The sequence below is a fragment of the Helianthus annuus genome, chromosome 9 (assembly GCF_002127325.2).
Source record: "Helianthus annuus cultivar XRQ/B chromosome 9, HanXRQr2.0-SUNRISE, whole genome shotgun sequence".
NCBI lineage: Eukaryota > Viridiplantae > Streptophyta > Magnoliopsida > Asterales > Asteraceae > Helianthus > Helianthus annuus.
The window spans coordinates 120,097,138-120,169,226 of NC_035441.2; the positions used below are offsets into that span (position 1 = coordinate 120,097,138).

Here is a 72,089-nt window from a genome sequence, read left to right on the forward strand (position 1 = left end):
CGTTTTAGGGGTATTATACCCGTTAATAACACTATATGTCTGAGAGAGAAGAAATTTGAGCGATAGACAACTGAAGCCTTCGACCTCCATTTATAGGCTGATCAGAGGGTAGCTCGCGCCCCGCGAGCCCCACACTTGGTTCCTTTGCGGCCCGCGAGGGACTAGGCTAGGGTTTAGCTGCGGTTAGTCACAAGTGTAGGTCTTCCACATAACCCGACACGTGGCGGCTTGAGGCTTCGCCAGCCGTTACTCGGTCGCGCCCCGCGACGCACACAACCAGGTTGGCCGCAGCACCCGAGCGACCCATTTATTTATTTTATTTTATTTTTGTTAAAATAAGGGTTATTCGGGTTCGTTTACGCGTATACGGGTCTAATTAGAGTGTATAGAGGTGCTTTTCGAGGGTTGTTATAGCTTACCTGCTACACACCTCGTAACCGCTTGAGTGGTCCGTTTTGGGTGCGTATTTTCCAACAATTTTGCATTGTGACATCACCCGAACCGTGGATACACTTTCTTCTCGTTTTAGGACTATATGTTTGGATAGTGAAAATTTTGACACGGTGTACAACGCGATGGAAAACGAGGGTGGTGACCTTGCAAAAGACGACATCATACTAGTTGTCCTCATCAACTACAGGCACGCCTACAACCGTGACTTCAAACACGTTCAGCATGGCAGAAAATTAGATTTTTTATTTAATTATGTTTAGGTTTAACGTGTTATTTTAATTATGTAATCTTTATTTAGTTTATATCGTGTGTGTTGTTTTAGTTTCGTTTTTTAGTTATGTAACATTTTTATTTTTTAAATTATATAATGTTTTCTTATTAATGTTATTTGTTTAATTACTACTATTTTTTTAAATTAAATAGATTTTATATAATAATGAATAATAAATTGATAATAAAAAATGGGTGCCATGTGTTGAATAACGGCACTTTTTCACACCTCATCTCAATCCTCCCATTTTCGCACTATGCCACTTTTCTAATGCGTCCTGACATGTCATCCACATGTCGCATAACGTCACATTTTCAAGCCCCCCACCCCCACCCACCCACCCACCCACCACTTCGTATAGTTTTAAAGTTCCTAACTCTAGCTCTAAAAATCTTTACAATTTTAGTTAGGGACTTGTATCTAGAATTTTATCATTGCCCTCAGCCCAACTAATATGTTTCTCGATAACACACATAAAAATGTACGAATGGCACGCACTTCTATGCTACAATTAAAAGCTAAAATAACTTAAAGAAAATAATATCTTGACAAGTTGGTCTGGTAGTTTGTCACTTAGTTTCTCTCCTTGAGGTCTCAAGTTCAACTCCTACTAACATCATCTTGAAGGACATTGGTGGTGGCAATGAAGTTTAGAACTAGGCATCTCTAGAGGTCGCCAGTTCGAAACCGAGCCGAACCAGGTTTTACCACAGTGGACCTTCGGGCAGGCGGGTTTTCCCCGGAACTGGTGGCTCGGGTATGCATCCAACTCTGACCGTTATAGAGGAGATGATGCATTTGCTCGATTGAGTACATCCGAGGATACTTATCCGGTGATTTAGCTGGCCATTAAAAAAAAACTTAAAAGAAAATAATTTTATAGTAATTCCAATCCGAGCATCTTGATATAATATTATGAAAAACATAACATAGAAGACAAAGAAATCAATAACTTTTAAAGCAAAAACAAATGAATTGGAAAAAAGTTGTTGTAAACTTATAGTAACCAGAAGATTGACCCGCGCACGTTGCGCCGCGGCCAAAGAAATTGACATGTTGTTGATCAGTTTCACATTTACAATGTGTTAAAGATGTTTTTGTCGGTTAAGTATGTATTACTATCTTATACAAATAAATAATTCACCAAATAAGCTCAATACATTTAATGGTATCATAATTACTACGTTACATGACTTGTATCCATATAAATAACCTATCGTATTAAGTCCCCCGCGTTGCGATGGGGGCGTAAAACCGTGACAAATAGCACCAATGCCACACTATAGCCAACGACCACCAACATTGAAGTTGCGGCGTCTTAACGTGAAGAAATTAGACCGACATATAAAACATAGAAAATAATAACTAACTCGATTTAGGACTCGCGCGTTATGACGAACTTATTAAACGGGAAAAAATAGATGACGTAAATACACTGAACCACACACGTACATTGCGCCATGTTAACTCACAAAATTTAGAACGAAGCGTATAACAAAACGTAAAATCGTTGAACCACACACACACATTGTGCCGTGTTAACTCGCAAAATTTAGAACTATACATAAAACGAAAATTTTTGCAAAATATGGAAAACATAGGGATCAAAGTTGACAGTAAAAAAGTTGTGAGGTTAAATTGGAAAAACTAAAAACTCTTGGGTTAAAACTACAAAAAATCAAGTAGTTTTGGGTGTAAAGTGAAATATCATTTTTTTTAAAAAAACCCTCAAAACATAGGGTACAACACCTCAATGCCTTAATTTGTTGCTAATTTATATTATGTAAATTACATAACAAATGTAACTTGCAATAACCATATGTAACCTACTTCAAACACTTCTTCATCTTCCAATAATAAAAACGAAAGATAACACCACACTGATCATAGTAATAATAAAATTAAATTAAATAGTTTTGAATGACTATTTCGATGATTAGGAACAAATACAAAGGACAACATAAATAAAAAGGCTAAGAAGGATTTTAGTCTATTGATTTTACATTTGGAGGGTTGAGATTAATTTCAGAGAAAGAAAATAATGGAAGGAGTTAAATGACATTTTAGTCCCTGTGGTTTGGGCCATTTTGCCAGTTTAGTACAAAGGTTTCATTTTTCCCATGTGGGTCCAAAAGGTTTCACCGTTGCCATTTTAGTCCATTGGGTTAACTTCATTATTTTTTCTGTTAACGAGAAGGGCAATTTGGTCATTGTATATGTAATTATGTGAACTAGAAGGGCAATTCGGCCATATAAAATGATCGAATTATCTTTCTCGTTAACAGAAATAATGGATACAGTTAACCCAGTTAACCCAGTGGACTAAAATGGCAACGGTGAAATATTTTTCGACCCATAGGTGAAAAATGAAACCTTTGGACTAAACAGGTAAAATGACCCAAACCACAGGGACTAAAATGGCATTTAACTCTAATGGAAGGCATAAAAGGAATCTCATATTTATTGACTTTCTCTCTCCACATGCAAGGCACATGCCAATTCCCCCATCAATTTAAAACGTCCATAATTTTTTCATGTGACATTTGTTTAAAAAAATCACCTTTTATCTTTAATATGAGTATAATATTGTTATATAAAAATAAAATAAAAAATTTCATTTTTACTGGGTTTTCTTTGAAATGTGTTAAAGGTTCTGGCCATTGTGTCTTTCAACTTGAGTTTTGGTCCTTACGTTTTTTACTAAGGTTTCTATACATTGTGTTATTATCAAAACTTATAACACATAGTTAAATTTAGGTTATGTCCATTGTGTTTTTATTAGAACCTATAACACAATGTATGACACAATGAAGATAGTGTTATATTTAGGTTTTCTATACATTGTGTTATAGGTTCTAGTCATTGTGTTTATTATGATATTGATTGTGTTTTAATCTGTTGTCCATTGTTTTTTTGTTTTGTTGTGCATTGTGTTTTAATCCGTTGTTCATTGTGTTTTAAACTGTTGTCCATTGTGTTTTAGTCTGATGTCCATTGTGTCTTTTATTTGTTGTCATCAATTGTGTTTTTAGTTTGATACTCATGTTTAGTCTGCTGTTCATTGTGTCTTATATCTGTTGTCATCGATTATGTTTTTGGTCTACTTTCAATTGTGTTTTTAGTTTGATACTTATTGTGTTTTCCGTTATGTCAATTGTGTAATACGCAACTGAGTTTTCTCATTGTGTTTTATGTTATGTCCATTGTGTAATACGCAACTGGGTTTTCGATTTTTTTAAGTATAACAATAGGGGTACTCGTATTAAAAATAAAAAAAACGCTCGATTTTATGGTATATTTTTTTTAAAAAACAAATGATGTATAAAAAATTACTGACATTTAAAAAATGAGGAAAAATAGCATGTGACTTGCATGTGCATAATCTTTTTATTCTCTTTGACAAAATTACCCTTCCCACACTTGTCACTCTATAGTGGCTTATTACATTTCTTATTTTTGAATCACTTTGTATTATAACTCAACCCACTATTTCGATATATAAAACCATTTATGCTTAAAGTAAAAAAAAAAAAAAAACCGAAAATTCTAATCATATCCAAGATGTCATCAAATGCAACAATAAAAAAAGTCAAAAAGTTATAAATATAGATAGGCCTGTAAACGAACCGAACGTTCATGAACTTGTTCGGCGAGAAGTTCGTTTATCTAATAAACGAACGAACACGGACAAAAAAATTTGTTCGTTTAATTAAATGGACGAGCATGAACACACCTTGTGTTCGTTCAATTATGTTCATGAACGTTCGTTTGTGTTCGTTCATTTATGTTCATAAACGTTCATTTAGATTTTAGTAAATACATAAATAGTTAGATTTATATAAATATTAGGTTTTCTAACTACTTATATTAATATGACTAACTAGTATATTTATGAACTCTAATTTAGATGTGTTTTTGAATGAATTGTAATATATTACACTTGTTTGTTCAAGCATGTTAATTTATGTTTGTTTATATTTATTCAAATATGTTTAGTTATTTTTTTTTTGTTTATGTTCATTTGTGTTCGTTAATGTTTGTGAACTGTTTACTTAGGCTTTAAACGAACGAACATGAACGAACACAAACATGCTCGATTTCTTAATGAACGAACACGAACAAAAAAATGTGTTCAATTATATGTTTATGTTCTGTTCGATTTCTATATTCGTGTTCGTTTACAGGCCTAAATATAGAAGATAAAATTCTATAAAAATAAGAAAATATATACAACTTCGAACTAGTTGAAAATAAACCCCGGCATGCAAATCCCCTTCACTACGAGACCACCCGTAGTGGGCAGTATTTGGGCGTGAATTGCCTCAAAAACGCCCACACACCACCAACGGGGGCGTTTTTCTTCAAAAATTTGGTTGGGGCGTGCAAAATTAAACGTCTGATGAAGATATTGTTGGCCAATTACAGGTAACCTTCTTTTTCTTTTGCCAATCAATTTTTTTGATGGTTTTTTTATTTATTTAATTCTTTACACCCCTTTTAACGTAATGCCCCACAATGCCCACATCCCCGCTACACCCATTTTAGAAAAAAACGCCCCATAATGCCCCATTGCTGACTGAACCACCACATGGCGGATAATGCCCAAGGGTCTTCCTTTACTACTATGCATGGTCTGAAGACATAAAAAATAAAAGAATATTGTGTACTTCATTACTTCAACCTGCAACACTTTGACCGGTCAACCCGTGCTTGAGCCGCATCGATCCATCTTTCATCAAGTTTACACTCAAGCTCTTGAATCACTCTCTCGAATATTGTCGTGATGCCTTCCTCCAATCTGTTCCCGATGATGAAAATTCCTTGAAACTGATTTGACCATCCTGAGAACAATGTTTGACCAACCATCGAAGTCAACAAATTGTTACGGATAAGTCAAATCTGGTTAAAAGTACCTACGTTGACCCGTAGTCCAACCCATCTGACCCGTCCATTTTGCCACCACTAGTGAGATTCAAATAACATACCTTGTCAACTGTATCAACTTCTTTGTTTCATGCTTTCATTGAGTACTCGCATGTCTGCATGACCAGGTTCATACAGCACTTGTTCTAGCTCATCAAGCTCAAAATAACCGCTTCCATCTTCATCAAAAAAAAAACATAAAAACGCTTTGTGTAGATGCTCATCTGCAAATGAATTGTCACTGCCACAAAGTACAAACTCTCCACACTCTGGCACGCTGTACGCCATTGCCATCAACATCAGCCTAAAGTATGAACAAATGGTAGAAGTTTAGCATTCACAATCTTTTAGCATTACCACATCCATGAGCAGTCAGATCTCAGATTAAGACAATTGTGAACCGACTTTCTTTAATACTTTATCAAATGTAACTTTCCCATCACCATCAATGTAAACATATCTTTAATCACTTCTACTTCTTTAGTAGACAAGTGTTCTGCAATAACCTACATTATCCAACCAACACAACATGAACCTGTCACTCTCAAATATAAGAATCGAATATGGAAATATTGAGTTCTAAATAGAAATAACGCGCAGACAAAATGGTCATGCTTACTCTCAATGCTTTCTTTTTTTAAACGAACGTCTCTTATCACTCCAACTTGGGTGTTTACATCAACCTTTAATATTAAAAATCAATTAACAGTTCCATTATTCTAACACCACCCTTAATCAGCCATGCTAAGATAAGAAAATCACACATGTCGTCTCAGGGTCCTCACCAAGAGCTCGGGGGCATTGCCGTGGATCCCTACCCAACTACCATTAACAAGGATTTTTGTAGATTGAGGTATAGCAGCAGGTGATATTTCCTACAAAAGAATTCGATAGCAAGCGAATACTTAAGGCCACTAGTAATTGTTTTCGCCTTTAATTTCAAGTTACAATGTGTTCCCGGTATTAACACTCTACCTCATCCAGATAACTTCATTAGGCACTAATAATAACATTTTTTCGGAAGAAAGGTCGATTAAGCGAGGAAATTATGAACCTTCTGAGCATAGTACCTCCATCTCGTGTGAGCTTCCTGAAAAACTGGATCATTCATCAGAAATCAAGTTCTTATAAGAAATAAAAAGATAAAAACATTCAACTCATAAAATGTTCTATGAAAATGGACCATATGTACGAAATAATACAAATCCTTTTATGATATGGTACGACAACGCATAAAATGGTATGAAATAATACAATATCGCAAAATGGTTAAAAGGGTCATTTGGTACATGGTCAAGTTGGGCTAGGTTGACCCACCAATACCTTTCCATCCGTTTTTTCTATCCGTTCAGGAAATAATTTAATGTACCGAAAGCACATTATTACAATGATAAATGAATTTTCAAAATGTACTGAAAGCACATTATTACAATGATAAATGAATTTTTAAAATGTACCGAAAGCACATTATTACAATGATAAATGACTTTTCAATAAAGCAGTTTATGAGGTCTATGCATTAAAAATAGATACTCTCAACAACTTTTGACAGCCCAACCCAGTTACCTTTTAAGCTAAATTTTCTTTTATTTACCCATTTGACCCATTAACATAACCAAATTGACAAGTTCATATTTCATAACTAAATGGGTCAAAAATAGAAAAACAGACGAAAAAGGTATTTAGATCCAACAAGTTTACCCAATCCAGCATCATTGGCCTCGTTTGTCTGTCGATTTTTAAATCCACTAAAGAAGGTTGCATATATTCATCTACTTGTCTAATAAGAAAATGCTATAATTACAGAACACGATCTGGTGTTCTCAGTTCCTGCAACAATCATCTGTTCCATGACACTGCAACAAAAACGAGAGAATTTCAGTATCATGCTTACATTTTATAAATCCGCCTTGTAAACTTTTAAGATGCGAGTCCCTCTGTTCAAAATTAAAGTCAGGTTTGCAACAGAAGTAAGCCCATTAATAATAGTCTTCATTTTCCCAATGTCATTAGCATGTTGAAAGTAATAATCTTTGGCTGATTCACCAATTTCACAATATATCATTGTCTGCAAGTTTTTTTCTGTCCTTAAGAAAAAGAATTATGGACGAATAATCAGCAGTTGAATATTTTATTAAACTACTTGACAAATCAAAACCTTGCATTGATAACGAAACGTGCATCTATATTAGTGAGGGTTGTGGTGATTAATAACTAAGAGCGGAATATGATAATAAAGTAATGGCTTAACCGTGGTAGTCATAGATTGGTTCAATTTAAAACGAGTGAAAGAAACAACTCACATGTAGCATGCCTCTGCAAGTGTGGATCTACTCTTTTTTTCAAAATCACTACGGTTGGCATTAATCTATGGGATATCATGAGCGTAGGCTTCTATCAAGAATGCAAATGCAATAAACGTTTAGAAACCGAAACTGCAACAAAATTATTGTTTAATACACAATAATATATGTATACACACACAATATTATAGAGGTTAGTATTATCTAGACAATATCAGCATATATGGGCGTGACAGAAGAAGAAGAAGGTTACCTACGATTTTTTTTCCTTCACTTCCAAAGTGGAATTATAGAGCTCTAAGTTGGAATATACCTCCATCATTTGATACCTGCTCCCTTTAACTTTTTACATCGATCAAGTTCGTCTCACGGGCTTAGGCACGTCACTCTCCCTTATATAAAATCCTTACAATTGCAAGATTTGGTGGTGTATAGGTGTAAAAAATGTTTAAAAAATACAAAGGAGGGCAACCTTTCAAGATGAAGGAATCCTCTTATTTTGATATTTTCTATTGTGCTAATTAATGATTTGATAAATTCGTTTATGAGAGTTCATTTGCAGAACATATTTAGAGGTAAATGCCCTGTAGTAAATTGTATTATCTTCTTGACCAGGGCAAGATGAACTGTTCGTTCTACATCCGTACTTGTATGGGTGGTTATGGTGCATTCTGTAGTAGGCATGTAAACGGACTGAACGTTTATTGAATTGTTTAGTGGCAAGTTCGTTTATTTAATAAGCGGACGAACATGAACAAAAAAAATTTGTTCATTTAATTAAACGAACAAACATGAACACATGTCACGTCAGTTCGTTTACGTCCGTTCGTTTAAATATTAATACAAAAGTACCATATATATGCATATACATTGTACGTACGTATTATATTTTTTAATACAAAAGTTCATGAACTGTTCGTTAAGAATGTTAATGAACGAACACAAACATGAAGATCCGTTTATTTAACTGTCCGTGGTTGGTTAAAGTTAAATGAGTGAACACGAACATGCCCTTGTTCGTGTTCATTTGGTTCATTTACAAACATCATTGATCGGTTTCACCACTGTGACCTTCTCATGGTCCTGCATCTTGGATCAATGAATAATAGCAAAAATATTGTAGAATCAACTCAATCATCTCAATTTACATGACAAAGATTTCATTGCAAGGTATAAGTTGATATAGTGACTTTATGGTAAAAACTGGCATGAAAAAGTTGAAATTGCTAAGGAGTATACTTTAGAAGAGAACAACTTAAAGTACATGTCTTAACAGATCATGTTAACGCTTTGAAATTCAGTATATATAATTTTGAGGTCAAAATTTGATGTATGTCACTTGAACTGATCACATAAGAAAGTTACACCCAGAGGTAAATTCGTTATATGCATTAACATTATATATGCATATTACCATTAAGAGAGTTCCTTTATAGTTTTACATGCTTCTTACCTTTTCACACGTGCTGCAGTTTTACCCAGCTGGTCTTTGCAAATATGGGGATTCATGTAGATTCAATCACTCCATATTAGAGGCTAACAATCTTCCCTTGCAAGTTAACTATCTTGGTTATACTAAAAGATTGGTAATTTATTTCAATAGATCTTGTCTACCGTGCTAATTAATGATCTAATTAAATGATCTATGAGAGTTGCAGAGCATGTTAGGGATAATTGGTCTGTCAAAAACTGTATTACCTTTGTGACCAGGGCAAGATGAATTGTTCTTTCTACATGCGTACTGGCATGTGCAGTTATGGTGTATCCTGTAGGTTTCACCACCCTAATCCTATCATGATTTTTACTCCTGGACCGATGAGTAACCACAAAGAAGCTGTGAATTTGACTCAATCGCACCTTTCATTGCCTCTGGTAACAACCGAAAATTTCTCATTTTTGCCTCAAAAAATGTTTATTGAGTGGGTACAATGTTATATACAATGATACCTAATTAGTAACTTTTAACCTCAAGTTTTTTCATATGTTGGTAATTCTTTGCAAGGTATCTGATATTATCAGTGCTTTACGATATAAATAGGCACCAAAAGGCAAGGAAAAAACTGAAACCACAGAGGATTATACTCCAAAAAGGAGAACCTTGTGTTCTCAATGATGTTGCTCTACCAATAGGCCCCCGAAGTATTTAAATCTCTAAAATCTGACGTGAAGCATTGTTCCTTTTATGTTATTTCAATCAATGAATCTTTAAATGATAGCATGTTGGTTGTATCAATTACAAAAAGAAGCTATGATGGTCATGTATTTTTATTTTTGTGATATTCATCACCGTAAGTTTTTTGGAAACAGGGAAAGGTGTATTGAAATTATGAAAATATAGGTCTATGTAATTGGGGTCGTGCCTGTGGATATGACTATCCCAAGAAGCATTCATCATCGTGTGGATCCACTTCAGCGTCTGCTTCCTGTGTTAAGCCACAGGAGAATGTCACATTATAGGAATAAGTTTTAGGCCACGATGTAGTTATCCATATATGATGGTTTTCTATTCACTAATCTTTCTGCTAGGAACATTTTTGGTTCTTTACTTGGCTTATAAAATATAACCTAATAAGAGTAAGACTTAAGATGTGCCTTTGGAAAAAATACATTCCTTGTTTTCTCTATTTTCATGAACATGAACTTTTTTGTTCCATCGATTGCTTGCTTTCTTTAACGATACCATGATGGTTACCATACATCTATAATTCGCCCCTTATTGTATATTAGTTCTAGTTTTACTTTCTACGCCCCGCTTGCGGTATGCACATATAATGTATATATGTGTGGGCGCTCGGGGGCAAAAGTGAGAGTGCACTAATTTTAACATTATTTTACTAATTTCGTGAAAATAACATTAAAAGAGGGGGATGGTTAATCATGCATCATGTGGTGGAATTAATAGCTGAAAGACAAGGGAATACATGCACTAATCGGCCTTTGTCTTAATTGCTGAGTGTTATGTGCCTTATGTCCATGGCTTGATGCAAAACTACTATCGAGCCGGGGGTCTCACTGGAAGCAGCCTCTCTATTCCTATGGGGTAGAGGTAAGGTTGTTTACATCTTACCCTCCACAGACCCTATGTTAGCTTTGCTATTGGTGGGATTTACTGAGTATGATGATGATGATGATGATGAGTTCTAGTTTTACTTTCAAACATGCATTATCATATTACACATATTGCTAACCAAGATAATCTAGACCATAGAAACAAGACATCTACATTATTTTGGGGCACCGACATATATACCGGATCAAGGTCATTAGGACCTAAATTTTTTCGGATAACGGCCACCAAATTCAATAGCCACCATGGACAAGAAGCCACTTAGACCGCAAGTCACCTGCGAAGCATGAGACATCTCGACCACTAGTCTCCCACACCAAGTACTGAGGTAATATACCAACATCTATGACACTTAACGCTTTATGTAGCCATCCATAATAAATTTACTAAAGACAACCGGAAAGAAGATGCAAAGGAAGTGAATATATAAGTCTAGCCTGATGTAGTCAGCACAACATCATACTATTTGGGCCTAAATACCAATCTGGTTTGTCTAACGAGCTTAGGTCCATCACCCTTTACTATAAACGAAAGAAAAACGAATTCCTTTTTTTCCCTCCTCTCCTACTCCCACTAAAGATGTGCTATCCTGGCTTTCCCTCAATATCATTTCTTTCCGTACAACTTAATTGTCGAAGGTATTTGTCGTGCTTGGGGCTTAGGCCACATTAACGATTTTTCTAAATGTTGCAACACGGATCTAGACTTGGGAATATGTCAGGTATGCTAACTAAACAACCCAACTACGAGACACGATTTGGATTTTGTTGTAGCAACATGTAAAGTCAAAATGAAAGCATGTCCAAACACGCATTTTGTAAGGAACAACAAATAACAACCTTTCTTATAAACTCCAATGAAACGCTTTCAAAGTTCATGTGCCCAAACCTTATATAAGACTCCGATTTTTTAGTATTATTTTGATTGTAGAAATTGTTGTTTTAGTAATTAGATAAGCCTATTTGGTATTCTATGATCTTAACAAAATTAACTATTGATAACACTTAAGGGGGTAAGTTAACTAAGGGAGCAAGTTACTTCTCATATAAAGATTAGGGAGTTTTATTAGGAATAAATTCTCATCCAAAAATCTATATATAGGATTTCAAGCTTGTACCTTTAATATGATTTGAGTATGATTATTTGATTTGGTATTTACCAATTAGGGGAGTCAATCGGCCTCTCGAACGTCGATTAAACCTTTGTATTATTAAATAACTATTTTTGCTTGTTTTTGTCATGATAATAGATTTGGGTCTTATAACCTTCCATATGGTGTGTAGTTTTGTATTTAATCACAATAATGTTTCATATTGATCTAGTATGTAATTAAGTTTCTTTTTAACGGCAAAAGGAAACTTTATTCCACCAAAACTAGCAAGAGGCTAGATACAACGCAACAGAACCACGAAGAATAATTAGAACGAAGTCACAAAACCACCCCACACACACGAAGACACCACTCCCATATGAAAAAGTAAAACGTAGAAGTACAAAAAACCTCCAAACACATGAGAAACTAGAGAAACCCCAAGCGCATCATGGCGGGTATGGCGGAGGAAACATGAAAACCGGCTTAGGAGGGGTTGGAGCCGAGATGCCACTAACCTTCACACGATTAGGTTTAACTCCCTTTTCTGCTTCCGAACGGGGTTGCCATCACCTTTTCTAGCTTTTCCTTGACAGTTAGTCGAATCTCCTGTTTTATTGGATGACCCTAAACCATTTTTTGCATCGTCCTTAGAGAGAATCTTGGGTTGCTCTCGAAGGACCTCCACAAGCTTCGCTTAAGATAACGAGAGCGAGTTCAAGTTCTGCTTCGTAGGAGGGCCCATGGGCTTAGGATTAACTGGATCCAGAATGATTGGGTTTTGAAAATTGATTAGGCCCAAAAGCTCGTCAAGACGAAATGGGTCAGGATCTATCCGATATCTTATTTTGATTGTGGAATGAAAGATAGGTTAAAGGGATTAACTAGGCTATGGCAAACTGCAGGGCTAATAGATTTGGGCCTTACATGGCTAATAGGTTAAAGGGATGTAACTAAGTGACGTCGTGATGGAATTAAAACTTCGATAAAAAAATTGCTTGGAATCTTTTGGCTAACCATGACCAAAGAAACATCATGATAAAAAAGTATCATAATGTCAACATCCTCAAATCAGTTTTGTCAAACATTCAAGCAGCTTATGACATTCACCAATCAAATACATCACGGCATCATTAAAGAAAGCAATTGACGAAACAAAAAGTTCATGTTCAGAAAAGTAGGAAACAAGGAAATTTTTTTTTTCAAATACACATCTTAGGGCTTACCCTAGTTAGATTGTATTTTATAAGTCAAGTAAAGAACCAGAGATGTGCGTAACGGAAAGATTACTTTAGGAATAGAAAGCATCATATATATATATGGATAACTAAATCATGGCCTCAAACTTATTCCTATGGTGTGACATTCTCCTGTGTGTAACACAGGAAGAAGACGCTGAAGTGATCCAGATGATGAAGAATGCTTCTTGGGATGGTTATATGCACAAGCACGACCCAAATTACATAGACCTAAATTTTCATTATTCCAATATACCTTCTTTCCCTGTTTCCAGAAACATAAGGTGATGAATATCACAAATAAATTTATATGTGATATCATAGCTTCTTAATACAATCAATATGCTATCATAGAAAGATTTATGATTGAAATAACATAAGAGGAACAATGCTTCACACCACATGTTAGAGATTTTTATACTTACAGTCTTATTGGTACAGCAACATCATTGAGAACTCAAGGTTCTCTTTTTGAAGTATAATCCTCAGCGATTTCAATTTTTTCCTTGCCTTTTGGTGCCTATTTATATCATAAAGCAATTATAAAATCAGATACCTTGCAATGAATTACCAACATATGAATGAACTTGAGGCTAAAAGTTACTAAACTATAGGTATCATTGTATATATCAATGTACCCACTCAATACACGATTTTGAGGCACAAATGGGAAATTATCAATTGTTACCAAAGGCAATGAAAGGTATGGCTGAGTCGAGTTCACAGCTTCTTTGCGGTTACTCATCGGTCCATGAGTAAAAATCATGATAGGATCAGGGTGGTGAAACCTACAGGATACACCATAACCGCACATGCCGGTACGCATGTAGAAAGAACAAATCATGTTGCCCTGGTCAAAAAGATAATACAGTTTACTACACACCATTTATTGCTAACAGGTTCTGCAACTCTCATAAATTAGTTAATCAGATCATTAATTAGCACGGTACAAATGATATATTGAAATATATTACCAATCGTTTTGGATAACCAAGATAGTTAACTTGCATGGGAAGATTTTCAGCCGCTAACATGGAGTGATTGAATCTACATGAATCTCCATATTTGCAAAGACCAGCTGAGTAAAACTGCAGCATGTGCGAAAAGGTAAGCAACGTGTAAAACTCCTCTTAATGGTAATATGCATATACAATTCTTTAGCATATAAAGAATTTACCTCTAGGTGTAACTTTATTACGTGATCAGTTCAAGGGGCATACATAAAATTTTGACATTAAAATTATATGTACTGAATTTCAAAGCGTTAACATGATCTGTTAAGACATCTACCTTAAGTTGTGCTCTTAAAGTGAGTCGTCCTACAAAACTAACCAAGTCACTAGTAGAGTATCAACTTGTTTTGATTGGGGATTTGCAAATGAGACATAAATCACAGCAGGTGTTTGTATTGAGGGTATAGATTCCAAACCCTGCCAAATGGGTAAGGTATGGAAATCTCACACATTACTTACTTGGGTTATGTTAGACGTACCCTTGTCAAATCGGTCGTCCATGTGAAAGGACGAATATACTTATATGGGTGATATAAAAAGGCGACATCATATACTTTATTTTTTACTTTAAAAAAAGCTTAACCGGTCAAATCATACATACAGGGTTGCATCTAGTAACATGGGGTACGTTTAGCCGACCACGGTTAAACCCATACCCATAGCGATTCCTATCTACATGTACCTTGCACGGAATCTTAGATGAACTTCCACCACCATTTCCATTGCTTTTACCCCATCAACCTTCACATAAACAATGCATACATAGATACAAATCAATTTCTTCACCAAAAAATATATATATAATTTATCAACAAAAATCCCAAGTTTACCTAGGACAAAGAGTAAATACCGTTAAAACAGGGTGATTGAACTTGCACGATGATCCGAACTTGCATGTCCCGGTTCGAATGAAAAAGGAGCAATCTTCGGCATCGGGTCGGGTCGGGTACTTTCCGGTGTATGCCATGGATTTGATGGATTTGATGAAAGAGAAACCCTAACTAACGATGGTAGGACGGAGGAAGGTGGTGGGTGAACAAGGCAAAGTGAGAGTCGTAAACCCTTTTGAGAGACATAATTTTGAATATAGGGTGATAAGATACAACGTGATTGTATCAAATTATGAAAATTTGATGTAATATAGTTATTATTTAAATATTAGTAATAAGATACAATCTTGTTATATCAAATTACTTAATAATTTAATGTGTGATACTTAATAATTTAATGTGTGAGATACTATTTGTGATATTGTCATTTTTTTATGAAAATATGATGTAGTATAGTTTTTTAAATATTAGTAATAAGATACAATGTTGTTATATCAAATTAGTTAATTTAATTAATGTGTGAGATACTATTTGTGATATTGCCATTTTTTTATGAAAATATGATGTAATATAGTTTTTTAAATATTAATAATAAGATACAATATTGTTATATCAAATTAGTTAATTTAATTAATGTGTGAGATACTATTTGTGATATTGCCATTTTTTTTATGAAAATATGATTTAATATAGTTTTTTTAAATATTAGTAATAAGATACAAAGTTGTTATATCAAATTAGTTAATTTAATTAATGTGTGAGATACTATTTGTGATATTGCCATTTTTTATGAAAATATGATGTAATATAGTTTTTTAAATGTTAGTAATAAGATACAATGTTGTTATATCAAATTAGTTAATTTAATTAATGTGTGAGATACTATTTGTGATATTGCCAATAAGATACAGCTAGTAGTCAGAGTTACGCGTAGCGCGGGTACATTATAACATCGAATAGATTAGTTTTAACGTTATGTGATGCGTACACTATATAAAAACGTGTATTTTGACGTATTTGATTTAACTCAATATTATTGCGGTTGGATTAAAATGTAAAGTAATCAAATTTATACTATACAATCATAACGCATTTATATATGACCCGGCTCTTACTTAAGAAACGTTCAAAAAAGCATAATCAAAGGTTGAAATTTTACCTCGGCGGTGTCGAAACGTAGAATAACTCGATACCCCATTCGATTCAGAACTAAATTTATGGCAAAACGTAGACCAACTGAAAACGTACCTAAAATAAGCACGAAAACATATTATACTTGACCTGACTTGTTTGAAAAAAATGTTTACGTCAAAACGTAGACCAAAATTTGAAGGAAATGTAAAATGGAGTAACATTGTATGTGTTAAAACTCTAATTTTCAAAAGTTGAGGGTTTGTATCATCGATGGAAAAAAGAAGAGACCATTTATGTAAAAGCAACCAAGAATTAAATTTAAGATTATGGTAAATTACTTTTTGAGTCCATTTGTTTTATGGGTTTTAACTAGTTGAGTCCAAAAACAAAAGGTTTAACGACCTGAGTCCCTATAAGCATTTTCTCTAACCATTTGAGTCCAATTTTCTAACACAGTTAGAATTTTTTAATCAAATATTGTTAAATGACCAAATACCCTTATAGTTAAAAAAATAAAATAATAAATGCCCCTATATTAAAAAATAGAAAAATAAATACCCCTATATTAACACACTACACTCAGTCTCTTTCTCTCAAAACAACCACTACCATAACCATCATACACCACCATAACCATCATACCTCCGACAGAACCGTCGTCACCATCTCCACCACAACCTTCTTATTCCGATTCACTGCAAGTTCTTCAATCTCCGCAAGTCTAGATCTAGCGATATCAACAAACTCATTGATCCGGACAGTCACCTAGGGTTTGAGAACAGATCGACGGCTGCACTCCACCTAGGGTTTTGAGAACAGATCCGGACGTCTTCAACGTCTTCAACGGCTGCACTCCACCAGCGTGAAACGTATTCAACGACTGCACTCCTATGTCCAGGCTGTTCTCCACCAGCTCCTCCATTGAAGCAACTGGTAGATTGATTGTATAGGATAAATGGATTACCGGCGAGATGGAATTGGATGATGGAAGAAAATTTTGATTTGATGGAATTTGGTGTTTTAGGGCTTTTAACTATAGGGACTCGGGGCAGTGGCCAGTGGGGCGACGGCGGCGGTGGCAATGGTGGTGGCAATGGGGCGGCACTTGTGACAACTAGCACAAAACCGGTAATTTCTGTACTATTTTATTAATTATTTATTTCCTGCAATTATGTGCTTAGACGTCAACATTATGTGCTTACTTGCTTTACATAAGAATTCATGCATGTTTGATACTTCAAATATCGCATTGTGCATTACATTAAGCGTTGCGTTAGAAAGACTAGTAAACTCACCGGTAAGACAAGTTGTATCAGCATTTCTGCAGAATACAATCAGACAATGGATTTAGGGCCTAGATGTAGGTCCAACATCAAAAATATATTAAAACCCAAGTGTAGGAACAAAGGTTAACATATACACTTTCAGGAAGCTAAAACAAGCACTAAAAGGCATCCGAAACTCACTTTAAATGCTGAATTCTGCAGAATTCAGCATAATTCAGCAATAAAACAACATTTAAACACTGAAATACTATGCAGAATTGATGTTTTAGTATCCATAATAACTTGTAAAGTGTCGAGAATGAAAACTGTCACAAAAGGTGCTTCATACCTAGTAAAACTGCGTAATTTAGCACTTTAACAAACCGGTAACCGAACGAATAACCGGACACTAGCCAAAACATCAAAACTAGACTAGAAGCATTTTTTTATGATATAAAGCTAGTATTGGTGATAAAACACCTTAAAAATCATAAAAAACACAAAAACATACTTAATTTAAACATAAACCTTCTACTTTACACTTTCCACCCACAACTTCCAAAAACTTACACTTAACCCCCCCCCCCCTTTGACATAACTGGCCCCAAAGGGCCCCACCCCACTTTTTTATTATAATATTTTCCTTGTTCGCCAGATATTAGACATGAAACCCTTCGGACATTATGGTGTTGGAAGGTTATAAGGACTGACTTAAGGACTTGAAACATTATCTTTCTATTTCGAATTTCATCATCTTCTTTCTCCTTCTTCCTCTCTTATCTCGACCCTACATACATACAAATACATCCACCATTTTCAATCATCAACCAAGCAATTTAAGGTTATATTAAGGTGTAAGAAGGTTATCTAAGAAGGCTTGAAGTGCTAGAAGTTGGAGGACCACCTTGTGGAGCTTTTAACCTCTCATACTCTTCCATCTTCATCTTCATCTTGTTTGTGCCACTTCCCTAGCCACTAGAGCTAGTAGTAGGCATGCTAAACTCTATTTTACTTCATGTTAGTGTTATGTACAAGTTACACCATCTAAGAAACTAAACTTTAAATGATGAAGATATGAAGATCTAACATAATCTAAAGAAAAACAAGTGTTTTTAGTGATGTTTGATGTATGTGATGAAGTTGTTGTTGTTGAATCTTGTGTTTATGTTTAGATCCATCATGTTAAAGCTTGTTAGAAGCTTAGATCTAACAAGTTTAAGCATGGATCTTGAAAGATCCATGGTTAAACTTGAAGATGAACTTGAGAAACCTTTATGTAAACATGAAAAATGGTTTTTAAAGTATGTTCTTGTGTTCTTGAAGTGACTAAGTTCAAGTATGGTTAACTTATGAAACTAAACTCCATGAAAAGTTTGTAAAAAGTTCATCAAGAAGCTTACTTGTGAAAGATTCAAGTATGTTAAGTATGGATCTTAAAAGATCCATGATGAAACTTGATGATGAACATAAAGATCTTTTAAATGAGCATAAAAATGGTTTTAGAATATGTTTTTCAAGGCTTTGAAATCCTAAAACTCATGGAAGGTTTAGTTAGTAAGTTAAAGTTTCATAAAAAGTTTGTTTAAAGTTAACAAGAACACTTGTTTTTGAAAGATCCTTGTATGTAAAGTGTAGATTTAAAAGAGTACACATTTTCAACAAAAATCAAGTTCATCATAATGTTATACATGATGGAATTAGTGTATGTTATTTGTGAAAATTGTGTAAATTGATTTTGATGATGAAAAGAAAATAAACACATGTTTTGAAAACATGGGAAACCTCCATTTTTAGGGGAAACTATGTCAAAATTTTTATAAAATTTTGACACTTAGAAAATATAAGTTTTGGTGAAACTTACTCACCAAAAATTCACCTAAAAATATTTATCAAGGTTTCCTAATTTTTGTACAAAATTACAAGCTAAAAAATAAGGATTTCTTCAAGTTAAAATCAATATTAAGTATGTATATTTTTAGGGAAAATATATATATTTAGTGACCACCAAATTTTGTGCTAAGTGTATATTATGTGTATTATATGTAGTAGTGTATTAGGAACATGAAAATACACTAAATACTCTCAAGGAGTATACCCAACAAAATACACATAAAAATACATAACAAATACCCAAGAATACTCATACATATAACCCATGATAGGGTATATGGACAAATACAAGAATATATATTTATATAAATATATTCCTTAACAAATATTGGACTTGGACAAGTAACGGGCAATTTTGGACATAAATGCGAAGGACGGGAACGAGCGGAATCAATGAAAAAACTAGAAAAAATATTTTTGGACAAATGTATATAACTATTACCAAGTAATGGGAATTATACAAAAATCTGAAAATGACAAAAATAAATATATACATTTTACAAGTACAACAAATATATATATATATATATTTCACACAAGTCTTAAAAATATATTATTTTTAAGAGATATAATTCCGGAAAGTATTAAAAATCAAAGTATTGATTTTTGGCAAATAATGTAAAATACACAAGTATTACGTAAAAATACAAGTATACTTTCCTAAGTATACTTGCACAAAAATAATATTGGAAATATTATTTGACAAAATACTTATGTTTATTTTTGAAAAATAATATAAGTAACATATTTTGGATAAGTTAAAAATATAGATTATCTTTAACACTTATTGATCTTCATCTATCACATAAACAAATATATATTTTTGGGAAGTAAAATATATATTTACGAGAGAACAATACAAATTCAAAATACAAGAACAAGACGAACGGGCGAGACCCGACAAACAAGGGCACGGCCCTCATAAGTGACGAACTTACACAAAACGAACACTTAACTTAAGATGGTGACTTGTACATAGTGTGTTACAAGTCTAGTGATTAACGCACATAGAATACTTATAGGTTGCGACGCCTACACGACAAAGCCGGTGAAGTTTACGATGCAAGATACGCAAAACTGTGAGTTCATGTTCCCACTTTTAAACATTTTCTTGTTTTCCAAACTTGAGGAAAATACATGTACTATGGTATGTAGAAACAAAACTAAGGAATGATACTATAGATCATGTCACGAATAAGGTGAGACTTAAGCACCATTAATCAACGTGATACCTAGACCGCGGAACAAAAGGTTAGATCTAACGGGCTTCAGGTAGCCACACTCTTGGCCACTTTGTTACCGAGAGTGCTTTTGTGTCTCTAGTCGTGAACCGACAAGTAAAATGCCTATGGTTTGGATGCTTCCTATGTCGTTACATATGTTAATGGCCTTGCAAACCATTAGCGATCTCGATTTCCTTACATTTACAGAATACTTTTTCAAGTACAATGACATACCATGATTCTTACAACAAATACTTAAATGTTTTACACAAAACTGCATGAATTCACACCAACTTATGTTGACGATTTTCCAAAACTTACATGTATTTCAGGGAACTAAGTGGATGTATGCGCGGTCTCTTTGCTCAAGGATGTCGTTTGTGTTTCAAGTTATTATGTGTCGAGGCTCCAATGCCACTTTTGTAGGATTTGCTCGTTATATCCTGCTTCCTTGTGGAGATATAATGAACAAACCTTGATATTTGTTTTTGGAATGAAGTTGTAGACTTTTTAAACAATTATCTTATGTGTGATGTAAACTTTAAACTTAACTTTTGTTTTGGATATTAACTATCAATGGCATTGTGGAGTTGTTTTACATTCATGTAGTATGTTTACCTATCGTATGCAATGAGAACCTTTCAGGATCACACCTCGTGCTTTCGCCTTAGAAAGGGGTGTGACAGCACTAGTGGTGGAGGTGAGACAGTGGTGGGGCGGCACCGTGTGGTGATGTTTATATATATTAAAAGTTTATGCATTAAAGATTTATTCCTTGTACTTATGTGCATATAAGACTTGTACTTTATGTGTAAATGACCAAATTACCCTCATAGTTAACAGACTTGGTGGATGGAGTTAGAAATTTGGACTCAAATGGTTAAAGAAAATGAATATGGGGACTCAGGTCGTTAAACTTTTTGCTTTTGTACTCAACTAGTTAGAACCCATAAATCACATGGACTCAAAAAGTAATTTACCCTTAAGATTATATACAATGTTATTTTACAATATATTATTAGTAAGTTGTCTAACGAGAGAACTTTGTATATGTGTATTTACAATATGACATATTAAAGCACGTATGAAAGTTGTTTATGATAGAAAAAAATATACTTTGAATAAAACTTTGTTTTCAATAAAGTTTATATGAGAATCTGAGAAATAAAAAAAAATAAGATCGTTAGAGTTCCCTTGTTCGATGCGACAAGAATTTTGTACATGTATATCTACAATCTGACCTTTCAAAACACGTGTAAAAGTCGTTTATGATACAAAAATAAATATATTATTTTGAATAAAACAATCTTTTCAATAAATTAATATAGAAGTATTGAGAAAAAAATAATTAACATTGTTAGAGTTGCCCCGCTTAATGTGACGAAAGTTATGTGCATGTATATCTACAATCTGACCTATCAAAACACGTGTGAAAGTCATTTACGACACCAAAAATATTTTATTTTGAATACAACTCTGTTTTCAATAAAGTTATATATCAGAGTGTTGAGAAAAAAAACTAAATATCATTAAAGTTGCCCCGCACGATGCGACAAGAGTTTTGTAGGTGTATATCTACAAGCTGACATATCAAAACACGTGTGAAGGTCGTTTACCATACCAAAAAATATTGTATTTTCAAAAATTATGTTTTCAGTAATATTTATATCCGAATGTTAGAGAAAAAAAAGGAACATAACTGTGTAATTTAGAATAAAAAAAAAACAAAGAAAAGTTATTAGAAAAAAATAAAATTAAATGATAAATAAAATATGAAGTAAAAATTAATTAAGTTAAAGACGCATATTATTTATAGGTTAAGAGATAAATTTAACACCGAATAGGCTTAAATATTAGTTTGGTGACCTTTATCCCTCTATTTAAATTAACAAGGTAGTCAACATTTGACAATTGCAACTCTTTGCAATTTCTAGCCATATGGGATCGGTTAAACATCTTTATGTTTTGTTGGCATGTTTAATCCCATCAACACCTTTGTTCGCCATGCTCCGGTGACCCTAAGTTCATGGTTTCCAAATCAAGTCGTCCAACTTACACACACGTGTGAGTTTATACACATAAGTGGTTAGGTGACCTTTATCCCACAAACATGGTAAACCCACCTCAAATATACAAGTTCCATCAAATGTGGTTAGGTGACCTTTATCCCACAAAAGAGTTCCCAAGTGATTCGAGTGTTGTATAAAAGGATGGTGTTTGACTTGTTTTATAAAAGAGATTTTGAGTTTTCAAAATTCTAGTTTAGAAAACTTAATGTACCATACAATTGCATGCATTCAAATCCTTGGTACTTTTGTGAAAACAAAATTTTCAAGGTTCTTTTTAATAAAACCCATTTTATTATAAAAAATCATTAATTTTTAATAACCTTTTATTAACCGTTTTTAATGATTTTTAAAGAACCAATTTTAAGCTTGTTGTTGATTATTAGTTTGTTAAGAATGCATATCCAAATATCATCCAAACAATAAAATAAGCAACCACACAGGCACAACATACATAACAATAGGTACATAACCATAACCAACTATTTTTGACAACACTTGTTAGCCGAAACAAGTGTGTCAAAAGGTCCTTCCTAAAGGGTGAATATTGACACAAATAATGTGTCGTTGAACTCCCACTTGATCCCGCATCCATATGCTTCAAGTCTTCTTCTTGTGTTGTGATTTCTTCACATTCCTTGGGCTTCCAAATGTCTTTTAAATTCAGCTCCAAACTCCTTTGGACTTCAAAAATGTGTTTTGGTTAACCGGCTAAAATCCTGTTAAGAACTATGAAGTCCTTTAGGCCCGAAATTAGCCAAAACCAAAACCGCATTTTTGTGTGCATCTTCTTTTACAAAAGGTATCCTAATACATTTTTCTAGTAAAAATAAAATGCACCTAATCTATTTATTTACATATCAAAGGAAATAAATAAATTACATATTTTTACAAATGGAAGAACAAAAATAATAATTATTACTGTGACAATCTCGAATTTCCAAGGTTAGTCGTGTAATCTTGATTCCTCGTTATTCCTCTTTCATTTTTTTTGTCGCGATTAGTTATTTGTTATTAAACGTAAACGAGTCGGTACTCCATGTATTTGGGCCAACTGTTTATCATGTGCACACTCTGAAATTGGGCCGGTTACCATTATTCCCTATTCGGGCCGTACATTGAGTCTTTATACTTTTATTTGTGTACATATAACCAAACCCATTAATTCAAGTCTATTCATACATCAAGTCGGTTTTCTTAATAGCCGCCATTTACTTGGGCTTAGGCCCAACACCTCGGCAAATCAGGAACCGCCCAAGTTGTGACTATTTATGTATACGTAATATGTCATCCTTCATAATCGTACCATAGCAAACAAACCCTAGCCCTCCTCATCTCTGATTCCCTGATCGTGCGAACTGTAGCAGCCCCCCCCCCCCTCTCGTGAAGATATCATTCTGTTAATCAAAAGTCCCGGTTAGTAATCTTGGATTTACATTAAGTCTTACTTGTGTGATCTTGTTCATGTGTGTCCTTGTTAACAAAGGTGGTGTACGTATGGGAAGGGGTCATGTTAATTAATGTGCACAAGATATTGATCTGATGAGAATGTGTAGTGAGCGATCAAATTGTTGTTTTAGGTTTGCATGGCTATTGGTGTTGTTGACTTTGAGTGATATTGAATGACTAATAATTAGGGTGATTTAATTATGCTTTCATATTTGATATTAACTGTTAATAATGGATCGCACATGGGGGTGTTTGGTGACAAATAAACTAAGTAGGGAGCATGATTAGTTCAATGGGGATTCATGTGATAAGTTTATCGGCCCAATGAGTTTGTCAGCCCATTAAACGAATCGGTCCACTAATAATTTGATATAGAAATTGATGTCTGCCATTTTAATCAAACCATGTGCATTCAATTTATGAAGGATACTAAAACAATTAATGCAAAATTTAGTTTATTGATCAAGTTAGGTGGATGATACCATGGATCTGTGGCCAAGATAGAATAATAGATATGAAAGGTTAATATGATGTGTTGATTATGTGCAAGAATTATATAAACAAGCCATGGGAAATTATGCGATTTATAGATTATGCAAACTGTTAATATTGATTAGGATTAAACAATTGAAATATTGGGCCTTCAAGGGAATTGGGCTGGGCTGTAGTGGTTAAATGGATTGCTGAAAAAAAAAGTATTATGTAACATGATTGGGTTATTATAATTTGGGCCGATGGTTGGGGTATTAGAAAATGGGCTGTGAACCGGCCATAATTTGTAAGATCATTACGAATTATAATGAAACCATGTGAACTGTTAATTTAGTTATTTTGCATGTTTTTAAGATAAAGTGTCATGCGTGCTTAAACATGAGATTATTATGTGAACTTGTTTTGAATTGAGTACATGATAGATGACTAGATATTGATGTTTAACTATTGAATAGATTTTTAAAATGTGAACTAGTAACATGAACTCGTATTATGATTGATAGTAGGATTCGAACACTTGCCATGAATTGCGATATGATATGTGTTTTGTTTAATTGAAATCTATGTGATAAATGCAAAGAACACATGAGTCACGTGTACACAAACTAACCGTTAATGGTAACCACACTAGGATCTGGTTGACCAATTTGGAACGAATAGTGAAATATAACATACCGAGCAAATCAAAGGTGAGTTCACTGCTCTTTTTCCAAGCATGCATCCCGGGAAGGGATATTGGGTAACGTTCCAGGGGGGAATGCAGGTTATTGGGATGTTGGTTATTACTCAGTTTCTATCATATAAGACCCCTTACATCTACTGACAGTTGCCGGGAAGGCAACGAGGTTATTAGTTAATAGCGCTATTAGGTTTGGCACCCTCACACCGTCTCAGGGAGGTGTGACACACTTGTTTGCATGCTTGTAGGTCGTTAGCTATTTGCATTGGAACTTGCTGTCTGGAGTAGCTGGAGTCTCATGGGACGATTGGGGAAAATAATGCTATTGATTTCTTGATACTATATTTTGACTTTAAACTATTTAACTTTGCTTCCGCTGAATACTTTGGTTTTCTTTTGAACTTGGATGATGTTTTATTAATAATTAAGAACTTTATTTTTGAAACATGTATGTGTTCTATGTAATTAGTGGCTCATTGTTGGTACGTCACACGCCTATCAGGGACACTCCCTAGGTGGTATTTCGGGGGTGTGACAGTTTGGTATCAGAGCCACTGGTTATAGTGAACTTGGTTTTAAAAACGTTTTCATTAAACCAGACTATAACCGAACAGATCCGAAATCGACCATGACACTCAGCTCCAGATTGCAAGGTTTGTCTTCTGTTATTTTATGCATTACTTGTATAGCAGTCACACACTCACAACCTACATGAAGACGACATACTAGATTTGATGGTGCAACACTATTCTTTTACTTTTGTGAATCATAATCCTGTAGTACCCATTACTTGGCTATTTGAATGCGGGGGAAACTTCTAGCGCAAGTTAAGAGGCACTGAGATGAGCATGCAAATAACCTTATTACTATGGGTGCACACATAATAATAATGTGGGGTGCATGTAAGTCCCAGTGAGGCTTAACGAATGTGAGAAGGATTCTGCCCTATTATGTGTAAACTTGATAGTTAGTATATTTCAACGTGATATTTGTCTTTTACCTCGTTTCGACCCTTAAGATAGTTCCCTTCTCTTATTTAGAACCATGAGTGGACGTGGAGGAGGCCGAGGTGGCGGACGTGGCCACATTGCTATGACGCAGGCCGAATTAACCAACCTGATCAACACTCGTGTAGCTGAAGCCCTAGCGGCTTACCAGGCTGGTACGATATGTGCCAATTATTCTCTATCCTTGTGTCGTATACTCGAATCTTACTTGTGCGTTGTACGTTCTTTCGTGTTAGGTCAACCTGCGAATCAAAACCATCCACCTGCTCCACCTGTTTGTACGTTCAAGATGTTCATGGATTGCAAGCCACAGACTTTCAGTGGGACTGAAGGGGCTGTAGGACTCCTGCTATGGTTTGAGAAGGCAGAGGCGGTATTCGCGATGTGTAATTGTCCTGCTGGGGACAGAGTGAAGTATGCTACGGGCATGCTTGAGGATGGTGCCCTGACGTGGTGGAATGCCCAGGTGCAGATGTTGGGTATCGAAATGGCGAATGCCACCACTTGGCATGACTTTAAGGAGTTGATGAGGGAGGAGTATTGTCCTCGTGATGAGATTCAGAAACTGGAGAACGAGTATTATAATTTGAAAATGGAGGGATCTGAGATTGAAGCATACACGAGGAGGTCCAATGATTTAGCAACTTTGTGCCCTAACCTGTCTCGACCTCCACCCCGGCGAATCGAGTTGTATCTCAAGGGTTTAGCACCAGCTGTTAAGGGGTACGTTACTGCTGCAAACCTAGACAATCTGCCCCATATTGTCCGTTTAGCACATAAGATTACTGACCAAGAGGTCGAACGTAACAACTTGCCGCCACGTGTTTCTGCTACTACTTCGACTGCTACAGCCACCACACCTGCTAGTGATAATAAACGCAAGTGGAACGATACTGATAAAGCAACCAGTGCAGGTCAATCCCAGAAAAGGTCCGATAACAACCACAACCGCAGTTTTAGTCAGTCTTCTTCAGTTAATCAAGGCCAGGGCAGCAATCAGAATCAGGGTTCCTATGTTGGAAAGAAGCCACAGTGCAACAAGTGTGGCTATCATCACTATGGACAGTGCCTCCGAACTTTTCATAGATGTGAGAAAGTGGGCCATGAGGCCAAAGACTGTAGAGCCCCACAGCCAAAGCAGCAGCAGCAGCAAAGCCAGCAGCACCAGCGACAACAAAAGCAACAACCACAGCAGAATCAGGGTGTTAAGAAAGTGTGTTTCCAGTGCGGGGACGAGGGCCACTTCAAGCGGGATTGCCCTCAGCTGAATCAGAATGCCAATAACAACAATGCTGGGAACAATAACAACAGGAACAACAACAATGGGGGCAATGGAGGAAATGGTGCACACGGGAGGGTGTTCACTATTGGAGCTGGGGAAGCTAGGAATGATGGCAACGTAGTGACTGGTACGTTTTCGATAAACGACATATTTGCTTCTGTTTTATTCGACTCTGGTGCCGATTTCAGTTATGTATAGTTGGAGTTCAGTAGTCGTTTAGGATTGAGTCCTACACCTCTTGTCACTAACCATATAGTAGAACTAGCTAATGGTAAATCGATAGAGGCTTCTCATGTTCTGTTTGGTTGTAAACTCGATCTCATGGGTCAAGTGTTCGACATTGACCTACTCCCTGTTACCCTTGGAAGTTTTGACGTGGTCGTTGGCATGGATTGGCTGTCCAAGCACCAGGCGGAAATTCTTTGCAAGGAGAAAATCGTGCGTATTCCTCTCCCTAGCGGAGAATCCTTATCGGTTCTGGGTCATCATAGTGGTGCCATAGTTGGTATTATCTCGGCGATGAAGGCTCGGAAGTGTTTACGCAAGGGCTACCCTGCTCTTTTAGCTCTTGTTACTGACTCGCAGTCTGATGAGAGAAAGATCGAGGATCTTCCAGTCGTTCGTGAATTTCCCGATGTATTTCCTGAAGAACTCCCTGGTTTACCTCCACATCGTCAGGTGGAATTTCAGATCGACCTCGCGCCAGGAGCAGCCCCGATTGCTCGTGCTCCTTATCGTCTTGCGCCAGGAGAGTTACAGGAGTTATCGAATCAACTCCAAGAGCTGTTGGATAGGGGTTTTATCCGACCTAGCTCTTCGCCTTGGGGAGCCCCAGTACTATTTGTGAAGAAGAAGGATGGGTCCTTTCGGATGTGCATAGATTATCGTGAGCTCAACAAGGTGACAATCAAAAATCGCTACCCTTTACCACGCATTGACGACTTGTTTGACCAGCTGCAAGGGTCGATTTTTTATTCTAAGATCGACTTAAGGTCGGGCTATCATCAGGTACGAGTCAGGGAGGAGGATGTTCCAAAGACGGCTTTTCGAACGCGGTATGGCCACTACGAGTTTTTGGTTATGCCGTTTGGGATGACTAATGCACCAGCGGTCTTCATGGATCTCATGAACCGCGTGTGCAAACCGTATCTCGACGACTTCGTTATTGTTTTCATCGACGACATCTTGATCTACTCCAAGAGCGAGGAGGACCATGAGCGACATCTACGTCTTATCTTGGATCTCCTGAGGAAGGAGCAGCTTTACGCGAAGTTTTCTAAGTGTGACTTCTGGATTCGAGAAGTACACTTTCTTGGGCATATTGTTAACGAAAAGGGGATACACGTGGATCCTGCTAAGATCGATGCTATTAGGAATTGGGCGGCACCGAGGAATCCTTCGGAGGTGCGACAATTTCTTGGTCTTGCATGGTACTATCGTCGGTTCATTCAGGATTTCTCAAAGATCGCTCAACCTCTCACCTCCTTGACGCAGAAGAACGTAGTTTATTCTTGGGGAGCGAAGCAGGAGGATGCTTTCCAACTTTTGAAGCAGAAATTGTGCAGCGCACCGATCTTGTCTCTACCAGAGGGTACGAAAGATTTTGTGGTTTATTGTGATGCATCGATTCAGGGTCTCGGTTGTGTGTTGATGCAGCGCGGCAAAGTGATAGCATATGCTTCTCGACAGTTGAAGGTACACGAGAAGAATTATACGACTCACGACTTGGAGTTAGGAGCTGTGGTTTTCGCGTTGAAGATCTGGTGGCACTATCTGTACGGTACCAAATGCACCATCTACACCGATCACAGAAGCCTTCAGCATATCTTCGACCAGAAGGATTTGAACATGCGGCAACGGCATTGGATAGAGCTTTTGAACGATTATGAGTGTGCTATCAAGTATCATCCGGATAAAGCTAATGTGGTAGCTGATGCACTTAGTCGAAAGGAGGCGAAGCCTAAACGGGTTCGCGCATTGCAACTCACTATTCATTCAAACCTTCCTGATAAGATTCGTACGGCTCAGACTGAGGCGTTAAAGGAAGAAAACATTAAAGCTGAGGGCTTGCGAGGTATGAAAAAGCAGCTCGAGCAGAAATCTGATGGCATCCATTATTTTATGGAAAGAGTATGGATTCCTTTGTATGGTGATCTCAGAGAACTTGTGATGGATGAAGCGCTGATGTGCATGAAGTGTGTTATATTTTAGATGTATATTTAAGCCCCTTTTTACACTTTTAGCCAAGTTTTAAATTTATAAAACACGATATTTACTAACACTAAACACACATATGGGCAAGTGCACCCATCGTGGACGTAGTATAGTGTTGGTAAGATACCGAGGTCGTCCAAGGACACAAGAGCTTTTAATACCGGTTTATCCTCAACGTCTAATCAAATCAAAAAGTGAGAAAAATGTTTTAAACTAAGAAAAATAAAAACTAACTAAATGCTGAAAAATAAAATAAAATAAAAACAGATAGACAAGATGAATCACTTGGATCCGACACGTGTGTTAGTATAACCTTTGATTATTTTCGCACTTTTGCACTTGTTTAAGAGATTATCTTAGTCATTGTAGTAGGCCCCTCTTTTGAAGGCGACGTTACCCTCAACCCAGTAGTTTGAGTCAGCAAGGATACAATCCTAAAGGGTCGGATTATTGAAAGATAATGAATTAAGTTATTAATGCAAATTGTGGTAGGCCCCGCTTTCGGCGGTGACGTTACCCTCGGCTAAGTAGTCCGAGTCAGCAGGGATACAGTCCTAAATAGCCGGGTTATAGTATTAATAGTAGTTAACTTATGAGGGGGTCAAAGAGTTTGGATCCCCGCCATCCAATACCTATGGGCATTGAAGGAGATCCTACTAAATTTGACCCAGGTCCCAAGCAGGACCTCTAAACGCTGAACAAGGGCAAGACCCTTACCAAACCGTTCCCTTAACCCCCGACCAGGTAGCCAACATACCTCCATATAGACCGTGGAGATATGAATGGTGAAAATCTTTTATTTTATATAGACAGTAAAATAACGCCAAGACACCACGGACAAACAATAAGGAAAGATCACCTTCAACATAAGTAACTAGTTATTAAAGTCATTAATACAAAACCAAATAAAAAGTGCAAAAGATTAAAAATAAAAAGTATTATACTAAACACTTGTCTTCACCAAGTGATGTAAGAGACTTAGGCAAACATGGCCTTGATTGTCAAGAACTCTTACGATCAATCTTGGATCCCGAGACGACTCACACACTCTGTGATGGACAATGGATGATGGTGGTGGATGATGGTGTTATGGTGGTGGTGGGTGGTGGATGAAGTGTGAGAGAGGTGGTATGCCAAGGGATGAGATGGAATGAAACCAAGCACCCCTATTTATAGGCTGAACAGAAGGCTGGGCACGGCCCCGTGTCCGCTGGACACGCCCCCGTGCCCGTCTGACATTCTCTCTCTTCATTAATTGTAATTCGCAATTACAATTAATGCGCCTGCTGTACTTTCACCACGGACACGGCCCCGTGGTGGGCAATGGAAGCTTCTACTGGTTTGTCTTTTCTGCTGCTTCTTGGACACGGCCCCGTGTTCGCTGGACACGGGGCGTGTTCAGTCTTCTGTTTTCTCTTCTTTGCCTTGGGAGGTGCCGTTGAGGATCCGGGCAGTCTACTTTTATTCCTTTTCTTGTATTTATGCTAGAATTAGTTGTCTTTTTGCTTCTTTTGTGATTTTGAGCTCATTTCATCCTGAAAATACAAAAGGAAGACAAAAACACTCTTTTTCCAACATTAGTACTTAAAAAGGGTTAGTTTTATGCCTTAATTGATGTGATTTATATGTTGCATTTTACACACATCAAATACCCCCACACTTGAACTTTTGCTTGTCCTCAAGCAAAACTCTTTTAAATGTGGCTTACACTCCCAAATGGAATAGGTAGAAGAGAAAGTTTTTAGCTTGTCCTAGAGTGTCGGGAATCCAAGGTCTTTGTAAGTTTTATTTTTATTTATTTACAATCCTATTCGTTATGATTTATTTTGAACGTTTCATAAGATAAATTACTTATTTGGGCATAGCATGCCTTATTAAAATTCCATTTATATACAAGTTCACATACCTCACGGGGGATCACTCAACACTCGGCCGAAGGTGTAATTTTTAGTGAATCACTCGAGAGCGGCATGGAACTTACGCCTTCCATAGGCTTGCCAAGCAATCAATCCTCCTCCTTTTTAACTTTTTACCTTTGTAAATATCAAGAGGACTTTTGGGGTGAAGGGTTAGGCTTGGGTTAAAGGTGGGTGGTTTGGATTAGTGGTTAGTAAAAGGGCGAAAATCGTAAAAAGCGTCGGTTTTCGTGACATACCTTGTTTTTAGTGATTTTTTTTTTTATTTTGAAGTATTTCTCCAAACAAACTTTTATATAGCTTTTGTTTGTTTTTGACTTCATCATCATTTTTTTTTTCATATAAAAAGGCGAGTTTACGAAAAACCGAGCTTGTTAATAAAATAAAGGGTAAAAATAAAAAGGGTTTTTGGTGGGTAAAAAGAGTTTTGGGGTAATGAAATGAAAGGTTTAGGCTCAAAGGGGCTATCTAGGGGGATTTTGGGTAGGTGGTAAAAAAAGGAAAAATAATGGTTTAGAAAGAAAAATATGGTTAGTCCTAATGCCTCCATCACTTACTTACTTGGGTTTAAGTTGGCAAGGACCGGGAATGTATCGTCGTGGCAAGTTCTAGAGTTGTAAGAACCAAGCGGCTATTCACACAAGAAACGAAAAATGAGCATTTAGTCTAAATATGTATATCTTTATGCTCAATAAAGGCTCAAAACTCACTTTTGTGGGAATGGGTTTTTAATGTGATCAAGTATATATAATCGAATTTTTAACTAGACTTGTTATGCCGTTTCGTAATTTTCTTATGTTGGTTCTTTGTTATCACGACGCTATCGGTTGTAAATTTGTAAAAATATAACCTTTTTAGAACTTGTTATTCCCAACTTAAACTAAGACAAGTAAATGATAAAAAAAATGAAAAAGTTTTTGAAAAAATTTGGGGTGTTTAGCGGTTCCAATAGAGTTTTGTGTAAGGCTTGTATTTAGGATTTGCAAAATTCAAGGTTTTAGCATCCCCCCACACTTAAATTACACATTGTCCTCAATGTGTCCAAAAATAAGGTTTTTGGTTGATTAGAATGTGTAAAAGTAGGTTAAAAAGCAAAGATTTATGTTACTGGCATCCTGGACACGGCCCCGTGGTGACCGGGCACGACCCCGTGGTCAAGTGCCAGTAACGAAAATTAAAGAATTAAAACAGAAGCCTGGACACGGGGGCGTGTTCGCTGAACACGGCCCGTGTCCAGTTACCTGAACTGGGTGTTTTTCTGCAGGGGGCTCAGCACGGGGGCGTGTTGGTTGGGCACGGCCCGTGTTGAGCCTTCTGTGATGGAGATTTGTGTCGGGTTGCTCTGTTCTTTGTGCATGGGTCCATTTTTCTCGTTCCCCTTTTCATCCATTACCACCATGAGTGTGTTTTATTCTGCAAAATAAAATTAAAAGATTAAACTAAACTAAGGATAGTTCCGCGGAATGCCTCCGTGGTGCGCCACGTTTATAAGGGTCCTTGGCTAGACCCAATGCGAGGTTATATGTTTTCTGAGTGGGATGTCTGGCGTCCCATGTTACACCGTCGGAGAGCAGCATCCAAGCTTGAATCAATAACCTTCATGTAATTGACCGGGTCGTCGTCCTCTATTCTCTTCCCAACCCCGAACTTCACTTCATCATCCCCGTACCTCAAGGTGAGTGTCCCATCATTCATATCCACCACTGCTTGGGCGGTGGCAAGGAAGGGTCTCCCTAGTATAAGGGGGACCTCGGTGTCTTCCTCCATATCGAGTATGACAAAGTCAGCTGGATAAACGAATCTGCTTACCTTTACCAAGACATTCTCGATGACAGCTTGTGGGAATTTGACGGATCGATCGGCTAATTGTATGCTCATTTTTGTAGGGCTTGTGGTTCCTAAGCCGAGTCTTTTGAACATTGATGAGGGCATGAGGTTAATGCTAGCCCCAAGGTCGGCTAGGGCATTACGAACGGGTGATTCCCCTATTGAGCAAGGAATCGTGAAGCTTCCGGGATCGATTTTCTTTTGGGGAAGTTTATTGAGTACGAGGGCAGAGCATTCTTCGCCTAAATTGACTAATTGCAAGTTTTCAATTTTCTTTTTATGTGTAAGGAAGTCCCTCATGAATTTAGAGTACTTGGGCATTTGAGTTAGGACTTCGATAAAAGGAATATTGACATGCAATTGTTTTAACAGACTTTCGAACTTGGCGAATTGCTCATTGGTCTTTTGACGAATTAACCTACCGGGGTATGGAACTCGAGGAGCCTTGATAGGCTCTGGTGACGGAGGGGAGTCCTTTTCCTGCAGAGGTGTGGGTACTGTTTCCTCCGTTGGTGGCAGCACTTCTGCAGGCCCTACGGTGCGGTTCCGTAGTGTGATGAGGTGAACTTGTGCTTTTGGGTTTGTTTCGGTATTGCTAGGTAATGCGCCTTGCGGTCTCTCGGAAAAATTTTGAGCTATTTGATTTAATTGTTTTTCTATGTTTTGAATACTAGCTTGTTTTGAATACTAGCTTGTTGATTTCTAAAATTTGATTCTAATTGTAGAAATCTTTCCGAGTTTTTCTTATCAGTGTCGGAGACGAGGCGAGATATCGTATCTTCGAGCCTTTCTCGTCCACTTTGTTGAGTGAAATTTTGTGACTCATTTCTTGGTTGCTGAAAGTTTGTTCGTTGGGTTTGTTGGTTACTACTATTGTCGGGTTCCCTCCAACCAAGGTTTGGGTGGTTTCGCCATCCTTGGTTGTAAGTTCCCGTTGGGGGACCCGACGGCCTAGGTCTATTATCAATGTAGTTTACCATTTCTTGTTGATCGTCTGTTTCTTTCATGCAACTCCAATTTTCATGTGACCCACCACACCCTTCACAAGCCATAACCGAGACTGTTTTTGTCATTTCCAATTTTTTTATCTTTGAAGAAAGGGCCTCGATTTGGGCTTGTAAAGAAGTGCTTTCATCGACCTTATGGGCGCCCGGGGCGATAGACTTATTTCCCCGGGGGGTGTGCCATTGAAAATTGGTTTGAGCAATTTCCTCAATTTGATTATATATTTCGTGTGGGCGTCGATTACCTAAAAGTCCCCCGGATGGGGACACAATCCATTATAGAAAGTGGATACTTGTTGCCATATTGCGAGGCCGTGATGGGGACACTTGCGTAATAGCTCCTTGAACCTTTCCCAAGTTTCATATAAGGATTCCCCGTCCTCTTGTGAATATGTATTAATTTCAGCCATTAACTTAGCAGTTTTAGCAGGAGGGAAATACTTATATAGAAATTTTTGGGCTAATTCATCCCAGGTGTTTACCGATCCAGCTGGGAGGGCGTTGAGCCAAGCTTTCGCTCGGTCTTTTAGTGAGAAGGGAAACATACGGAGGCGGATGGCGTCGTTTGATGCTCCATTGATCCAAAAGGTATCACATATTTCCAGGAAATTAGTTATATGTAGATGGGGATCCTCGTCCGTAAGCCCGTGGAAGGTTGCGGAGTTTTGGAGCATTTGTATCAAATGCGGCCGAAGTTCGAAGTTATTGGCTTCGACATTCGGAGCATTGATAGCGGCGCCTAGATTACCTACGGTGGGTCGTAGATAATCCATAAGGGTACGTTGGTCCGCCATTGGAGGTGGATCACCCGAAACCTTCTCTTGGTTTTTGGCTTTTAACCTTTTTCTGAGAAAGCGATCGGGTTCTTCTAGTGGTTCTTTTATGTCTTTATTGGAACTGGAGCTCATACACTACGTGAGGTTGGCGTCGGGTTCCAAGTCCTGCCATAAAAACAGAAAAGAATGTTGGTCAGAAGGTTCACCACGGCCCCGTGTTGAGCGAACACGGCCCGTGGTCGGAATTTCAGTGATTGTTTTCCAGATCCCAGTTACTGGAAGTTGGACACGGCCCCGTGTTGCACCGGCACGGCCCCGTGGTCAGCCTTCTGTAACTTGGAAAACAAAAAACTGCCAGTAACGATGCTGGGCACGGCCCGTGTCCGACCAGGCACGGCCCCGTGCTGAGCTCTGCAGAAGCTGAAAATCTACGAAAAATCCTAAAAATTAAAGAAAAAATAAAAATATGATTAGGCCGTTGATTCCTAACTTTCTTAAAATCCTTGTGTCCCCGGCAGTGGCGCCAAAATCTTGATGTGCGTGAAGTGTGTTATATTTTAGATGTATATTTAAGCCCCTTTTTACACTTTTAGCCAAGTTTTAAATTTATAAAACACGATATTTACTAACACTAAACACACATATGGGCAAGTGCACCCATCGTGGACGTAGTATAGTGTTGGTAAGATACCGAGGTCGTCCAAGGACACAAGAGCTTTTAATACCAGTTTATCCTCAACGTCTAATCAAATCAAAAAGTGAGAAAAATGTTTTAAACTAAGAAAAATAAAAACTAACTAAATGCTGAAAAATAAAATAAAATAAAAACAGATAGACAAGATGAATCACTTGGATCCGACACGTGTGTTAGTATAACCTTTGATTATTTTCGCACTTTTGCACTTGTTTAAGAGATTATCTTAGTTATTGTAGTAGGCCCCTCTTTTGAAGGCGACGTTACCCTCAACCCAGTAGTTTGAGTCAGCAAGGATACAATCCTAAAGGGTCGGATTATTGAAAGATAATGAATTAAGTTATTAATGCAAATTGTGGTAGGCCCCGCTTTCGGCGGTGACGTTACCCTCAGCTAAGTAGTCTGAGTCAGCAGGGATACAGTCCTAAATAGCCGGGTTATAGTATTAATAGTAGTTAACTTATGAGGTGGTCAAAGAGTTTGGATCCCCGCCATCCAATACCTATGGGCATTGAAGGAGATCCTACTAACTTTGACCCAGGTCCCAAGCAGGACCTCTAAACGCTGAACAAGGGCAAGACCCTTACCAAACCGTTCCCTTAACCCCCGACCAGGTAGCCAACATACCTCCATATAGACCGTGGAGATATGAATGGTGAAAATCTTTTATTTTATATAGACAGTAAAATAACGCCAAGACACCACGGACAAACGATAAGGAAAGATCACCTTCAACATAAGTAACTAGTTATTAAAGTCATTAATACAAAACCAAATAAAAAGTGCAAAAGATTAAAAATAAAAAGTATTATACTAAACACTTGTCTTCACCAAGTGATGTAAGAGACTTAGGCAAACATGGCCTTGATTGTCAAGAACTCTTACGATCAATCTTGGATCCCGAGACGACTCACACACTCTGTGATGGACAATGGATGATGGTGGTGGATGATGGTGTTATGGTGGTGGTGGGTGGTGGATGAAGTGTGAGAGAGGTGGTGTGCCAAGGGATGAGATGGAATGAAACCAAGCACCCCTATTTATAGGCTGAACAGAAGGCTGGGCACGGCCCCGTGTCCGCTGGACACGCCCCCGTGCCCGTCTGACATTCTCTCTCTTCATTAATTGTAATTCGCAATTACAATTAATGCGCCTGCTGTACTTTCACCACGCCCCCGTGTCCGCTGGACACGGCCCCGTGGTGGGCAATGGAAGCTTCTACTGGTTTGTCTTTTCTGCTGCTTCTTGGACACGGCCCCGTGTTCGCTGGACACGGGGCGTGTTCAGTCTTCTGTTTTCTCTTCTTTGCCTTGGGAGGTGCCGTTGAGGATCCGGGCAGTCTACTTTTATTCCTTTTCTTGTATTTATGCTAGAATTAGTTGTCTTTTTTGCTTCTTTTGTGATTTTGAGCTCATTTCATCCTGAAAATACAAAAGGAAGACAAAAACACTCTTTTTCCAACATTAGTACTTAAAAAGGGTTAGTTGCCTTAATTGATGTGATTTATATGTTGCATTTTACACACATCAAGCGCACAAGTCACGATACTCTATTCATCCGGGGTCTGATAAGAGGTATCAGGACCTCAAAGTCTTGTATTGGTGGCCGAATATGAAAGCTATCATAGCGACATACGTGAGTAAGTGTTTAACTTGTGCTAAAGTCAAGGTGGAATATCAGAAACCCTCGGGTCTACTTCAGCAGCCAAAGATACCCATGTGGAAATAGGAGCAGATTGCTATGGATTTCGTCACTGGTTTACCGAGAACTCAGGCTGGAAACGATACTATATGGGTGATTGTTGACCGTCTCACGAAGTCAGCGCATTTTCTGGCAATCAAGGAAACGGATAAGTTTTCACAGCTGGCAGCAGTTTATCTTAAGGAGGTGGTTTCTAGGCACGGGGTGCCAACATCTATCATCTCATATCGAGATCCGCGTTTCACCTCTGAGTTATGGCAGTCAATGCATAAGTCGTTCGGTTCGCAACTCGATATGAGTACCGCCTATCACCCATAGACGGATGGTCAGAGTGAGCGCACCATTCAGACGCTCGAGGACATGCTGCGGGCATGCGTTATTGACTTTGGCAAGAGCTGGGAGAAACATCTGCCGTTGATAGAGTTCTCCTACAACAACAGCTACCACACTAGTATTCAGGCAGCTCCGTTCGAAGCGTTGTACGGGCGGAGATGCTGTTCTCCTCTCTGTTGGGCTGAAGTGGGTGATAGTCAGATCACAGGTCCTGAGCTTGTTCTTGAAACGTCAGAAATGATTGTTCAGATCAGAAATCGTATGGCAGCGGCGCGTGACCATCAGAAAAGCTACGCTGATAAGCGTAGGAAACCGTTAGAGTTTGCAGTAGGTGACCGTGTTATGTTGAAAGTGTCCCCATGGAAGGGTGTTGTACGCTTCGGGAAGCGTGGCAAGCTTAATCCGCGTTATGTTGGGCCATTTAAAATCCTGGAGCGGATCGGTAAAGTCGCTTACAAGCTCGAGTTACCTGCTGAGTTGGGTAATGTTCACGATGTCTTCCACGTTTCGCAGTTGAAGAAGTGCTTGTCTGACGAAACACTAGTTGTGCCGTTTCAAGAGTTAAAGATCGATGACAAGTTGCAATTTGTTGAAGAACCTATTGAGATCATGGATCGGGAGGTCAAGGTGCGTAAACATAGTCGCATTCCAATTGTGAGAGTTCGTTGGAACTCAAGACGTGGACCGGAGTTCACGTGGGAGCGCGAAGATCAGATGAAACTCAAGTATCCACATTTATTCCCAAAGAACAAGTCCAAGCCTGGTGAATCTGAGCCTAATGCGACTAGTGAATTTCGGGACGAAATTCCTCTTCAAGTTGGGGATGATGTGGCACCTGGGAAAAACGTGCAACAATCCTGATTTATCACTTTTTTTTTTCTATGCTTACTTGTCAAATTTCGGGACGAAATTTCTTTCAAGTTGGGGATGATGTGACAATCTCGAATTTCCAAGGTTAGTCGTGTAATCTTGATTCCTCGTTATTCCTCTTTCATTTTTTTTGTCGCGATTAGTTATTTGTTATTAAACGTAAACGAGTCGGTACTCCATGTATTTGGGCCAACTGTTTATCATGTGCACACTCTGAAATTGGGCCGGTTACCATTATTCCCTATTCGGGCCGTACATTGAGTCTTTATACTTTCATTTGTGTACATATAACCAAACCCATTAATTCAAGTCTATTCATACATCAAGTCGGTTTTCTTAATAGCCGCCATTTACTTGGGCTTAGGCCCAACACCTCGGCAAATCAGGAACCGCCCAAGTTGTGACTATTTATGTATACGTAATATATCATCCTTCATAATCGTACCATAGCAAACAAACCCTACCCCTCCTCATCTCTGATTCCCTGATCGTGCGAACTGTAGCAGCCCCCCCCCCCTCTCGTGAAGATATCATTCTGTTAATCAAAAGTCCCGGTTAGTAATCTTGGATTTACATTAAGTCTTACTTGTGTGATCTTGTTCATGTGTGTCCTTGTTAACAAAGGTGGTGTACGTATGGGAAGGGGTCATGTTAATTAATGTGCACAAGATATTGATCTGATGAGAATGTGTAGTGAGCGATCAAATTGTTGTTTTAGGTTTGCATGGCTATTGGTGTTGTTGACTTTGAGTGATATTGAATGACTAATAATTAGGGTGATTTATTTATGCTTTCATATTTGATATTAACTGTTAATAATGGATCGCACATGGGGGTGTTTGGTGACAAATAAACTAAGTAGGGAGCATGATTAGTTCAATGGGGATTCATGTGATAAGTTTATCGGCCCAATGAGTTTGTCAGCCCATTAAACGAATCGGTCCACTAATAATTTGATATAGAAATTGATGTCTGCCATTTTAATCAAACCATGTGCATTCAATTTATGAAGGATACTAAAACAATTAATGCAAAATTTAGTTTATTGATCAAGTAGGTGGATGATACCATGGATCTGTGGCCAAGATAGAATAATAGATATGAAAGGTTAATATGATGTGTTGATTATGTGCAAGAATTATATAAACAAGCCATGGGAAATTATGAGATTTATAGATTATGCAAACTGTTAATATTTATTAGGATTAAACAATTGAAATATTGGGCCTTCAAGGGAATTGGGCTGGGCTGTAGTGGTTAAATGGATTGCTGAAAAAAAAGTATTATGTAACATGATTGGGTTATTATAATTTGGGCCGATGGTTGGGGTATTAGAAAATGGGCTGTGAACCGGCCATAATTTGTAAGATCATTACGAATTATAATGAAACCATGTGAACTGTTAATTTAGTTATTTTGCATGTTTTTAAGATAAAGTGTCATGCGTGCTTAAACATGAGATTATTATGTGAACTTGTTTTGAATTGAGTACATGATAGATGACTACATATTGATGTTTAACTATTGAATAGATTTTTAAAATGTGAACTAGTAACATGAACTCGTATTATGATTGATAGTAGGATTCGAACACTTGCCATGAATTGCGATATGATATGTGTTTTGTTTAATTGAAATCTATGTGATAAATGCAAAGAACACATGAGTCACGTGTACACAAACTAACCGTTAATGGTAACCACACTAGGATCTGGTTGACCAATTTGGAACGAATAGTGAAATATAACACACCGAGCAAATCAAAGGTGAGTTCACTGCTCTTTTTCCAAGCATGCATCCCGGGAAGGGATATTGGGTAACGTTCCAGGGGGGAATGCAGGTTATTGGGATGTTGGTTATTACTCAGTTTCTATCATATAAGACCCCTTACATCTACCGACAGTTGCCGGGAAGGCAACGAGGTTATTAGTTGATAGCGCTATTAGGTTTGGCACCCTCACACCATCTCAGGGAGGTCGGGCGTGAACTAATTTCCTTAAAGCATGACCAATGTTTTGATAGAGACATTGGGGTTGGGCAAACACATCTTGTAGCCATTTCGGTAATCGAGTTAATAACAACATCAAATCAAATTGTTAAACTGTTTTATCCATGTAACTGGTAAACTCACTCGGTAACAAAACTTTGAACTCACCAGCGTAGTCTGACACACTTGTTTGCATGCTTGTAGGTCGTTAGCTGTTTGCATTGGAACTTGCTGTCTGGAGTAGCTGGAGTCTCATGGGACGATTGGGGAAAATAATGCTATTGATTTCTTGATACTATATTTTGACTTTTAAACTATTTAACTTTGCTTCCGCTGAATACTTTGGTTTTCTTTTGAACTTGGATGATGTTTTATTAATAATTAAGAACTTTATTTTTGAAACATGTACGTGTTCTATGTAATTAGTGGCTCATTGCTGGTACGTCACACGCCTATCAGGGACACTCCCTAGGTGGTATTTCGGGGGTGTGACAATTACAACCCTTTGAAATAATTAAATACAAATCACAAAACACAAACATTCAACATATTCATGCACAAGGTCATGGCTAGGTTATGTACACCAAAATATATATCCACATATATAAAATTCAAGAAGCAAAAATGGTTCTCTTTTTTACAACCTACTTTTCGGTCAAGAATGAAAAAACCGAAAAAGTGGGTTTTTGTCCAAACAAAACAATCATCCAAATGACATAATTCTTCAAGATACTTTTATGCATGTATAAAAATAATCTTGAAAAACAAAAGGAGAACCATATTCATAAATTTCGGCCATAGGGTTTAACCAAACCCGAAACCCAAAAATTTCAAATCCTATGAAGCATGCACTCATATAAGCGGCTCTGAATGCCATTGTTGTGTTTTTCACATGTTTATCAAAGCTATTTTATCCGTGTAAAATAAAAACGCAGTGGAAAAGTTATTTAAAACATGTTATTTTGATGATATAAAATATATTTTATATGTAAAACCCAATTCCCGGATCCATATACGAACATGCATGCAATCAAAATAAAACACAACCATAAAGTGTTTCAAGAATACTACCTTCCAAGGAGTAAAAGAAATGAAGAAGATGATGCTTCTTGAATGGTAGTCTTCAAGTGTAGAATACCTCAAGCTTGTATACCCCAAGCCTTCCAACAAACACTTTAGTTTAGCTAGGATTTTACACTTGTAACTCACTTGAAAAATCCCCTCTTGATCAACCATACCATGGCCGAAAATTAGTGAGTATTTTCTTGAGTTTTTGCACTTGAAAATCAAACTTGAAAAACCTTAGAACCACCACATGTTGGCCGATTTCTAGAGAGCATTTCCTAGAGGTTTTTTCAAGTTCATCTCTTCCCCTCTTTCATACAAAATGTCATAAAAGATATGAGAGATATTACCATCAAAAACCACCCAATCAACAAGCATCTAATGTGAAAATTTGCATGCATTCTTATTGGATCAACAATAACCTTGGGAAGACTCCAAGGGGGCGGCCCACTTGTGGGGTTTTTAAAAAAAAAAATCCTTCCTTTTTTTAAACAATTTAAGTCTTGTTTTTTATATTTTGTAACTTTTATAAAATATAACATCATATGTTTACAAGACTTATGCAACCTTTTAAAATGTTATTTAACCCATTAAATAACAAAATAAAATATTCTCTCAAAATAAATTATCCATACAATTTATTAGTTTGTCAAGTGCAATTATTTAGAAAACCAATTTCTAAATATTCTAAGTGTTAATATTTATTTGTATGATCATATCACAAATAGATATTATAAGTGTTTGTCTAGCTTGTATTTGGGTATGACTCGACTTGGATCATAACGTACTAGCCACATCAATTTAATATGTGTCTTGGGCATATAGAATCCAACACAAACCGCTACATTCTATTACTAACGTTGCTCTTAATTTCTCTCATGTCCCTATGTGAAGTGAGCATATAATAGTATGCATTACCGTAAATATCCAAGTATCAACATTCCAACATAACTATCGTTTTTATATCTCATTATCCGTACTTGTAATGAGGATTAATCATTAATCTACATTTCTATCGCCACTTGGACTACCTACAACTTTATGTCTAACCTTATATTTAATCTTTCACATTACTTCATTATACTAACCCGGCATGTCGTGCAAGAGCACCATACTAGCATTAATCAACTAGTTCCAAGTTTTCATTCAAGGTCCTTAAATCTTCCTCTTAGTAACATAAATACTTTCTAAAGATGACCATTACTAGTCGGTTATTTCATACCATGCCACATTTGTCCTACCATTCATTTCATTCATATGTACAAATAATTTACAGATCCTTACCTTTCAATCCAGAATTAAACATTTTACTAACCTCGCCTTCATTGCATAAATTAACGATCTGCAAACTGGATTTGGCCCACTTCTGAATGAGTCCGTGTCAAGGCCGGTTCGATCCCTTCCTTTCATGAATGGGCTTCCGCTCATGGGCATTCTTCTAACAATATCTTGTTTAAATGAACATGGCCAACAAGCCTAGCATCAAAGTTAGCATTTTCCATCGGTACTTGTCATTATTACATTCTTTCCAATTTATTATGTTTAGTGTTTTAAACACCCACAATTCTTTCATTTTGTTAATTATTTCACCGATCCTTTACAGTTGACTTTTCAAGGTCAAACTGGCGTTTCTTAATTATCATGGATGTAATGAAGTACACAATTGTACTTCTTTCCATTTATGCTTACATACAAGGACTTTAATACATCCTTTCAGTACTTCTTGCAAAACTCACCCTTCCCGTCCATACTTAAGTTATTGTTCGGGTCGTAGCCCGTCATTCATTTTGACCCGCAAGAGTCACTTAGTAAAATATCTATCACGTAACTTGCTCAAAGCTTATTCCTTTCAACTAAGGTTTCTTACTACTACAATAGCTTTCATCGGTTTTATCTGCATAGTAACTCAAATACTTCATGCTAATTTTACTATTACTTACTTAATAACCATCACTTACTTTGTTTAACTGTTCAGAATCCAATTGTAAAATACATGTTGTCCATATGTCTACCAACTACCCATTTCTGGCATATCCCTCTCTAGCTGAGCTATAAGCTCCTACTTAAAAGAAAACATAACCTTTGCACACACCTTGCGCGAATCAAAATCTTTGACCTGTTATCCATAACTTACGTTGGTTATTTCTTTCCAGTTGTAACAATGCATTCTCATTCATTACGCTTACCTATAAGCATAAAACTTATCAAAACAAAACATTAAATACAAGGTTTAAATGGTGATTACCATTTAACCCGCACGACTCATTCGTCCCTTTAACCATTCTTGCATACAAACATATTTGTATAGATATATATATATATATATATATATATATATAAGTTTAAGACATAACTAGGATAATATTCGCTTTTTAAAGAATATTACTTGCTTAGTCTGTAATTACTTACACATTCCATCTTTTTATTCTTATCATTCGTTTCTTTCAATGTTTCGAATCCGTCACGCGGTTTCTAACATATCATTCATAATTTCATTCCTTTCATGTTTCGAATCCGTCTTGCGGATTCTAACATATCATTCATACTTTCATTCCTTTCATGTTTCGAATCCGTCTCGCGGATTCTAACATATCATTCATACTTTCATTCCTTTCATGTTTCGATTCCGTCTCGCGGATTCAAACATATCATTCATACTTTCCATGCGTATTTGGTACTTTCAAATCCCTGAAAGTCTTACATTTCTCTTCACCCTCACGTCCACCTACTACCTAATTCTAACAGACATACCTGTAACAATTATCACGGTCTCACGAACGTCATATGTTTCTTGTGTACTGGCCAGGTACACAATTTCACATACTAGTTTCGTGTCTTCGTGTAATCATCACCTTATGTCCGAAGAATTAGGTTTCAGCAGGTGTAACATTTTCAAAACTTCATTACCATCCTATTATTCTTATTACATGCCTTGGTGCCGGTCCTAGACCGCATTCACGGATCATCCTCTCCAAGAAATTATGCTTACCTTTCACATAACATACTGTTAGTTTTCTTCAAATACATACTTAAGCACATACTTACCTTTGCTTCTACCCTTAGATCTTGATCGAGTCTCGGATTGTACGGTTCCTTGTCACAAGAGCACACAGGTTTGAGTTCAACTATTTACCACCTCATACTTGATTTCCCTCAAACCATGGCTCTGATACCAACTTGTAAGACCCATAAAAGTTTTATCTTAAAAACAATACAACGGAAAAATGAGTTTTAAAATTTCTTTCTTTCCTTGACACATTACTTAAATAAAGGTTCAAATACAAAATATCAAACATTTACTAGTAAGGAATTTACAACATTCCATTAAATTAACATCTTAAGTAAATACATAAATCAAGCAAAGTGACCATTCCTTCTGTACAATCCCAACACTTGACTCGATCTTCAAACCTCTTATTCTTCATAATAATATTATGTCCGCCCAACCTGCATTCACCACATACATAACATCATTAGGATTTGGTGACGTCTTTCTCAAATTAAACATATGCAATCAAATAACCACTCCATATTCCTTCTTCCCATGCCAGTCTCTTCAAATAAGCTTTCCCTGTATAATCATGCATTTCAATACTTTGAACCTTCACAAGGTCCTTAATGGCGTACCTGCATTCTCATTTCATACTTAAGATCCCGGTTTAGTAACTTAACACTCAAACATACACATATATCTCATTCATTCGTAAGCAATAAAATTCCACTTCGTACACAGACGCAATCATACATATAATTTAAACACGTACTTCACTACATGATTATGTACACATAAACAAATGTACAAGCTATACAAACAAACACACTACATAAGACGTCCCAAAAGGGTTTGCTAAGACACCCTAAATACAAGCTTCCCAGTGAAAAGATCACGTACATACGAGACTACGGGCGTTCTTTCTTTTATTCATAATTACCTAGCAGTCCCGACTATCAGAGAGTAATTATTTTTTTTCTAACGGGATATATATAAGCGTTTACAATCAAAACCGGGTGGTTAAGCCTTACAACCCACAAAACATAAGAGGAAATAGTCATACGTAGCTTAAAACATGTTTAAACGAGTTCGCGAGACAAAATAGACTCAATAAATAAATTTCGCCAACCCAGCATGCCGTCGCGTTGCGTGACGGCTCCTTGCCCTTGTTGTCGCGTGGCGCGACCCCCCTTATTTTCCAGAATGTTTGCTGCTGAATGCAGCAATTTCCAGCAACACTATACTTCACGAAAACGGACATAACTTTCTCGTTTTTGACCCGTTTTGCATCACATTTCTTCCTACGTGATCGTAAATTAGTCCTCTATCATAAGGACTCAATTTCTAACATCCGGACTAGGGAAAGTTTCTTAACCTAAGTGCCTTCAACTAAATAGTCAATTACGAATTATTCGACCTGTTCATGTTTTTAGTAAACAACTCACATGCTAAACTTAAAGTTCACATGAACGTTATACCTATAACACTTTTACATTAACTGGAGTATCGTACTTGGGATTTACTCATCCGATACTCGGTATGCGCTAAACTCATTCACTTCATTCAATCCTACGAAATCAAACTTTGTTAATAAAATTCCATTCACGAAAAGGTTTATTCATTAGTTATAACTCACAACCGAGTCTTTTGTCTATAATTTGCGTCTCCGTTTCTCGATTAGCATTCTTATATGAGAATCTACCCATTACCCGGTTACAATATCATAGCCATTATTTAAGCATCATTCTGTCATATCAATACTACTTTGTTTTGACCCGTTCGGTCTACTTAGTAAAAATCATCAATTTCATACAACCAAACCATACTCAATTTTAATCGTCATCATGCTTAATTAACTAGTTGCTACCTTACTTCGACAACCAAGTGATTTCAGAAATCACTTACTTAATACCCTTACTTGACATCATCATTAAAAATATATCTTAACATAACTACTAATAATTATCAATATCATTCCAATAATTCCATTTACTACTAAAGAGGAAGTCCGGGAATTTACTTACCTCGTACGTCCGAATTTACGCATAGATCCCGTGTTTACTTTTCGATCTGTTGTCCTTCCGTGCTTGTATCATGATAACATGGCTCCTATCCGTACAAGCAGTCACATTCACAACATAATTAGCATACATACACCCATTCAACTATGTCCACAAACTCATTCATGGCATTAATACATAGTTGATTTTCAATAGTCGAATATTCAGCTTATATAATTTCATTCAAATTAAGGATATGAATTCGTCTTAATGTAGGAGACAATAGTATGAACATCATTCGCATTTCACACTCATATTGTACAATATGTAAACTTACAAGATCGTTTGATTATATACACACATTCCATTCCGTTCATACTAGGATTCTCATAATTTCATAACTAACAACATCATCATTCAAGATTATCTAATTTGTCACTATCCTAGAACCGGACATGATTCTTACTAGAAATCCACATGAACTCCATCTAAAACACACTTCACATGTTAGTCTGCTAACAATTTCATCATAATCACTTTCTATACATATAAACTTACAACTTGCATACAATTCCACATATTTGCTCTCTTAGGCATTTCATCGAACACTTGGCGGGTTTTGTATTTGTAAGACATTATTTACAAGCTTTTAAAGCATTATTCTTACTAATTCTTCACATAACTTTCACTTTAATTTAGATTCAAATCAATAACCTATAACATCCATTGTCATAAACATCAAGTATCATCAAATTAACATAAAATACATCATCATTCATCAACAATACACATCTATTGAACATGAATGGTCATCTTTATCATCATCTTTACTACTACTACAAGTGGGTTTTTCCCAAATCATCATCATAGTCAAAATTAACATATTTTAGCATCTACACATTCATCATAACAAACATTCATGTTCAATCTTACACTATATTTTCAGATTACACAAAACCCACTTAATCAAACATCATCAAAACACCAAATTCGACTTACTTGATGTTAGAAACACTTGGGTGATCGACTTTCTTGGTTCATGCATTCGTTTAGCCCTTAAATTCCCTTTCAATTTGATGGATTTTGTGATCTAGGGTTTGACCCCCTTTCTTCTCCTCTCCTGGTCGCACTTTGACGCCCAAAACACACTCTGTGTGTGTTTTTGGGTTTTAATTTTATTTTTTTAATTAAACACAGCCTTTTCCCTTTTTGACAACCTTGGCCCCTCTAGTTATTACTTGATCACAATTGTAGCAAATTCCTTCCTTTGGTTGTTTTGTTAGACATTTAACTAGGTTTAATAACCTAGTTATTTCATTTCTTTCTTTTAAACGTGGTAACATACTAATAACTTAATAATTCGAGTTTTTGGGGTGTTACATTTCTTCTTATTTTAGGACTATCCGTTTGGATAGTGAAAAATTTGACATGGTGCACAACGCGATGGAAAATGAGGGCGGTGACCTTGTAAAAGACGACATCATACTAGTCGCCCTCATCAACTACAGGCAGGCCTACAACCGTGAATTCAAATACGTTCGGCATGACATATAATTAGATTTTTTTATTTAATTATGTTTAGGTTTAACGTGTTATTTTAATTATGTAATCTTTATTTAGGTTATTTCGTGTGTGTTTTTTAGTTATGTAATGTTTTTATTTTTTAAATTATATAATGTTTTCTTATTAATGTTATTTGTTTAATTACTACTATTTTTTTAAATTAAATAGATTTTATAAATAATGAATAATAAATTAATAATAAAAAAGGGTGCTATGTATCGAATAACGACACTCTTTCACGCTCTGTCTCAATTCTCCTATTTTCGCACCATGCCACTTTTCTAACGCATCATGACGTGTCATCCAATGACGTGTCATCCACATGTCGTATAACGTCACATTTTCAAGCCCTCGGTCCATATAGTTTTAAGGGTTATTGGATTTTAATAATCCTAAGTTTCACCAGTTGGCTTGGCTGATAATAATCCCAACTTTAAAAATTCTCTCCAATAATCCCAACTTGTAAAAGTTTGGCCGCCATTGATCCTTTTCTAACATAGGTGCACATATATCAATTAAGGAGTCTCTAGGTGTAAGGTGTAATTGAATCTATTGAGTAGACCAAATTTTTATATGTTTGAAAAGGATTAGTGGCGGCCAAACTTTTACAAGTTTGGATTATTGGAGTTAATTTTTAAAGTTGGGATTATTATCGGCCAATTGGTGAAACTTAGGATTATTAAAATCCAATAACCCAATTGTAAAAATTTTGAGAGCTAGAGTTAACAATTTTGAATTTTTGATTAAAAACTTGTATCTAGGGTTTTATCATTGCCTTCAGCCCAAATATTATGTTTTATCGATAGCACACATAAAAATGTACGAATGGCACACACTTCTTTGCTACGTGTCTTAAAAGCTAAAATAACTTAAAGAAAATAATGTCTTGACAAGTTGGCCTGCTAGTTTGTCATTTGGTTGCTCTCCTTGAGGTCTTAAATTCAACTTCAACTAATATCACTTTGAAGGACATTTGTGGTGTCAATGAAGTTTAGAACTAGGCATCTCTAGAGGTCGCCAGTTCGAAACCGAGCCGAGCCGGGTTTTACCGCAGTGGGCCTTCGGACGGGCGGGTTTTCCCCGGAAATGGTGGCTTGGGTATGCATCCAACTCTGATCGTCATGGAGGAGATGATGCATTTGCTCGATTGAGGGCATCCGAAGATGCTTATCCGGTGATTAAGTTGGTCGTTCAATAAAAACTTAAAGAAAATAATTTTATACCAATTCCAATCCGAGCATCTTGATACAATATTATGGAAAACAAAACATAGAAGACAAAGAAATCAATAACTTTACAAAGCAAAAACAAATGAATTGGAAAAAAGTTGTTGTAAACTTATAGTAATTACATAACAGATGTAACTTACAATAACCATATGTAACCTACTTCAAACACATCTTCATCTTACAATAATAAAAAATAAAGATAGCACCACACTGGTCATAATAATAATAAAATTAAATTAAACAGTTTTGAATAACTATTTTGATATATATAAAACCATTTATGCTTAAAGTAAAAAAAAAAGAAAAAAAAACGAAACTTCTAATCATATCCAAGATATCAAATGCAACTATAAAAAAGCCAAAAAGTTATAAATATAGAAGTTAAAATTGTATAAAAATAAGAAAATATATACAACTTCGAACTAGTTGAAAATAAACCCCGGCATGCAAATCCCCTTCATTCTGAAGACATACAAAATAAAAGAATATTGTGTACTTCATTAATTCAACCTGCAACACTTTGACCGGTCAACCCGTGCTTGAGCCGCATCGATCCATCTTTCATCAAGTTTACACTCAAGCTCTTGAATCACTCTCTCGAATATTGTCATGATGCCTTCCTCCAATCTGTTCTCGATGATGAAAATTCCTTGAAACTGATTTAACCATCCTGAGAACAATGTTTGATCAACCATTAAAGTCAACAAATTGTTACGGATAAGTCAAATCTGGTTAAAAGTACCTACGTTGACCCGTAGTCCAACCCATCTGACCCGTCTATTTTGCCACCACTAGTGAGATTCAAATAACATACCTTGTTGACTGTATCAACTTCTTTGTTTCATGCTTTCATTGAGTACTCGCACGCATGTCTGCGTGACAGGTTCATACAACACTTGTTCTAGCTCATCAAGCTCAATATAACCGCTTCCATCTTCATAAAAAAAAAAACATAAACGCTTTGTGTAGATGCTCATCTGCAAATGAATTGTCACTGCCACAAAGTACAAACTCTCCACACTCGGGTACGATGTACGCCATTGTCATCAACATCAGCCTAATGAATGAACAAATGGTAGAATTTTAGCATTCACAATCTTTTAGCATTACCACATCCATGAACAGTCAGATCTCAGGTTAAGACAATTGTGAACCGACTTTCTTTAATAGTTCATCAAATGTAACTTTCCCATCACCATCAATGTAAACATGTCTTTAATCACTTCTACTTCTTTAGTAGACAAGTGTTCTGCAATAACCTACATTATCCAACCAACACAAGATGAACCTGTCACTCTCAAATATAAGAATCGAATATGGAACTATTGAGTTCTAAATAGAAATAACGCGCAGACAAAATGGTCATGCTTACTCTCAATGCTTTCTTTTTTTAAACGAACGTCTCTTATCACTCCAACTTGAGTGTTTACAACAACCTTTAATATTAAATATCAATTAACAGTTCCATTATTCTAACACCACCACCCTTAATCAGCCATGCTAAGATAAGAAACTCACAGATGTCGTCTCAGGTGATAAAAATATGCAAATCGGTGATTGTGATGGTGATGGAAGGTAACAAGAGTTGTAGTAGTGGAAGCATCCGGCTCCTTCTTACACGGATCAAACGATTCCTTCACCACCGCCTCAATCGGCTCCACCGGCGTTCCGGTGGTCAATGATGCCGCCTCCGTCTGGTTTGGATGACGATGAACTCTGTCTGGTTTCCACCATGATCGATTTCAGTTTTGGAATTCTATTGTTGCGAAGAAGAAGAAGAAATTGGGGGAAATCTGGTAATTTATATATGAATGTGAAGATGAAGAAATGATGATTATAATAATATTAATTAATATTAATAATGATAAGAGTTAATTGCTCGGATGGTCCCTGTGGTTTCAACTTTTTTCACGTTTAGTCCCCACCTTTGAAAATAGCAGTTATGCTCCCTATAGTTTATCATTTTGTTACTCGGATAGTCCCTGAGTAGATGTCAGTTAGTTTGAAAATAGCAGGTATGCTCCCTATGGTTTGTCATTTTGTTACTCGGATAGTCCCCAGAGTAAATGTTGGGGGACTATCCGAGTAACAAAATGACAAACCATAGGGAGCATACATGCTATTTTCAAAATGTGGGGACTAAACGTGAAAAAACGTGAAACCACAGGGACCATCCGAGCAATTAACTCTAATGATAATAATTTGGTAAAAAGACTTCTTATATTTAAATCACTTTGTATTATAACTCTATAGTGGCCTCTTACACTTATTATTTTTAAATCACTTTGTATTATAACTCAACCCACTATTTCGATATATAAAACCATTTATGCTTAAAGTAAAAAAAAGAAATAAAAAACCAAACTTCTAATCATATATTCATATCCAAGATGTCATCAAATGCAACTATAAAAAAGCCAAAAAGTTATAAATATAGAAGATAAAATTCTATGAAAATAAGAAAATATATACAACTTCGAACTAGTTGAAAATAAACTCCGGCATGCAAATCCCCTTCACTCATGCAAATCCCCTTCACTCTGAGACCACCCGTAGGGGGCAATATTTGGGCGTGAATTGCCTCAAAAACGCCCCAAAACGCCCGCACACCACCCCCGGGGGCGTTTTTCTTCAAAAGTTTGGTTGGGGCGTGCAAAATTAAACGACTGATGAAGATATTGTTGGCCAATCACAGGTAACCTTCTTTCTTTTTAGCCAATCACTTTTTTTGATGTTTTTATTTATTTATTTAATTCTTTACACCCCTTTTAACATAATGCCCCACAATGCCCACATCCCCACTACACCCATTTTAGAAAAACGCCCCATAATGCCCCATTGCTAACTGGACCGCCACATGACGGATAATGCCCAAGGGTCTTCCTTTACCACTACACATGGTCTGAAGACATACAAAATAAAAGAATATTGTGTACTTCATTACTTCAACCTACAACACTTTGACCAGTCAAGTCAACCCGTGCTTGAGCCGCATCGATCTATCTTTCATCAAGTTTACACTCAAGCTCTTGAATCACTCTCTCGAATATTGTCGTGATGCCTTCCTCCAATCTGTTCCTGATGATGAAAATTCCTTGAAACTGATTTGACCCTCCTGAGAACAATGTTTGACTAACCATCGAAGTCAACAAATTGTTACGGGTAAGTCAAATCTGGTTAAAAGTACCTACGTTGACCCGTAGTCCAACCCATCAGACCCGTCCATTTTGCCACCACTAGTGAGATTCAAATAACATACCTTGTCGACTGTATCAACTTCTTTGTTTCATGCTTTCATTGAGTACTCGCATGTCTGCATGACCAGGTTCATACAGCACTTGTTCTAGCTCATCAAGCTCAATATAACCGCTTCCATCTTCATCAAAAAAAAAAAAAAAAAAAAAAAAAAAAAAAAACATAAACGCTTTGTGTAGATGCTCATCTGCAAATGAATTGTCACTGCCACAAAGTACAAACTCTCCACACTCGGGTACGCTGTACGCCATTGCCATCAACATCAGCCTAATGAATGAACAAATGGTAGAATTTTAGCATTCACAATCTTTTAACTTACCACATCCATGAGCAGTCAGATCTCAGGTTAAGACAACTGTGAACCGACTTTCTTTAATAGTTCATCAAATGTAGCTTTCCCATCACCGTCAATGTAAACATATCTTTAATCACTTCTACTTCTTTAGTAGACAAGTGCTCTGCAATAACCTACATTATCCAACCAACACAACATGAACCTCTCACTCTCAAATATAAGAATCGAATATGGAACTACTGAGTTCTAAATAGAAATAACGCGCAGACAAAATGGTCATGCTTACTCTCAATGCTTTCTTTTTTTAAACGAACGTCTCTTATCACTCCAACTTGAGTGTTTACATCAACCTTTAATATTAAAAATCAATTAACAGTTCCATTATTCTAACACCACCACCCTTAATCAGCCATGCTAAGATAATTAAGAAACTCACACATCTCTCAGGGTCCTCACCAGGGCCGGCTATCCCCATGTGCAGGGTGGGCTTGAGAACAGGGCCCAAATCATTAAAGGGCCCAATAATTTTTTAATTTTCTTTATTATATATAGCCCAAATTAGTACAGGCCCAAACCTTTGTAAAGAAACCCAATCTGATAACCGATAACAGGCCCCAAATCATTAAATCCATAATACATACAATTGCCGTTGCTGCTCAGGAAACCAAACGTCGGTCACGTCTGCACGAGGGATTTTTCTGATCTTGATCGAACACAAGTACACAACAGTTTGCCAGCCAGATTCATCATCATCGCAATTCGCAGATAATAATCATCATCATCATCCGCAGATTCGCAGGAGCCAGGAGGCATTTGTTTGTTGATTTTTGTTTGTTGTTATCTGTTACGAGTCGCAACCACGGTTTCGAGTTGCACCTCATATGAGTCGCAACCAGTTACACCTCATCTGAGTCGTAGCCAGTTGCATCTTGATTTCGACAAAATATGGCTTATTGTATCAAAAATCATGAATGATTATTCATTATATTGGGTGGATACAGTTTATGTGTATTAACTGAATGTTTTGGATTAAGCCATATTTTTGAAAGAATAATCATTAATCATGGATACAATTTATGTCTATTAGACCATCCGTAGTGGGGCGTGATTTAAAAAAAAAATTGAAAAAAAACGCCCCTCCCCCCACTGCACCCGGCGTTACCGGGCGTTATTTTCGCAAAAAATTGAAGTTGGCGTTTTAATTAAAACGCTTAAGATGCACATGGTGGGGGTTGACTAGCCAATGGGAGGCTTCCAAGTAGTTTCTTTTTTTTAAACATGCACAGGGACCGAAATATCACATGCCCATTTTGTTTTGTTTTTTTTTTCTAATTGGAAGGGGCGTTATTGGAATAATACCCCACTACGCCACTTTTAAAATAATGCCCCATGCTGATTGGGATGACACGTGTCGGATAATGCCCCATGGTGGGGGCATTATTTTTCTAAACCACTACAGGTGGTCTTAACTTAATGTTTTGGATTAAGCCAAACTTTGACACTTTTTTTTGGTAAAACATAAGATTGGTGACTAGACCGGGTGTTTCTAGGCCTGTACTGGTTCAAGTTGCTAGTTGGGCTAGTTCCTTTTTAAACCACATATTCTAAAACTTGGTGCACTTGATATGGATAAAAGGGACACTTAACAATAAACAACCATATATATATTTTTAAATTATGCAGATCATCCATAACCCGGGGTTGTGAACGTCCATCGGTGATCTGGCAAATCCTTCAGAGGGGTAAGTAAGTTCGAGAGCTTTGCTTCAAAAAACGTTAGGAGAACGACACTGTTTGCTTAGCAAGTAAGTTCGATACTTTGATAATTTTTGCTACACTATTTTTGTTAATTTGTTTTATCTATTTAATAACAATTATCGCATTATTATGAATTTTTAGTATTTATATATATATGATTGAATGATTGATGAGTTTATGTTATGTAAAGATTTGCGAATAGGGCCCAAATTTTTTATCTCGAACAGGGCCAAATTTTTTTCTGTGATTTTCGGAGACGGCCCTGGTCCTCACCAAGAGCTCAGGGGGATTGCCGTGGATCCCTCTACCCAACTACCATTAACAAGGATTTTTGTAGATTGAGGTATAGCAGCAGGTGATATTTCCTACAAAAGAATCCGATTTTCTTCAATAAACTTTTTTTTATTCATTTAATTTGAAAGCAGAACACTAAAGAGAGAAAATGACCTCAAGAATTGGATTTGTTGCTGCTCCAACTCTTACGTACACCATTAATGCTAGATTCTTTACAAGTCCACAGAACTTAATATATTTTTAAACAGAAAATATTAGAATTGCGATTATAATAATAATAATAATAATAATAATAATAATAATAATAATAATAATAATAATAATAATAATAATAATAAACCAGTTAATGTTAAGTAATGAATGATAGTTTTCGTTCAGGTGTTTCTGCAGAACATATCATTCCCCAGTGTGAGTTGCGAAGCTGACGTGGCTTTACCAGTATACCTTCTCATCCAATTGGCAAGTTTAATCTACACAAGTGGGAGACTGTGAATACATATGTTAATTGGTTCAATGCTCATTGTAAAGGTAAAAAAAAAAGATTAATACCAAGATAATTTTAGAAAGAGATTATAAAAAAGATTATCTGACATGGCAAAGAAAATGACCTGTTAACCTCCAGTTCTAGAGCCAACTGAGTTGGCTTGCCCCGGTTCCCGGTAGCAAGCGAGTACTTAAGGCTGGCCGCTAGTAATTGTTTTCGCCTTTAATTTCAAGTTACAATGTTTCCCGGTATTAACACTCTACCTCATCCAGATAACTTCATTAGACACAAATAATAACTTTTTTTCGGAAGAAAGGTCGATTAAGCGAGGAAATTATGAACCTTCTGAGCATAGTACCTCCATCTCGTGTGAGCTTCCTGGATAGCTGGATCATTCATCAGAAATCAAGTTCTTAAAAAATAAAAAGATAAAAACATTCAACTCATAAAATGTTCTATGAAAACGGACCATATGTACGAAATAATACAAATCCTTTTATGATATGGTACGACAACGCATAAAATGGCATGAAATAATACAATATCGCAAAATGGTTAAAAGGGTCATTTGGTACATGGTCAAGTTTGGCTAGGTTGACCCACCAATACCTTTTCATCCGTTTTTTCTATCCGTTCAGTAAATAAATTTAATGTACCGAAAGCACATTATTACAATGATAAATGAATTTTCAATAAAGCCCTTTATGAGGTCTATGCATTAAAAATAGATACACTCTCAACAACTTATGACAGCCCAACCCAGTTACCTTTTAAGCTAAATTTTCTTTTATTCACCCATTTGACCCATTAACATAACCAAATTGACAAGTTCATATTTCATAACTAAATGGGTCAAAATAAACGCCTCTAATCACAATAAAGTTTTCATTTTTCCAGAAACAGCTTAATAATTTATTAATTATAGCACTTTTTCTTTCTATATATTGTTAAAAATAGAAAAACAGACGAAAAAGATGTTTAGATCAAACAAGTCTACCCAATTCAACATCATGAACTGCCCACTATGTCCTCTATATCCCTTTTGACATATTCACCAATATTATAATGATTAAATACAAACCTTACGAATCAGCAGCATAGGGATTCACTGTGAAACCTACAGTTAACTCTGTCATACAAGCACCTGTAAACACGTCGAAAGAACACTAATTTTCCAGGTTAATGGATTCAGTAACATGTGAACTTGCCATGTAGAATTGTAGATTCATTGGCCTCGTTTGTCGGTTTTAAATCCATTAAAGAAGGTTGCATATATTCATCTACCAGTCTAATAAGAAAATGCTATTATTATCGAACACGATCTGCTGTTCTCAGTTCCTGCAACAATCATCTGTTTCTCCTTGTAAACTTTAAAGATGCGAGTCCCTCTGTTCAAAATTAAAGTCACATTTGCAAAAGAAGTAAGCCCGTTGATATTGGTATTCATTTTCCCAATTTCATTACCAATTTCACAATACGTCATGTTACTATTCTCAATTCTGAAAATTTAATCTTTATTTCCTGTAAGAAATTTAAGAAAATGCGAGTATTTATTATACTCATCAATGCATGTGAATCATTTACATCAAATGAATATTTAAACCATATTTACTTTTGAGACTCTTATCAGACATAACTTGAGCGATCATTGTCTGCAAGTTTTTTTCTGTCCTTAATAAAGAGAATTATGGACGAATAATCAGCAGTTGAATATTTTATTAAACTACTTGACAAATCAAAACCTTGCATTGATAACGAAACGTGCATCTGTATTAGTGAGGGTTGTGGTGATTAATAGCTAATAGCAGAATATGATAATAAAGTAATGGCATAACCGTGGTAGTCATAGATTGGTTCAATTTAAAACGAGTGAAAGAGACAACTCACATGTAGCATGCCTCTGCAAGTGTGGATCTGCTCTTTTTTTTCACAATCACTATGGTTGGCATTAATCTATGGGATATCATTAGCGTAGGCTTCTATCAAGAATGCAAATGCAATAAACGTTTAGAAACCGAAACTGCAACAAAATTATTGTTTAGTACACAATAATATATGTATACACACACAATATTATAGAAGTTAGTATTATCTAGACAATATCAGCTAGGATATGGGAAAAGATGCATGCATATATCGGCATGACAGAAGAAGGTTACCTACGATTTTTTTTCCTTAAGAGCTCATTTCACTTCCAAAATGGAATTATAGAGCTCTAAGTTGGAATATATCCCCATCATTTCATACTCTGCTCCCTTTAAATTTTTACATCGATCAAGTTCGTCTCACGGGCTTAGGCACGTCACTCTCCCTTATATAAAATCCTTACAATTGCAAGATTTGGTGGTGTATAGGTGTAAAAAATGTTTAAAAAATACAATGGAGTGCAACCTTTCAAGATGAAGGAATCTTCTTCTTTTGATATTTTCTATTGTGCTAATTAATGATTTGATAAATTCATTTAGAGGTAATGAATTTGCAGAACATGTTTAGAGGTAAATGCCCTGTAGTAAATTGTATTATCTTCTTGACCAGGGCAAGATGAACTGTTCGTTCTACATCCGTACTAGTATGGGTGGTTATGGTGCATTCTGTAGTAGGCATGTAAACGAACTGAACGTTATTGAATTGTTTAGTGGCAAGTTCGTTTATTTAATAAGCCGATGAACATGAACAAAAATAATAGCAAAAATATTGTAGAATCAACTCAATCATACCTTTTATTTCCCCTAATAATAACCAATAGTTTCCCCCATTTGTGCATCAAAATCTTGTATTGGATAATAACCAACAAATTTTGACGTTTTTTGATTTTGTTTCCCATTTTTTTTTTTCGAAACGTTACCCCTATAAGGATTTTTCAGATCCGCCACTATACAATTTTGAGGTCAAAATTTGATGTATGTCACTTGAACTGATCACATAATAAAGTTACACCCAGAGGTGAATTCGTTATTTGCATTAACATTATATATGCATATTACCATTAAGAGAGTTCCTTTATAGTTTTACATGCTTCTTACCTTTTCACACGTGCTGCAGTTTTACCCAGCTGGTCTTTGCAAATATGGGGATTCATGTAGATTCAATCACTCCATATTAGAGGCTGACAATCTTCCCTTGCAAGTTAACTATCTTGGTTATCCTAAAAGATTGGTAATTTATTTCAATAGATCTTGTCTACCGTGCTAATTAGATGATTTAAGAGTTGCAGAGCATGTTAGCGATAAATGGTCTATAGTAAACTGTATTACCTTTGTGACCAGGGCAAGATGAATTGTTCTTTCTACATGCGTACTGGCATGTGTGGTTATGGTGTATCCTGTAGGTTTCACCACCCTAATCCTATCGTGATTTTTACTCCTGGACCGATGAGTAACCACAAAGAAGCTGTGAATTTGACTCAATCACACCTTTCATTGCCTCTGGTAACAACCGAAAATTTCTCATTTGTGCCTCAAAAATATTGTATTGAGTGGGTACAATGATACCTATTTAGTAACTTTTAACCTCAAGTTCTTTCATATGTTGGTAATTCTTTGCAAGGCATCTGATATTATAAGTGCTTTACGATATAAATAGGCACCAAAAGGCAAAGAAAAAATTGAAACCGCTGAGGATTATACTCCAAAAAAGAGAGCCTTGTGTTCTCAATGATATTGCTCTACCAATAAGCCCTGTAAGTATTTAAATCTCTAAAATGTGACGTGAAGCATTGTTCCTTTTATGTTATTTCAATCAACGAATCTTTAAATGATAGCATGTTGGTTGTATCGATTACAAAAAGAAGCTATGATGGTCATGTATTTTTATTTTTGTGATATTCATCAAAAAAGGGAAAGAAGGTGTGTTGAAATCATGAAAATATAGGTCTATGTAATTAGGGTCGTGCCTGTGCATATGACCATCCCAAGAAGCATTCATCATCGCGTGGATCCACTTCAGCGTCTCCTTCCTGTGTTAAGCCACAGGAGAATGTCACATTATAGGAATAAGTTTTAGGCCATGATGTAGTTATCCATATATGACGGTTTTCTATTCACTAATCTTTCTGCTAGGAACATTTTTGGTTCTTTACTTGGCTTATAAAATATAACCTAATAAGGGTAAGACTTAAGATGTGCCTTTGGAAAAAATACATTCCTTGTTTTCTCTATTTTCATGAACATGAACTTTTTTGTTTCGTCGATTGCTTGTTTTCTTTAACGATACCATGATGGCCATATTTAGTAGAGTAACTTTCCCTTCAAAACCATCAACTATTCTAAGGAGCTAACGTCTTAATATTGTGATACGGTTGCCATACATCTATAATCCGCCCCTTATTGTATATTAGTTCTAGTTTTACTTTCTACGCCCCGCTTGCGGTATGTGCATATAATGTATATATTTGTGGGCGCTCGGGGGGCAAAAGTGAAAGTGCGCTAATTTTAACGTTATTTTAATAATTTCGTGAAAATAACATTAAAAGAGTGGGATGGTTAATCATGCATCATGTGGTGGCGTTGATAGCTGAAAGACAAGGGAGTACATGCACTAATCGGCCTTTGTCTTAATTGTTGAGTGTTATGTGCCTTATGTCCAAGACTTGATGCAAAACTACTATCAAGCTCGGGGTCTCACTGGAAGCAGCCTCTATTCCTATGGGGTAGAGGTAAGGTTGTCTACATCTTACCCTCCTCAGACACAGACACTACGTTAGCTTTGCTATTGGTGGGATTTACTGAGTATGATGACGATGATGAGTTCTAGTTTTACTTTCAAACATGCATTATAATATTACACATATTCGAACCAAGACAATCTAGACCATAGAAACAAGACATCTACATTAATTTGGGGCACTGACATATATACCGGATCAAGGTCATTAGGACCTAAATTTTTTCGGATAACGGCCACCAAAATCAAGAGCCACCATGGACAAGAAGCCACTTAGACCGCAAGTCACCTGCGAAGCATGAAACATCTCGACCACTAGTCGCCCATACCAAGTACTAAGGTAATATACCAACATCTATGACACTTAACGCTTTATGTAGCCCTCCATAGTAAATTTACTAAAGACAACCGGAAAGAAGATGCAAAGGAAGTGAATATATAAGCCTAGCATGATGTAGCCAGCACTACATCATACTATTTGAGCCCAAATACCAATATGGTTTGTCTAACGAGCTTAGGTCTATCACCCTTTCCTATAAAGGAAAGAAAAAGGAATTCTTTTTTCTCTTCTCTCCTACTCCCACTAAAGATGTGCTATCCTGGCTTTCCCTCAATAACATTTCTTTCCGTACAACTTAATTGTCGAAGGTATTCGTCGTGCTTGAGGCTTAGGCCACATTCTAACGATTTTTCTAACTGTTTCAACACGGATCTAGACTTGGGAATATGTCAGGTATGCTAGCTAAACAACCCAACTACGAGACACGATTTGGCTTTTGTTGTAGCAACATGTAAAGTCAAAATGAAAGCATGTCCAAACACGCATTTTGTAAGGAACAACAATAACAACCTTTCTTATAAACTCCCATGAAACGCTTTCAAAGTTCATGTGCCCAAACCTTATATAAGACTCTGATTTTTTAGTATTATTTTGATTGTAGAAATTGTTCTTTTAGTAATTAGATAAGCCTATTTGGTATTCTATGATCTTAACAAAATTAATTGTTGATAACACTTAAGGGAGTAAGTTAACTAAGGGAGCAAGTTACTTCTCATATAAAGATTAGGGAGTTTTATTAGGAATAAATTACAACAACCATACCCAGTAAATCCCCTAAATAGCAAACTAATGGTAGGGTCTGGGGAGAGTGGGATGTAGGCAAACCTTATTAGGAATAAATTCTCATCCAAAAATCTATATATAGGATTTCAAGCTTGTACCTCTAATATGATTTGAGTATGATTATTTGATTTGGTATTTACCAATTAGGGGAGTCAATCGGCCTCTTGAACGTCGATTAAACCTTTGTATTATTAAATAACTATTTTTGCTCGTTTTTGTCATGATAATAGATTTGGGTCTTATAACCTTCCATATGGTGTGTAGTTTTTTATTTAATCACAATAATGTATCGTATTGATCTAGGATGTAATTAAGTTTCTTTTTAACGGCAAAAAGAAACTTTATTCCACCAAAACTAGCAAGAGGCTAGATACAATGCAACAGAACCACGAAGAATAATAAGAACGAAACAACAAAACCACCCAACACACACAAAGACACCACTCCCATATGAAAAAGTAAAACGTACAAGTACAAAAAACCTCCAAACACATGAGAAACTAGAGAAACCCCAAGCGCATCATGGCGGGTAAGCCGGGGGAAACATGAAAACCGGCTTAGGAGGGGTTGTAGCCGAGATGCCACTAACCTTCACACGATTAGGTTTAACTCCCTTTTTCTGCTTCCGAACGGGGTTGCCATCACCTTTTCTACCTTTTCCTTGACAGTTAGTCGAATCTCCTGTTTTATTGGACGACCCTAAACAATTTTTTGCATCAGCCTTAGAGGGAATCTTGGGTTGCTCTCGAAGGACCTCCACAAGCTTCGCTTAAGATAACGAGAGCGAGTTCAAGTTCTACTTTGTAGGAGGGCCCGTGGGCTTAGGATTAACTAGATCCAAAATGATTGGGTTTTGAAAATTGATTAGGCCCAAAAGCTCGTCTAGACGAAATGGGTCAGGATCTATCCAATATCTTATTTTGATTGTGAAATGAAAGATAGGTTAAAGGGATTAACTAGGCTATGGCAAACTGCAGGGCTAATAGATTTGGGCCTTACATGGCTAATAGGTTAAAGGGATGTAACTAAGTGACGTCGTGATGGAATTAAAACTTCAATAAAGAAATTGATTGGAATCTTTCGGCTAACCACGACCAAAGAAACATCACCATAAAAAAAGTATCAGAATGTCAACATCCTCAAATCAGTTTTGTCAAACATTCAAGCAGCTTATGACACTCACCAATCAAATACATCATGGCATCGTTAAAGAAAGCAATCGATGAAACAAAAAGTTCATGTTCAGAAAAATAGGAAACAAGGATTTTTTTTTTCAAATACACATCTTAGGTCTTACCCTAGTTAGATTATATTTTATAAGTCATGTAAAGAACCAGAGATGTGCCTATCAGAAAGATTAGTTTAGGAATATAAAGCATCATATATATGGATAACTACATCACGGCCTCAAACTTATTCCTATGGTGTCACATTCTCCTGTGGCGTAACACAGGAAGGAGACGCTGAAGTGGATCCAGACAATGATGAATGCTTCTTGGGATGGTTATATGCATGACCCCATTTACATAGACCTAAAGTTTCATTATTCCAACATACCTTCTTTCCCTGTTTCCAGAAACATAAGGTGATGAATATCACAAATAAATTTATATGTGATATCATAGCTTCTTTTTGTAATCAATACAATCAATATGCTATCATAGAAAGATTTATGATTGAAATAACATAAGAGGAACAATGCTTCACACCACATGTTAGGGATTTGAATACTTACAGTCTTAGTCTTATTGGTACAACAACATTGAGAACTCAAGGAACCAACTGGGGTGTCCCAGTTGGCCAGTCCCACCTCTACTCTTCACAGAGACCCGGGTTCGAGTCCAGGCAGGGGGTATTCTGCCACCTTCTTCCCAGAGGGAAACGGACTCAGCTCGGGATGGGGTATTCACCGCCAGGCAGCATTGGGACGTTGCTAGCTTGTGGAGTGGGATCACTCCAGCGGCCGGGAGGTCCGTGCAATAACCCCCCCCCCCCCCCAACATTGAGAACTCAAGGTTCTCTTTTTGAAGTATAATCCTCAGCGATTTCAATTTTTTCCTTGCCTTTTGGTGCCTATTTATATCATAAAGCAATTGTAAATATCAACATATGAAAGAACTACCAACATATGAAAGAACTTGAGGCTAAAAGTTACTAAACTATAGGTATCATTGTATATATCAATGTACCCACTCAATACACGATTTTGAGGCACAAATGGGAAATTGTCGATTATTACCAAAGGCAATGAAAGGTATGACTGAGTCGAATTCACAGCTTCTTTGCGGTTACTCATCGGTCCATGAGTAAAAATCATGATAGGATCAGGGTGGTGAAACCTACAGGTTACACCATAACCGCACATGCCAGTACGCATGTAGAAAGAACAAACCATGTTGCCCTGGTCAAAAAGATAATACAGTTTACTACACACCATTTATTGCTAATAGGTTCTGCAACTCTCATAAATTCGTTAATCAGATCATTAGCACGGTAAAAATGATATATTGAAATATATTACCAATCGTTTTGGATAACCAAGATAGTTAACTTGCATGGGAAGATTTTCAGCCTCTAATACGGAGTGATTGAATCTACATGAATCTCCATATTTGCAAAGACCAACTGAGTAAAACTGCAGCATGTGCGAAAAGGTAAGCAACGTGTAAAACTATAAAGGAACTCCTCTTAATGGTAATATGCATATATAATGCTAATGTTTGATGTCTCATTGTCTTGCAACTCATTACACGTGTATGCAATGAACTACAATTCTTTAGCATATAAAGAATTTACCTCTAAGTGTAACTTGATTATGTGATCAGTTCAAGGGGCATACATAAAATTTTAAGTTTAAAATTATATGTACTGAATTTCAAAGCGTTAACATGATCTGTTAAGACATCTACCTTAACTTGTTTTGATTGGGGATTTGCAAATGAGACATAAATCACAGCACGTGTTTGTTTTGAGGGTATAGATTCCAAATCCTGCCAAATGGGTCATATAAAAAGGCGAATCGGTTCCTTGTCAAATCAGGTGTCCATGTGAAAGGACGGATATACTTATATGGGTCATATAAAAAGGGCGACATCATATACTTACTTTTTTACTTAAAAAAAAAACTTAACCGGTCAAATCATACATACAGGGTTGCATTTGGGTACATTTAGCCGACCACAATTAAATCCATACCCATAGCGATTCCTATCTACATGTACCTTGCACGGAATCTTAGATGAAGTTCCACCACCATTTCCATTGCTTTTATCCCCATCAACCTTCACATAAACACAATATATATATATATATATCATTTATCAACAAAAATCCCAAGTTTATCTAGAATAGAGAGTAAATACCATTAAAACAGGATGATTGAACTTGCAGGACGATCCGAACTTGCATGTCCCAGTTCGAACGAAAAAGGAGCAATCTTCGGCATCGGGTCGTGTCGGGTACTTTCCTGTGGATGCCATGGATTTGATGAAAGAGAAACCCTAACTAACGATGGTAGGACGGAGGAAGGTGGTGAACAAGGCAAAGGGAGAGTCGTAAACCCTTTTGAGAGACATAATTTTGAATATAAGGAGGGTGATAATAAGAAGATACAATGTTATTGTATCAAATTATGAAAATATGATGTAATATAGTTATTTAAATATTAGTAATAAGATACAATCTTGTTGTATCAAATTAGTTAATTTAATTAATGTGTTAGATACTATTTGTGATATTGCCAATAAGATACGACTGGTAGTCAGAGCTACGTGTAACGCGGGTATATTATAAGATCGAATAGATTAGTTCAAACGTTATGTGATGCGTACACTATATGAAAACGTGTATTTTGACGTATTCGATTTAACTCAATAGCATTGCGGTTGGGTTAAAATGTAAAGTAATCAAATTTATACTTTATAATCATAACGTATTTATATATGACCCGCCTCTTACTTAAGAAACGTACAAAAAAGCATAATCAAAGGTTGAAATTTTACCCCTAACGTGTTGCGGTGGGGTCAAAACGCAGAGTAACTCAATACCCCTTCGATTCAGAACTAAATTTATGGCAAAACGTAGGCCAACTGAAAACGTACCTAAAATAAGCACGAAAACATATTATACTTGACCTGACTTGTTTAAAAAAACAGTTTACATCGAAACGTATACCAAAATTAGAAGGAAATGTAAAATACTGTAACATTGTATAGGTTAACATTAAAAGTTGAGGGTTTGTATGATCAATGGAAAAAAGAAGAGACAATTTGTGTAAAAGCCGGAAAAAAGAAGAGAGCATTTATGTAAAAACAACCAACAATTAAATTTAAGATTATATAAAATGTTAGGGGATGGTTCAAATGAAAACCACTTTTATTGTGAAAACTCTAAAACTAACTAAAAAAAGCCTAAAAAACACACCAATTTTTTTTCAATTTTTTTATAAAAATTACAGGTTTTTTTATATAAAAAAAACTTTTTTCAAAAAAAAAATTTGTACTAAACATGTGTAATAATACACATGTGTGTATTATTATACATGTGCACTAAAAAATTATTATTATTTTTTTAATTTTTTTTATATATATAAAAAATGACGAAAATTGGTATGCAAAAAAAAATGGTATGTTTTTTTGGCTTTTTAATTAGTTTTTCGAGTTTTCACAATAACTAGTGGTTTTCATTTGAACCTTCCCCTAAAATGTTATTTTATTTTATAATATATAATTAGTAAGTATAATATATAATTAGTAAGGGGTTGTTTGGTAGCCTCTGAATGGTTATTAAGAGGCTACCTCTTAATGGAACCATTAACAATTTTATCAATCAGAAGATAGAAGAATGTGACATGTGATGATTTACCATTCAGAGGTTACCTCTTAACCATTCAGACTTGAGGTTACCTCTTATTCATTCAGAGGTTTTAAACCATTAAAAGGTAGCATCTGAATGGTCATTAAGAGGCTACCAAACAGTCCCTAAGTTGTCTAAAGAGAGAACTTTGTATATGTGTATTTACAATATGACATATTAAAGCATGTATCAAAGTCGTTTATGATAGCAAAAAAATATTTTGAATAAAACTTTGTTTTCAATAAAGTTTATATGAGAATCTGAGAGATAAAAAAAATAAGATCGTTAGAGTTCCCTAGTTCGATGCGACAAGAATTTTGTACATGTATATCTACAAAAAATAAATATATTATTTTGAACACAATAGTGTTTTCAATAAATTAATATAGATGTATTGAGAAAAAATAATAAACATCGTTAGAGTTGCCTCGCTTAATGTGACGAGAGTTATGTGCATGTATATCTACAATCTGACCTATCAAAACATGTGTGAAAGTCATTTACGACACCAAAAATATTTTATTTTGAATACAATTATGTTTTCAATAAAGTTATACTAGAGTGTTCAGTAATACTTATATCGGAATGTTAGAGAAAAAAAAAGAAACATCAAAACACGTGTGAAAGTCATTTACGACACCAAAAATATTTTATTTTGAATACAATTATGTTTTCAATAAAGTTATACCAGAGTGTTCAGTAATACTTATATCGGAATGTTAGAGAAAAAAAAAAGAAACATTACTGTGTAATTATTAGAAAAAAAATAAAATTAAATGATAAATAAAATAGGAATATTGGATTTTAATAATTCCAACTATTCGTTGTTGGCAACCAACAGTCCTAACTTTAAAAATAACCACTCGCGGTCCCAACTATTAACATATTGGCCTCCAATGAACCCTGACTAACAGAACCCTAACGTTGTTAGTCTCCGGTCGCCGCCGAAAAAACTTTTTTTTTGTCGGAAAACTCATTTTTGGCTGGAAAACTCAACATTTTCATCCGAAACCTCTTTGTAACCTTATTTCGGACCTTTAGGAACCTTTTTCTAGTAAAAGCACCAATTATTAAAGTCATCAGGAAAACTCCTTTTTAGCCGGAAAACTCAACTGTTTCGCCGGAAAACTCAACATTTTTGTCCCAGATCTCTTTATAACCTTAGATCAGATATTTATAAACCTTTTTCTAGACAAAAAAAGGTTTTCCGGCGACCGAGGACTAACGGCGTTAGGTCCATTGGTGGCCAATATTTCAATAGTTAGGACTGCCAGTGGTTATTTTGAAGTTGGGACTGTTGGTGACCAATGACGAGTAGTTGAGATTACTAAAATCAAATATTCCAATAAAATATGAAGTAAAAATTAAATAAGTTAAAGATGCATATTATTTATAGGTTAAGAGATAAATTTAACTTAAAAAATGAGTTGTGATTGCTAAAGTTACTACTAGGAAGATTCATCCGTGCATTGTCATGGGAATTTGGTCGGTATCGGTTCAGTTCAACTAAAAAAGAAACTCAAAACTAAACTCGTGATACGCCCAAAAGAATGATGATACGTGTTTTACATCAATTGAGTAGAAAACTCAAAAATAAAGTCATGATATGTCCAAAAGGATGATGATATGTGGTTTACATCGATCAAAAATGAATATCAATAACGGGCTAATGGTTCTGATAGTACCAATAACAAAATTTATACAAACAAAAATTTAACTAAACAAAAAAAATACTTAAACATCAATTCTATATAAACAATACTAAAACAAACTAAAGAATAAATTTAGTTAAATTATTGAGTTTGGGATTTGTAAAACGATATAGTTAAGTATTAAAATATAGTTGGGAGTGGTCTGATGGTACAATTGTTGGATTTACGGTGGCAACGGTTAAAAAATGGATGAGTGGTCCGACTATAATTGCTGACCGGTTTGGTTTTATGTGGAGTAAGTGGGTTCCGCTTAAGTGTAACATTCTCATGTGGCGAGTGTTTTTGAATCACTTGCCCACTAAGATGGCACTGTCAAGAAGAAGCAGTCAGGTGGATAATCCTTTTTGTGTTTTGGTGCGACAGTAAGGAGGAAACGGTTGAACATTTATTTACAGGTTGTAGCGGGCTTGTGGAATGGGATTTCTAGATGGTGCCGGATTCCAGATGTTTTCGCGTTTCATGTTAAGGACTTGGTAGATATGCACGTGTCATGCGGTGCGTTGGGGAACAAGAAGTTGGTACTCCACGGGGTTATAATTATCGCGTGTTGGCGCTTGTGGAGGGCAAGGAATGAAATGGTATTCTCAAGTAAGGAGCCGAACGTGGTGGAAATGATTACGGATTGGGTTTTTTATGGTACAAGCACAGGTTTAAAGAAGGTGTTGTTGATTGGGAGAGATGGTGTAATTTTGATTTGATAATTTTGGTTGTATTTTTTGGATTTCGGCTTGCTATTTTCGTCTTGAAGATAGTTTGTCTTTGTTTGGTGGTTTAATGAAAGTTATTCTTAAAAAAAAGTTAGACAATAAAAGTAAGAAACATATGAAAGAAATAAGAGAACAAATTAAAAAAATAAAATACAAACTTGAAGAATAAATATTAAAAAGATGTGTGGGAAGGTGTCGAACTCGAAAAGCTTCAGTTGGAAGAAATTACACACACCACCACTTGACCAATTTATATTTCTGTAAGTTTAAACACTTCTATAAGGTCATGGGGTGTACTCTAACATCTAGAGTGTTAACAATGACATGACATGTTAACTAACATTTAAACCACTCTCTCCTTGTGTTAAAGTGCATTAAATGAGTTATGTGTTAACATGTTAACCCAATGTTAAGAGATTGAATTAATTATTATTTTCTTTTTTAGACAAAAACTCAATGTTAAAGTGCATTAAATGAGGTATGTGTTAACATGTTAAACCATTTCTATAGAGTGAGACAAAGTGAAATGAGGAAAAAATTTGATGTGTCACTTAGATGGAGTTAAGTTAGGTTAAAGTATACCCAAAGGCCTAAGTGTCACACCCCAACCGATTACGGAAACACCGGGCATGGCACTGAGCGAAAAGGATTGTTCAAGAGAAATTCCATAACAACTACTTTACCGAATAGTTAAACATTATATCCCATACCATAACCTATTAAGCAAGCAAGTTATTACAGACATAGATATCTCTAAAACAAATAAAACTGATCCGACGACTCAGATTCAAATAAAAATAAATTGTTCGTTTGTTTCTAGACTCTTCCTAACTCGATTCCACAAAGCAAGCATCCTAGTAGGTAGCATCCTAAACACCTGTCACATACGTTAAAATAGAGGTCAATACACATAGTGTAAATGTGAGCATACAAGTTTGATAATAGCATATAGAGTTCGAAAGCGTTTACGCATAACCAGCATGTACAACGTATAATGTGAAGCATGTAAGTTATCGACAAAGATCCTATCAATACCAATGACTGCGAGTAGTGAGTGCGCATCACATGTTCACCACTGCGAACACATGAAGTATTGTCCTTAACAACCCCTGAGTGAACAGGTGCTGAGTCCAAACTATAGTACTATCGTTGCTAAGGCACGTAGACAAAAATCAATGTGTTAACATAACAAACAGGCATTCATCGAGTCACGTATAACATGCATTAATGGTCAGGGTATAAATAGTGTTTGCGTTGTGTGTTCGATGTGATTTAGAATAAGTAACGTATGTAACACCCAAAAGTGCATAAAGCAAAAAGGGATCGAGTATACTCACAGATAGCGTTTAACTCAATAAACACTGCCTTGGATTGAAGGGAGCGCTGAGAGAGATTAGCCTGAACAGTTAACGATATCATAAATGATGAGCGGCGCGATAAACGGTGAGAAGTAACCAAGTATCGGATGGCAATCCGATCGGATGGCAATCCGATCGGATGGCCAGTCGATCGGATGTCAATCCGTTCGGATGGTCATCCGATCGGATGGCCATCCGATCGGATGGCCATCCGATCGGATGGCCATTCGATTGGATTGACACCTCGTTTGGTAAGGATGTGTTTGTGTATGATGGTTTGTCCTTTGAAGTTTTCGTTGTAGCATTTTGAAAACAGAGAATTATCTCTACCCTACAGGTCGATCGATCGAACGGTCGTTCGATCGGACGGCCATCCGATTGGCGAGGCTTCTTAGTTGAGAACAAGTTCACAGAAGGACGGTCAATCGATCGGATGGCTATTCGATCGGGTGGCAATCCGTATGCATTGAACATGTTGAAAATTGAATAAGTACCAAAGTCCCAAACATCTCATCATCGGGTGGTCGTTCGATCGGATCGCAATCCGTTCGACGTCAGAACCTTGAAAAGTTTGAATAAAAGTTTAAGGGTGGAACCAAGTGCAACCCGATTGGATGGCAATCCGATCGGACGGCAATCCGATCGGACGACAATCCGATCGGACAGCAATACGATCGGACGGCAATCCGTCCCAATGACCTGATCGTCTTGACACTTGATTTCGTTGAAGTTTTGCAGTTTTGAATGAGTCATCATGATAGCTTGCTTAAACAACAGAAACCCCATCTCGACCCAAGTGATCCGATCGAACAGGAACCACCCTAGTCTGGCCAGTTCATGGTTCGAGACGGTTGTTCATGTTCAAACATGAAATCGATTATCTCTTGGATAGAATTCAGATCTTGAACTAACCCATCACTAAGAACGAGTAGAAGGTCAGAACGAGCTCCGATTCTATCGATTTTGTGTGCATTGAGTGTAAAAGAGTTGAAAGAAAGTTAGAGAACCTTCTTTCAATCCTTTCAACCATGAATTTGTGTAGATCTATTGTGAAAACATTGATTATTCATGTGGAAATCCTTCAGATCTAAGTTGCTCTTGCTGGATTGAAGCCAAACTTTGAAGTTCATAAGAACTCCATGATGACATCACCCTAGAACACCCCAAATCCGGTGATTTCATGGTTAAAAGTTAAGATTCAAAGGTGAAAATGATGAAGAAGTGTGTGTAGATCATAGAAGTACAAGATTTAGGTTGGAAACTTACAAGAATCGAGAGTTTTCGAGAGAAATGAGTCCTTGAGTGCGGCTGGTCGAACAAGGAGCTGTCACATCACAAATGATGTGACAGGTGGGTATTTATAGGGTTTCCCAAAAAGGAAAGTGGGGAAGTGCCGGGTCGATCGGGTGGCAACTCGATCGGATGACAATCCGATCGGATGGCCACTCGATCCTGGTGTTCGGCGCGGCGAGTTTTGTCATTTTAATTCGCTTGTTGAGCGTTGCAATGCGATTCGAGCGAGCGGTGCGATAGTATTATCCATTAGTTACACAAATAACATAACTTCTATATCTAACATACAATCACTATAATTAACTTGCGTTTAGCGTTTGCGATTCGATTGCGATGCGATAGATTGCGATTGCGATTAACACCTCAACATAAACATAACATGCATAAGTAACACATAAAAGGCACACACACGTAAAACAATATTCAGAACACATAATTCGAATTGCGA

General features: G+C 36.5%; 1 protein-coding gene, 3 long non-coding RNA genes and 1 other non-coding gene across 9 annotated transcripts; 2 read left to right on the top strand and 3 right to left on the bottom strand.

The window, feature by feature from the left end:
- Positions 1-5,284: 5,284 nt before the first annotated feature.
- LOC110878388 lies at positions 5,285-10,797 on the bottom strand. Its single transcript, XR_004867067.1, has 7 exons — positions 8,204-10,797; positions 7,951-8,041; positions 7,349-7,503; positions 6,623-6,745; positions 6,267-6,522; positions 5,710-6,153; positions 5,285-5,565 (listed from the first exon to the last, which is right to left on the bottom strand). It is a non-coding gene; the product is annotated as an uncharacterized LOC110878388 (long non-coding RNA).
- Positions 10,798-34,945: 24,148 nt separating this feature from the next.
- On the top strand, positions 34,946-35,052 carry LOC118482456. Its single transcript, XR_004868492.1, has one exon. It is a non-coding gene; the product is annotated as a small nucleolar RNA R71 (small nucleolar RNA).
- A 10,264-nt stretch (positions 35,053-45,316) lies between these two features.
- Positions 45,317-48,193, bottom strand: LOC110878389. Its single transcript, XR_002557890.2, has 3 exons — positions 48,054-48,193; positions 47,079-47,163; positions 45,317-45,509 (listed from the first exon to the last, which is right to left on the bottom strand). It is a non-coding gene; the product is annotated as an uncharacterized LOC110878389 (long non-coding RNA).
- Positions 48,194-50,146: 1,953 nt separating this feature from the next.
- On the bottom strand, positions 50,147-51,693 carry LOC110878390. The gene is made up of 3 exons (XR_002557891.2): positions 51,365-51,693; positions 50,661-51,105; positions 50,147-50,516 (listed from the first exon to the last, which is right to left on the bottom strand). It is a non-coding gene; the product is annotated as an uncharacterized LOC110878390 (long non-coding RNA).
- A 3,322-nt stretch (positions 51,694-55,015) lies between these two features.
- On the top strand, positions 55,016-59,691 carry LOC110878387 (zinc finger CCCH domain-containing protein 6). Of its 5 annotated transcripts, none has more exons than XM_022126685.2 (6): positions 55,016-55,201; positions 55,345-55,497; positions 55,827-55,976; positions 58,975-59,088; positions 59,199-59,360; positions 59,515-59,691. In XM_022126685.2, exons 3-6 carry the CDS (start codon positions 55,947-55,949, stop codon positions 59,587-59,589), a joined length of 381 nt encoding a protein of 126 aa, XP_021982377.1. In that variant the 5' UTR covers positions 55,016-55,201; positions 55,345-55,497; positions 55,827-55,946; the 3' UTR covers positions 59,590-59,691. The 5 variants fall into 5 exon arrangements, with proteins under 5 accessions (XP_021982377.1, XP_035833434.1, XP_021982379.1 ...); XM_022126684.2 differs by having other exon boundaries at positions 55,017-55,201; positions 55,345-55,509; XM_035977540.1 differs by having other exon boundaries at positions 55,017-55,201; positions 55,382-55,509.
- Positions 59,692-72,089: the final 12,398 nt, after the last annotated feature.

Bases quoted from the DNA above. Each gene is read 5' to 3' on its own strand.
- LOC110878387 (XM_022126685.2), top strand. From the start codon at position 55,947: ATGTTAATTGGTTCAATGCTCATTGTAAAG. The intron at 55,977-58,974 runs GTAAAAAAAAAA...CACGTGCTGCAG, and splicing joins GTTCAATGCTCATTGTAAAG to TTTTACCCAGCTGGTCTTTG. The intron at 59,361-59,514 runs GTAACAACCGAA...CGATATAAATAG, and splicing joins CACACCTTTCATTGCCTCTG to GCACCAAAAGGCAAAGAAAA.